The sequence below is a fragment of the Marmota flaviventris genome, chromosome 10 (genome assembly GCF_047511675.1).
Source record: "Marmota flaviventris isolate mMarFla1 chromosome 10, mMarFla1.hap1, whole genome shotgun sequence".
NCBI classification, from domain to species: Eukaryota; Metazoa; Chordata; class Mammalia; order Rodentia; family Sciuridae; genus Marmota; species Marmota flaviventris.
The window spans coordinates 12,021,352-12,088,374 of record NC_092507.1 but is presented as its reverse complement, the minus strand read 5'-3'; the positions used below and the strand labels follow the sequence as shown (position 1 = coordinate 12,088,374).

The 67,023-nt window shown below is 59.4% G+C and overlaps 3 protein-coding genes and 1 long non-coding RNA gene across 8 annotated transcripts; 2 read left to right on the top strand and 2 right to left on the bottom strand.

The window, feature by feature from the left end:
- Nucleotides 1-18,061: 18,061 nt before the first annotated feature.
- On the bottom strand, nucleotides 18,062-19,602 carry LOC139707436 (uncharacterized). The gene is made up of 2 exons (XR_011709004.1): nucleotides 19,115-19,602; nucleotides 18,062-18,619 (listed from the first exon to the last, which is right to left on the bottom strand). It is a non-coding gene; the product is annotated as an uncharacterized lncRNA (long non-coding RNA).
- Nucleotides 19,603-29,306: 9,704 nt separating this feature from the next.
- Fam131c (family with sequence similarity 131 member C) lies at nucleotides 29,307-45,865 on the top strand. Of its 4 annotated transcripts, none has more exons than XM_071617388.1 (8): nucleotides 29,307-29,482; nucleotides 40,804-40,919; nucleotides 41,781-41,816; nucleotides 42,053-42,146; nucleotides 43,979-44,161; nucleotides 44,367-44,477; nucleotides 44,581-44,667; nucleotides 45,018-45,865. In XM_071617388.1, the coding sequence occupies exons 2-8, from the start codon at nucleotides 40,836-40,838 to the stop codon at nucleotides 45,296-45,298; spliced, it is 876 nt and encodes a 291-aa protein (XP_071473489.1). In that variant the 5' UTR covers nucleotides 29,307-29,482; nucleotides 40,804-40,835; the 3' UTR covers nucleotides 45,299-45,865. The 4 variants fall into 4 exon arrangements, with proteins under 4 accessions (XP_071473489.1, XP_071473491.1, XP_027807756.1 ...); XM_071617390.1 differs by lacking the exon at nucleotides 29,307-29,482 and adding an exon at nucleotides 29,489-29,745; XM_071617389.1 differs by lacking the exon at nucleotides 29,307-29,482 and adding an exon at nucleotides 37,037-39,037.
- A 771-nt stretch (nucleotides 45,866-46,636) lies between these two features.
- Nucleotides 46,637-56,724, bottom strand: LOC114105448 (chloride channel protein ClC-Kb). 2 transcript variants are annotated; one of them, XM_027951942.2, is made up of 19 exons: nucleotides 56,625-56,724; nucleotides 55,931-56,059; nucleotides 55,040-55,168; nucleotides 54,430-54,569; nucleotides 54,098-54,175; nucleotides 53,937-54,015; nucleotides 53,261-53,386; nucleotides 52,874-52,958; nucleotides 52,682-52,783; nucleotides 52,092-52,176; nucleotides 51,654-51,827; nucleotides 51,200-51,269; nucleotides 50,935-51,045; nucleotides 50,364-50,577; nucleotides 49,487-49,620; nucleotides 47,795-47,883; nucleotides 47,568-47,651; nucleotides 46,988-47,074; nucleotides 46,637-46,684 (listed from the first exon to the last, which is right to left on the bottom strand). In XM_027951942.2, exons 1-19 carry the CDS (start codon nucleotides 56,722-56,724, stop codon nucleotides 46,637-46,639), a joined length of 2,064 nt encoding a protein of 687 aa, XP_027807743.2. The 2 variants fall into 2 exon arrangements, with proteins under 2 accessions (XP_027807743.2, XP_027807744.2); XM_027951943.2 differs by lacking the exon at nucleotides 55,040-55,168.
- Nucleotides 56,725-61,498: 4,774 nt separating this feature from the next.
- Nucleotides 61,499-64,860, top strand: Hspb7 (heat shock protein family B (small) member 7). Its single transcript, XM_027951845.2, has 3 exons — nucleotides 61,499-61,871; nucleotides 62,333-62,466; nucleotides 63,634-64,860. The coding sequence occupies exons 1-3, from the start codon at nucleotides 61,670-61,672 to the stop codon at nucleotides 63,811-63,813; spliced, it is 516 nt and encodes a 171-aa protein (XP_027807646.2). The 5' UTR covers nucleotides 61,499-61,669; the 3' UTR covers nucleotides 63,814-64,860.
- The last annotated feature ends 2,163 nt before the right edge of the window (nucleotides 64,861-67,023 follow it).

Below are 67,023 nucleotides of genomic sequence, written 5' to 3'. Positions count from 1 at the left end.
ACCTTTGATCTCCAGGCTTTGGCCGGGCCAGGCAGGCACTAGGCAGGCGCGCAGTGGGGGCAGCTGCCGGCCTCCCTCCCACACGGCTCCACGGAGTTGTTGGAAGAGATTCTTCAGCGGCGCTCAGAGGTTTACAGAAGTTTTTCACAGGTTTTGTCTTGTCGGAGCTTCAGCGACCTGTGACGGGTTTTGTGGGTGGCCCCATTCTACAGGAGAGGCAAACTGAGGCCGAGCCCAGTGAACAGGCTTGCCCCAAGGCCACACAGCAAGTGAGGGGCAGAGGCCAGATGGCAAGCAGAGCTGGGAATCCCACTGAGATGCTTTTCTCACAGAGGGGACCAAGGGATGCTGGCCGGGGCCTCGTCCCCTGCAGAAGACACAGCAGAGTCTTTGGACTTTCCAAACTGACCTCCCCCTTGCCTTCTCCCACCCACTAGAGCCACCTTGGGAGATGGGGGTCAGCCCTGGCCGTGTGAAGAGGGCACCTCAATCCCCCAATCCCAGTCCCAACCTCTCCCCGCTGCACCCGGCTGCTGCCCTGCGGGTCAGAGGCTGTGGGAAGCAGAGCTCGGGAAGGTGTTGAACACAGGCCACCAGGGAAGGGCCAGGCGCACGGAGACGATCTGGAGGAAGGCTTCCCGGAGGAGGCAGCCCCAGGGCTGAGGCTGAGGGACTGGGAGGGATCGGCCAGCGAGGCCGTGGGAGGGGCGAGGCTGGCAGGGCAGGTGCGGGGCGTGCAGCCAGGGTTGTGCAAGGGACCCGCCGGCAGCCTGGCGTTCTGAAGTCGTGACACGGGTTCTGCCAAATTCGCCAAGGTCTTGCAGGGCAGGTCCAGGAGTGGGATTTTGCTTGAGGGTAATAGGGAGCCATTGCAGCCTTTAAGCAGCACGTGGCAGGATTCCCGTCCCTGGTAGAGGCAGCATCGACTCAGCCTGGAGTCGTGGGGGACAGGACAGATGCTGCTTGCCCTGGGGTGGCAAGGCCTGCACTGCCCAGCTCCCTGCTGGGTGAGACTTTCCTGGGTCGGGTGTGGCTGGGGCTGGGCAGGATGAGAGAGGTCAGGGCAGCTGGCCTTCCTCCCCTCTCACTAGTGCTGGGCCACCAGGTGGGCTGGCATGGTGCTCAGCAGAACTTCCTGGGGCCTCACCCTTGCCTGGCCTGGTTCAGGTAGCCACTCTACCTCTGGCTGGACAAGGGCCACAGAGCTGTTGGTCCAGCAGGGGGTCAGCCCGTTCCTGAAGCCACCAGGCCGCTGAGCTCATCCCCACTGGTGAGCAGGCACGGTCGAGGAAGGGCTGGGCCTGGCGAGTCCCATGCTCCCTCCCGCTCCCTCACAGCCCTGCTGGACCTGAGGCCCTCCGTGGGGCCTGGGAGCCCGCACAAGCCTAGAGGCCACAGACGGACCCTGGACTCAAAGGCAGCTCTCTCTAGTTCCCCAGAGACCCCACAACTGGCTAAAAGGGAAACTTTTAATTTTTAAATTGAAGCAAACTAAGCTGTGTCCCCTAGAAGGCCGGAATGCAGTGACACCCCTCTAATAACATGCACACCCAGCCCCAGACCTGGGCTCCTCCACACGCTTCTCCAACAGACGGAACCAGGCCCCCTGGGAGAGATGGCCGAGCCCGGGGTGAAGCACGCCCAAGGACCTGGGAGACTGAGGCTGGAGCAAGTTCCAGAGCCTGTCTCCAAATAAAAACAAGGAAGGGCTGAGGATGTAGCTCAGTGGTGGGGCGCCCCGGGTTCCATGGCTCAATCCCCAGGACTGCAAAAAAGAAAGTCTGTAAGTACAGCAAGGGTTAAAATTTTTTAAAAAAATGGAAAAAGTAACTTCACAGCAGCGAAACCCAGCCAGCAGCTCGTGACCAAGTGATCCAAGTTCCCGTCACGAGTGAAAAAGCAAACAAGCCACCGAGGGCAGAAGGAGCCTGTGCCCGGGGCAAGATCGGGCATCAGCAAGCACCTGCCCAGGTCAGCTGGGCCCGACACTGCACCCAAGGGCTTGGCCTAGATCCTTTCATGACCCTCCAGGGCTGCAGCAGCTGGCTGAGCTTGCCAGGGCCACCAGCCCATGGGCAGCAGGAGGGAGCCCAAGTCAAGCCCTGGCGGTGCTGATCCAGCCCTTGGCCCCGCGCCACAGAGGCCTGGCTACACAGCTGGCCGCCGGCCTCCCTCGGCACCCAGGACCGGACACTGCCCTCCCTCCTGTCATGGGTGCCTCGCTAGCGGAGGTATGGGAATCACTAGTTCTGGGGACACTGAGGCCACACTGCCACAGACCCCAGACACCCGGAGTGTCTGTCCCTCTGTTCCTTCCCTCTGGTCACCTCCTGCTCTGTGCCAGGCCAGGCAGTGAGCCACAGAGTCGCATGAAGCCGCTCTCTGTCCACATGAGTCCAGTGGGGGCCACGGAGGCAGAAGAGGAGCCGGTGGAACAGAAACTGGGGGGTGCACCTGACCCAATCTGGAGGGTCCAGGCAGCTTCTTCGAGGAAGTTCCGTCCCAGACCAAGTGGGAGGCTGTCAGATGAGGGGACGGGGAATGTCAGGAGGAGGTTGGCCCTGCCTGATTCCAGGTCTGTGGGTAGGCCCCAGCCTCCCCTTCACACCTGGGAGGTGACCGGGACAGCCCCCCTCTGCCTCCACACTGGCTCTAGACCACCAGCCCTGCCGCCAGCCGCCTCGGTCTTCCCGGCTGGGAAGTGGGCCTGCAGTCAGGGCCCAGCAAAACCCTGACGGAGACAAAGGCAGCAATTAGAGAGCTCTGGGAGGGGACTCGCCCCTCCCTCCAGCCTCCCATCTGGGTACAAGTCAAAACAGTTTCACCCAAACCGGCCTTCGACTACCCAATTAATTAGCAAATCCTAGAGGAACCGGCCTGCTCTCTGCCCTTCCTCCCCACTCACACCCCCCAGCCCTGGCTGTGGCCCAGGATCTAGGATGGGCCCCGTGAGCCATAAACAGGAGCCCGAGGAGCACCTACTTGGAAAGTGCTTGGATCTGCAGCTCGGGCCTCTGGGCTGCACCCAGGCTGCGCATGACACTGATCACTCGTTCCCCGATACAGTTGGCCCCGCAATAAATATTTGCTCAATAAACAGATAAATAAAAAGGGAGAAGGACTGGCTAGGCTTGACCTGAAATCCTGGTGGTGCCCCAGGGAAGATTATTCCATGTCCGACCAGGTTTGGGGCGGGACTACCTGTGGGGCAGGTGGCTCAGCTCCTGCTGGCTGACCGGAACCACAGAAACAGAGAAGCCATCAAACATTTCTGAGCACCTACTATGTGCCAGTCACTGAGCCAGGCCTGAGACTCTTGTTTTTTTGGTACCAGGGTTTGAACCCAGGGGCACTTAACCCTGAGCCTCATCCCCAGCCCTTTTTATATATTTTATTTAGAGTCAGGGTCTCACTGAGTTGCTGAGGCTGGCCTTAACCTTGCAGTCCTTCAGCCTCAGCCTCCCAAGCCTCTGGGCTTATCGGTGTGCACCCCGGTGCCTGGCTTCATGTTGTCTTATTGAAGGTTTGTAGCCCTGCAAGGCATGGATTTACTCCCATTATTAGATGGGAACACTGAGGCTCAGCAAGGTTACAGTCATCAGACAAGGACCAGCTCATCTCACCGCCTAACACGAAGGGGCAATTAGAAGCCTTGGGGGTTTAAGATCCAGTGGAAAGAGCCTGAGGCTGAAAAAGAAAGTTGTTTTTTTTTTTTTTTTTTTTTTGTGTGTGTGTGTGTGTGTGTGAGGTGGGGGCAGGTCCTGAGGTTTGAACCCAGGAGCACTGCCCTGCCAGAACTTCTTATTTTTTATATATATATATATATATATATATATATATATATATTTTTTTTTTTTTTTTTTTTGCATTTTAAGACTGCATCGCACTAAGTTGCTGAGGCTGGCTTCAAACCTGCAGTTCTCCTGCCTCGGCCTCCCCACAGCTGGGATTCCAGGGGTGCGCCACCACACCCGGCTCCGATTCTATGGGGCGTCCTCTGTCCCTGGCTCTGGGGCCCTGCATGTGCCCAGGCCGCTGTGGTCTCAGCGGGTCCTTCTGTAACATGGAGGCCTGGAGGAGTCCCTCCTGGCTGGGATAACCACCCGCTGCCGGCTCCCACCCTGGCGTCCTCTCTGGGGCAGCGGGCCCACTCCCGCCATCTGGGTCTGGCTCTCCCCTCCACACCCCAGGAGCCAGCCTCCGCGGCGGAGCTGGCCGGGCTGCTGGGAAGCGGCCGCCGCACCCCACCCGGCCCAGGACGGCCCCTCGCCCTCGCCGGGCCCATTCCAGCAGCCTCATCACATTCCCCAGCGGGAGCCGGGACGGACGGCGCAGTTTCCACACTGGTCTGGCAGCGCCAGGCAGCCTGGGGACGGCTGGGTGAGGGGCCGGCCTTCCCCCAGGGCTGGGGCCCAGGGGCATCTGAGCAACCGCAGCGTCTGGGCTCAGGTGGTCGCAGCCCTGGGACAGGCCTCCTCTGCATCCACAGCGGCTGTCCCCTCGATTTTACCCCCATAGCCCGCCCGCCCCTCCCTCCCCCCTGTTCTCCATCCCCGGCCCTCCCAGGCCCCCCTCTCCTGTTCCCGCCTGTGGAAACCACAGCCACCTGCAGAACCCCTTGGACCCCTTGTCCTCTGAGACCCTTCCAGAAATCTCTGCTACCAGACCCCATACCCAAGCTGTCTGCCTGTCCCCACTGCCCTCTAAGTGAAAGTGGCTTTCTCTTCCCGCCTCTGTGGGGCTGCAGCCTCTGCCCAGCCTGTCCTTCAGGGCCACTCCCAGGCCTGAGCCACCAAGCATGCAGGTGTCCCGGCCACGCCCCCACGACCCCATCCCAGCCCTCTGTCCCGCCCCCAGGCTGGGCGTCTGGGAATGTCCATTGTGACAGCCCCTGACATCACAGTGGGGGGCAGCATGATGTCACAGGGCCCCATTGTGGCTGCGCAGGGGGGCCCCCCTACCAGAGGCCCGCTCTGCCCCCGCCCAATCCTATTAAGCCAGCCAGGCTGCGACAAAGGCAGGGGCTGGGGTCTTAACCGTGTCTGAGGGAGGGGATGGCAGAGGTTGTGCATTCCAGAGCTGGCAGGCCCCCCCAGCGGGGCCTCCAGGTCAGAGTGAGGCCCTGCTGCCACCACCAGGGGCCATCTCCAGTCCCCAGCCCCACGTGAGGGGACAACAGAGATAAAGAACTCCCGGCTGAGCTGCCTTCCATGCCAGTCACCCTAGGCTGAGGAGGAGGCTGCTGGTCACCCTAGGCCTGAGGGGGAGGCTGCCAGCAGAGCCTGCACCGGGTCCCCCACATCCCCTGTAGGATGAGGAGGCTACCCCAGGGGACTCCCAGGGTCATTCAGGAGGAGACAAAATGTCACTGGAAGCCAGGCAGAGAAGGCAAAGGTGCCCAAAGGATGGCCTGGGGGGCCAGCTGAGGGCACATACAGGGACAGGCACAGAGGGGCCTGCCTGGTCACCCAGGGTACTAATGAGCACTTATTAGACACCTACTGAGCGCTACGCCCTTTGATCTTATAAGCCTGAAAAGTGGTGGGGGTACAGACCTGGTGGATGGGCACTCAAATTCCCAAGTTTGGGGACAGAAGGGCAGCTGCTCTTCTCCCAGATGTCCCTGAGTCTCCCCACAGCTGGGAGGAGGGGGCAGGACTTGCGGAGGCTGGAGCTTTGGGGTCAGGGCTGAGGAAGTCCCTTGGCTGAGCTTCCCTTTCTCAGTGGACCTCCCCCAGGGTTGTCACGAGGCTGACAGAGGCAGCGTGAAAGTGGGAGCCCCGGGCTGTCACCTGCCCTCCCTGACTTGGCCCCCAGCTTGTCGGGGTATTTCCTCAGTCTGGGCACCGCCACCCCAACCTCCCGCCCTCCCTGGGCTCCAGGCTGAGCCCCGCCCCGCTGCCACCTGTACCTTTGCTGCCCCTATCTAGGCCCTCAGCTGGAGGGCAGCATGGCCGGCAGGGGACACCCAGCTCGGGGCAGGCAGAGGCTTCGACAGAGGCCTGGTGCACCCGTCGCGGGTTTCTGCATCCCTGGCAGAGTGCCCAGGCATACAGGGAGGCCGGGGGTGGCTCAGCTCCGGGCAACAAAGTCCCCTTTCTCCCTGGTCAGAGGAATGCTGCGCACCCCTCCTGCCCCTGCCTCGATCGTATCTGCTCCCCAGACCTGGACCCCAGGCTTTTCTCCGAGGAACTTAGGCTGTGGCCACGACGCAGCCTGGCTCTTCACTGGGCGGGGTGCCACCCTCGCCCCTCACAGTGCCTCCTCCCCACCTGGATACCCACACGCCCGCCCCCAGACTGACACAAGCTCAAGGTGGTAGCCCCAATCCATGCAGAATCCAAAGCTGTCTAGGACAAAGGTGTCCCCAGCCAGCTGTGAAGGACAGGCCACTGAGCCCTAGGTGTGCAGCGACGTCTCAACCTCTGCTTCTCCTGTGTCTTTGTGCTTGACATTTTGCTTTGCCCCAACTTGGCAAAGCAAAATGTCACAGCCCACTCAGGCCTGCCGCATAATTTGGATTGGTATCAGTTGTGAAATTCCAGGGTCTGAGACCCTCGCTCCACTGGGCCCTTCATCCTTACCAAGGAACGTGCAGAGGCCCAGGGGATGGGGTGCCCAAGGCCACAGAGCCTGGCAGGGAGGGACGAAATGTGGAGTGAGGCTGGTGACGTCACCCAGAGCTCTGGGGGGGGCCTCACCATCCCCTGAGCCCAGCCAGGGACTGGAGGAGACCCGGTCTCTGCACAGATGGTGCTCCCTTTGCACAGATGCTAACACTGAGGCCCAGAGGAGAGGCCCAGGGGACACAGCAAGGAGCACAACAGGAATTTAAGCTCCACCCCTGGGGCCCCATGGATGGGAGGGACAGTCAGAGAGGCTGAGCCTCCGGATCTCCTGGCCACCATGCCCCCAGCGCATCCCCAGGCCTCGGCCGCAGGCGGGTGCTCATGCCCAGGCTGCTGCCCTGGTCTTGACCCCTGGGTGGGAGCTGCCCCTCCTGCCACATCCCTGGCCAGACTCTGCCCAGACACCTCAGGAATGCAGGGGGAGGGGTACTCAGTGAAGATGGGGGTCCAGGGAGGAGAGAACAAAGGAGCCGCATGTCGGGGCTCCCCTGTCCCTGGGCTGGGCCACAGCTGGCAGAGGGAGGCCAAGAGGCCGCTCAGACGGGTACCCCCTCGGTGCTGTGTGACCCTGGGGATGCAGTTGCCCATCTCTGAGTTCTTGGGATGCAAAATGGAGTTCCAGAGCCGGGGAGCGAGGCAGGGGAGCTGCTGGGGCTCTGAGGTTGAGGCTTCTGGCAGAGGTAGGGAGAGGCGGGGGCCGGCAGCGCTCTCCTCGCCTCCTCCTGAAGCCTCAGGAATCGCCTTAATTACAGCGTCAGCCTCGCTGCGCTTCCTGCCATAAACCCAGGAATCTAAATTAGAAGGCAGAGGGCCGGCTCCCCGTCCTGCCGACCCCCCAAGTCTGCTGGGAAGCTCTCCTGGAGACAGACCGCCAGTGGGGGGCTGACTGCAGAGGTCCCAGGCCCAGACTCAGGGGGGCCCCAGGGGTCAGAGGAGGGCAGGGGGCTGTTTGCAGATTCCCTGTGGCTGTCCTGGGCCAGACTGAGGGCAAGACTCCTGTCCACAGGGGAAACCGAGGCACGCACCCAGGTCTCCCAGGGCGAGGGGTCTCCAGCTCCCAGCCGGGGTTGGCCACCTTTGCAGAAGGAGGGGGGGGACAGAGGAGGTGGCGGGCCCACCTGGAGAGAGAGGGCAGGGCTCCTGCCCAGGTCAGCCCCTCTGCCCTGAGAGAGACGGGAGGCAGGAGGACGGCGAGGGGTCCTCTGCTCCTGGGCAGTGGTCAGGCGGGGTGGGGACAGGGCCTCCTCGATGGAGATGGAGGGAGCCTCCCTGGGCGCAGGTCTGGTCCACGTGTGCGTGTGTCCCTGTGTTTGTGTGAGCTCACATACGCGGGCCGTGTGTGCGGGGAGCGTGTGCAAGTGGGAAGTGAGGTCATGTGGGCAGGAGGCGCTGAGCGCGTCCAAACCACTGGAGCCGCTGGGGAGAGACAGCCTGGCCCAGGGAGGGGGGACCCGGGCAGAGAGGGGAGCCGGGGACAGGGCGGCCAGCCAGCCAGGGGGGTGGCGCATGCCTGGGTGGGCAGTGGGAAGACAGGAGGGACCCAGAGAACAGAGGTGGGCAGGACGGGCCAGCGCTCTGAGGGGAAGGGGCTGTTCAGTCCCGGGCTCCCCTCCCCCTCCCCTGAGTGGGGGCCGAGGGCAGCTCTCCGAGGCTGGCTTTTCTGGTGGGTGGCTCTGTGACCACCCTCCCCTAAGGCAATTTTTGGAGGGCCTCTTGCACATGCCAGGGGGCCATCTAGGGAAGGCCCCGTGGGAGGCCAGATCATGGAGAGGAGGGGAGGCAGGGTCCTAGGGACCCCAAGGGGCCGTGATGGCTGCGGGGGAAGGCTGGGCCCACTGGGACCTCCCCCAACACCCGCTCCTGACAGAGGCCTGGAGGGCTACTGGCCACATTCTCCTTCACCCGGTGGTTTTCAGCCAGCAGCAATTTTGCCCTGCCCCCAGGGGACATTTGTCTCTGCCTGGAGACCTTCTTGTCATAATTGGGGGTGAGGATAGAGGCCAAGGTCCTTTGACAAACCAGTGAGCTTGCCTGTCTCCTGTCCCCACCACCAGGCGGCTTCATTCCTGCCTCAGGGCCTTTGCCCTCGCTGTTCCCCTGCCTGGAGTACTCTGTTCACAGATTGTCACACAGCTACCTCCTCATGGGGGGGGGGGGGGCGTCTCTCAGCTGTCACCTGCTCAGAGAAGTTTTCTCTGACACCCCCACCCCTCTGCACTCTGTCATAAACCTCAACTCCTTCCCTCCCAGCACTCACCAGGCCATTGAGAGGATCTTGTTTCTGTATTTGGATTCTTATTTGCAGTTTGGCTGTGTGAGCCCCAGGAGGGCTGGGGACTTGTCCGCCACTTACTCAGAAGGCAAGATTGAGAGGTCACTCAGAACAGCCAGAAAATGCTGCTGAGAACACTTTGCAATGAATACTTTCCTGTTATGCCCATCTCACCGGTGGAGAAAGTGAGGTTCAGAGATGTCAAGTGACTTGCCCAAAGTGACACAGCTAGTGGATGCCTGAGTTAGAATTGAAACTCAGGCAGGTGGGCTCCCTGGCTCACTCTCCTGACACATGCCCCCCTCTTTATAAGTGTCAGCTGGACGTGTGCATGACCTGATCACCAGGAAGCATGTCCCAGCAGCCCGGTCCCCGTTTCTCCCTCTCCCTGAGAAAGCCTCCCCAACCCAGGTCTTGGATGCTGCTGCCAACAGAGCCCCAACTTCCAGAAAGGAGGAGGGGCCCTTCCAACTCAGGCCAGCAGACACACAGGCCCTTCTTGGCAGACTCGGGTGCAGGGTCCGTTACCAGGGGGGAGCCCCAAGTCTTAGTCACCACGCTGGGGCTGCAGCTGCTGCCCTGAGTCACTGTTGACTGTCCCTGGATGTGCCAGCCCTGCGCCTCCTGCAAATCGGAGCTGAGCAGGAGGGGGACACACTTGGGGACAGGAGGAGGTGCCCCCTCCCCTTGCTGCCTGGCAGGGCCAGGTGGGCTGGGCCCTGGGCTGAGTCCGAGGGTTGTGCTGCACTGTGAGCCAGGGACCCAGAGCAGCTAAGGAGGGTCCCACCTGCCCCCCGCTGGCAGCCCTAGTGAAGAGTTGAAGGCAGGAGAGCGTCACGGCAGCGGGGGTGTCACAAGGAAGGGGGGGACTTGTCTATGGGGGTGACAGAGGAACTTGGAAGTCTGTCCAGGGCTCTTTGCTGCTCAGATTCCCAATCAGGAAGCCCCTGCTGGGCCTGGGCCCACCGCCCACTCCTCCTCCATACCTTGCGCCCCTCCGCCAGGCCACTGTTCACCACTACACCCCCAGCTGCACAGCCCTGCCCCAGGCTCCCCGAACTCCTTTCCCCGGCCTTCTCCTAACTTCTATGGGGCCAGTCAAGTAACAGCCAAGGCCTGGGGTCTGCCAAGATCAGGTCCTGGCTCATCCATTCAAGTGTGGTGGCTTAGTCTCAGATGCTAGGCCCATGTGGCTGAGCTAAGGGTCACTTCACCACTTACCAGCTGTGTGGCCTTGGGCAGGTTTCGTCACATCTCTGTTTTATCTTTTTTTTTTTTTTTTTTTTTTTTGCGGTGTTGGGAATTGAACCCACGGCCTCACACATGCTAGGCAAGCACTTTACCATTAAGCTACACCCCAAGACCTTTCATCAGGTCTCTGAACCCCTAAATTTGCAACAGTTAAAAGAGCAAGATAAACAGGGGATACAGTAAGAAGGGGCTTTGGAAGGTTCTCGAGGACCAGGATCAGAGCGTGCGTGGCACTTTGCCCTGCTCGGGGTGCACAGCAAGTGTTCTTATTCTCTGTGAAAACTTCCCTGAGGTCCCTCCAACACCCAGAGGAAGGACAGGCCTCTAAGGTCTAGGAAATCAAGTCCTGGCTCCTAATAGCAACCCCAGCCCCCAAGCCCCCAAGCCCCCTGAAGCTACCTCCTATGGGGGTGGGGGGGCACTTGGGAGGCCCCTGTCCTGGCTCCAGGCCTGATGGGTGCTGGGTCACATGGGACCTGGGCACATCCTCCCCACTCTCAGGCTCCTCTCCAGACAATGACCAATGATCTCAGAGCAGCAGGATGTGGGGAGACAGGGTTTGAATCTCGACTCGGCCTCCTGACAGACCTCAGGTAAGCGGCCTCCCTCGGCTCAGTTTTCATCTGTGAATTGGAAAAGTAGCCCCTGCCTGTAGGGATGTCGGGGGACAAGTGCCTCCCCACAAGAAGGTGCTCAAAAGACTCCGGCTGCATGGTTAGCGCTCAACACGCCTTAGCTGGAGTTTCTTAGCATTATTTCTGAGGGTCTTCACATACATAATCTTTAAATATTAATATATTAATATTTGATTTTAAAATATAGAGCTGGGGATGTAACTCAGTGGTAGAGCAGAGCACTGCCTAGCATAGTCTAATTCTAGAATATTCCATCCTCCCAAACTGCATTGTCACCCCTCACCCCTAGCAATCACTAAGCCATTCTCTGTTGTCCTTAACAGCACCTGTCACTGTCTTTCTTCTTGGTGTAGCCACCTTAGCCATCTTTCTGTGGCTTTAATTTATATTTTCCGGATGACTAATGATATTGACTCATTTGGGGATGCTATAACAAAAGTGCCGTAGACCTGCGGGCCTGGCACAGAAATCCAGAGAGCATTTCTCATACTTCTGGAGGCTGGAAGTCGGAGATGAGGGTGCCGGCATGACTGGATTCTGATAAGAACTTCCCTCCTGACACAGATGGCTATCTCCTTGCTGTATTCTCAGTGGTAGAGAAAAAAGAGGGAGCTAGGAGTGGGGTAGGGAAAGAGGGAGAAAACTCTCTTGTATCTTATGACATGAATCTCCTTCCTGAGGCCTCCACCCTCGTTTTGAGTTAATGGTTACTGGGGTATATGGTGTGAGGTAGAGGGACAATTTCATTATTTCACAATGTAAAGGTCCAGTTGTCCCAGCATAATGTGTTGAAAACTCTGCCCCCACACTGACTTCTCTTAGTACCCTTGTCAAAATTCAAATGAGCACAAACACGTGGGTTTATTTCTGAACTCTAAGTTACATTCTTTTGGTCTATTTGTCTGTCTAAAGGTTGGTCCGGCACAGTCTTGATTATTGTAGCTTTGCATTAAGTCTTGGAATCATGGGGCTGAGGCTGTAGCTCAGTGGCAGAACACTTGCCTCTCATGTGTGAGTCACTGGGTTCGATCCTCAGCACCACAGAAAAACAAATAAATAAAATAAAGGTAATCTATCTATCTGTCTATCTATCTTGGAATCAGGAGCTATGAGCCTTCAAATTTGTTCTTTTCCTGATTCTTTTTGCTATTAGGGGTTCCTTCCATCTCCATGTGGAATTTTAGGATCAGCTAGACCACGAGGATCTGTAAGCCTGTGATTCTTATGTTTTTTTTTTTAAACACCTTTCAAAGGCCATAATGTCTGATAATTCCTGTATCAGAACTCATCATGGTCAACCTCTGTTGTCTTTTGTTTGTGCTGATTCTTGCTCATGGGGTCTTGTCTCCTTGTATGCCTGGTTATCTTTGTGCTCTGCTCACCACATCTGAAAATAATTTATGAGAATCATATGAGGCCTCAGATGCTGTCACTCCCCTTTAGACAAGTTTTTTGTTCATGTCTACCAGATACCTGGGGTCATTACTAATCCAAGGCCCTTTAATTCATGTTCAGGGGCTGAATTTCTTGAATCACCCATGTGACTGGGCTCAAGGTTTGGTTCACCTTTATTCAAGGACATTTTGATTTAAAGGTGACATAGAGTACTGGATTCCTCATCTTTTCTTCCTTCTTTTTTCCTTTTTCTTTTCTTTTTTGTGGTGCTGGGGGTTGAACCTGGGCCTCATCCATGTTAACCAGGTACTCCACCACTGAGCACCCCGGGTCCCTGGGTTCACCTTTTACCCTCCTTCTCTCACCCCTGCCCCATGAGGACATCACAACCACAGGTTGGTTTCAAAGCTGTTTCTTTCCTGTTGGCAAATGCTCCAGGGAAAATGTGGTCTTGCACACTGGACATTTCCCCTGGATTCTTGCCTTCTGAATTCTGGTTAGAATATTCTTTGCTAGAAAATTCTTTGCTACCTTGTTTTTTTTAATATTTATTTTTTTAGTTATTAGACACAATATCTGTATTTTATTTTTATGGGGTGCTGAGGATTGAACCCAGTGCCTCATGCATGCTAGGCAAGCGCTCTACCTCTGAGCCACAACCCCAGCCCCTCTTTGCTACCTTGTTAAGTTTTGTTTTTGTTTTGAGACATGATCTCACTGTGTTGCCCTGGCTGGTCTTGAATTCCTGGACTCAAGTGATCCTCTTGCCTCAGCCTCTCAAGTAGCTGGGAACTACACGCGGGCACCACTGTGCCTGGCTTCTATCTACTGAACTGTTCAGTGGTCTTAAGAAGATGAATTTTTTTTTTTTTCAAAAAATTGATCTAGGGATTGGAGTTGTCCTTAGCAGGATCTAAGTCCCAGTCTTACTTGAAGTAGAAGTCTCTCAGAGCCATCATTTCCCACTGGTTCTCCTCATCTTTGCCAGGCTGTGCCTAGACCAGGGCAACCCCCTTCCTACTTGTCTCAGGCACCCCAATCTCCAAATCTTGCTCAGAGCGTTGCCACCAAAACCTTTCCAACTTAAGGTTCTTTGCTTTCAGCTCTGGCCTCTAAAGTTCTCATCTCCATCACTGTGATCACTCATCATCAAACATTTATGTGGCACCCACTGTATGCCAGGCTCATCCCAGGCAGTGGGGATTCAGGGGTGAACAAGACAGGCTGCTGCTAACCCTGGAGGAAGGTCACAGACAGTGACTTACCACTCAGTGTGTTCAAATTTGGGAGGGAGGGGCAGAGAGAGCCATAGGTACATCCAAGATCCAACCAGGGGAGGCTTCTTGGAGGAAGTGACATTAAGATGAGGCTTGATGGACGGAATCTCCAAGCAAAGGGGATATGGCGGGGAGGGACTTCTGGGCAGAGGGGAGAGGCATTTGGGAGGGGGATGTGGAAGGGCCTGGAAGGGTGAATCTGAATAGAGTGTGAGGAGAGGGCACTGAAGGACCCACAGGCTTTCTGGATTCTCTCTTCCCTCCTGAAGATGGGCTGCAGGGAAAGAAAAGGATTCTTCTTTTGAAAGGTCACCTGTTGGCTCACACCTCAGTCCCCAGCTCTGCTTCCTTCCTCTCCTCCCGCCTGGGGCAGAGAGGAGAATGCCACATCCCCAGTCACCAGACAGCAGGATTTAGAGCTGAATGAAGCTACAGAGACCTTCTTCCTCAACTGCCACCGCCTCCTCCCTAGGAGCCCTGAGGCCCTGTGGGCCCTACCCGGGCCACCTCCGGCTCCGTCCTGACCATCCTGTTTGGCTTGGATGTGGTCCCTGATCCAGGGAGCGAGGAGGAACGGGGCTGGAAGGACACAGAGCCTGAGCCCGAAGCTTTCCACTGGTCACGAGCAACACGGCTCCCTACCCAGCCAGGGCTCTAGTGACCGGGGACATATGGAATCCCCCAGATGCTCACCTGCGCCTCAGGTCAGCCCTGTGTCTGTTCTAGAAGGTGAAGACTGGATTAACCCTCAGGGAACCAGGGTAGAGAGCGGGAGACCAGAAAGTTTCTGCCCTGCCTGAACCTGAGGATTTCAGGCAAGGGAGAGAGCGGGCCCAGGTGGGCAAGTCCCTTCAACCTTTCACCCGCCTCGGCCTCACCCACCCATTGTCCTGATGAATAAACTGAGGAGCAGGCTACATGGCAAATGAGAGGCAGAGGCAAGCGCAGGGCCCAGAGCTTCTGGCCCAAGCACTCGTTCCCTTTCTCCGTCTCCTCCTGCAGGTGCCAACGCCCTACCACGGGGCTGGGGCGGAGAGGACAGCGGACGGGGCCAGCAGGTGCTGCAGGACCATCAAGCAGCGAACATTCTTTCTCCAGCCGGGGCTGGAAACAGGCCTCCTGGGGACAGATGGAGCTGAAGGCTCCTGGGGACAGATGGAGTGAAGGCTCCCCTCTGGCCCCGTCGTGCCTCCCGGGGGCTGATACTTTGGGGCTGCCTCACTGCTGTGGCTCCAGAGGCATCAATGAAATGGGCTGAACAAACCGAGTCTTGTTCAGTTGTGAGACTTCGTGCAGGGTCCCAGCCAAGGGCCACCAGAGTCACCTGCCTGAGCGCAGTGGGGGTTTATTGGCGGTTGGAACGGAGGAGCGTGCACACCTGGGAAGCCGGGGGCCATCGGCGCACAGGGTCCTAGGAAGGACTGGAAAAACGGGGGCTTGTTCTGGGTGCTTCTGGGAGGATGCAAGGAGACGGAGCCTTTGTCTCAGGCGTGTGCTCACAAAGCGGAGGCGATTCTGTGATGGGGGATCTTAGTGGCTTTTATCTGGAAAGGAAGAGAAGTGAATGGGTGCTGAAGCTGCTGTCACTCAGGCAACCAAGATAGAGGACATTGGGTCGTGTTTGTGGTTTGGAGGGTGTTGGTTTTTTTGTCTGTATTCAGACATGATGGCAGCGTGCTCTCGATGTTTTGTCTTGATCCATCCTGGTCACAGAGTGGCCCTGTCTGACATCAGTGACTGAAATCACTTCCGTGTGGCAGGATGACACCCAGGCCTGGCTGGGAGGGCCGGGCTGGGTCCTGTGTCAGGGGCTGCTTCTTGCAGCCTCCATTGGAAAGGAAAGGTCGGGAGCTCTGGGAAGCTGGCCACATGGTGCAGGGTGCCCTCGAGGGCAGACGCCAGCCGTGCCTCCTGGGTGGGTCCCAGGGCTGCAGAGGAGGCTCAGCCGAGGACCCGTAACCCAAGAACTTCTGACACCAGATCTGGGTTCCAATCCTGGGCTCCTGACCTTGTGCAGGTCACATCTGCCTTCAGCTTCATCTTCTCAACAAATGCCAGGGACGCCAGCTACATGCCTGGGGTCAGGGACCTGGGGCCGGTGACTTAACTCTCTGTGGCTTAGTTTATCCCCCTGGAAAATACGAATACTGTTGGTACCTAAGGGACATTAGTGCCTGTCTCCTCGGATTGCTGTGAGAGCAAATGAATAACCAGAGCTGGGCACCTGCCTTCTGCACCTCCCAGAAGCCTCTGAGCGGCCCTGACCACCTCTGCCTCGTGGGTCCCTTGTTAGGAGAGAAGCAGCAGGAACGCCTTCCAGGTTTGGCCTGCTCTGGAGAGCAAGTTCCCTGCCCCGCTGCCCAGGGACCTGAGACCCCAGCTGGGCCCCACACAGGCCTGGGTTGCACGAAGCAGGCTCAGGGCTCCTGGTGTCCTGGACCCCCGCCTGCACTTTAAGCTGATCCCTGAGACCGGACCACATGACGCAGCCAGGAGAGGACCCCAAATTTTGGAATGGCCCTGCTGGCAGCCAAACCCCCAATGCCACCCAGGCACTAGCCCACCAGAGTGGGTGCATGCTGCCCACTCCTGGGGCTCCATCCACCCTGTGGGAACTGGGCTTGGGCCTCTGCCGTTGATGCTCTGTGAGTCTCAAACCTTCTCCAGAGCGTCTAGTGTAGCCCTGTGCAGCCGCTGGGGCCCGGGGAGGCAGAAAGGGCAGCAGGGCTGCGGGGGTGGAAGCGGGCATGTGCCATCCTGCCTGCTGCAGGCGTGGAGGAGGGGGTGGTGACAGAGGAGGGTGTGAGACCAGCACAGAAGGAAGCCTGTCTGCTGGAGGTGCGGGGGGAGCCCCCTTACATGGGCTTGAGCAGCGAGAGTGGCCAGGCGCTCCACGGGGGGTGTGCACGGGTGCACGCACATGGGTGTGTATTTGTGTAGGTAGCACTTGGGCAGAAGGGTGGGAGCATACTCATGTGTGTGTGTGTGATGCCCCTACCTCAGTGGGTGGGTCTGAATTTAGGATTCACACTGGCCTGGGGTTGATTCCCAGTAGAGCTCTTTTCTCGCTGTGTGGACTCAACCAGGCGCTTGCCCTCTCTGAGCCTCATCTGTCCATTACACAAGTTCACCCTAAGGTATTGCCATGTGCTGGGGCATATAAGGCAGAAGAGGTCCAAGCCCCCCCCCCCAACACTGGAGGCCTAGCGTCGGTTTCCCTATCTTTAAGTGGAGGTGCCAGGGCACTGGGGCATGGGGTCAAGAGCCCGGTAGAGATCTGTTTTCTTTTCCCTTCAGGAAACCTTGGGGCTGCAGACCTTCCTTCCCAGGGACACAGTTCTCAGCTGGTGGCAGCAGGGGACAAAAGCACGCTCAGGGCATGATCCAGCTCCACCTGCCCCTGCTCTGCTGGGCTCCGGGGTCCTGGAGGCGTCTGTGTGCGGAACTGAGATGGGGCTTGGCCTTTCCAAGAGCCTGGAGCTTCCCCAGCGCCGGCCAGGAAGAGAAGGGAGGGGCGGGGTCTGGAAGACAAAGATTCTCTGTGGCCCCAGCGGTCACCCCCGCACATGCCCAGCGTGGGCTCAGGTGTGGGATGGCAACTCCTCCGACAAGTTGGGACACCCTCTTCCCCCGGGCGGGGCTTCCTTGGGAGGGGGCTGGGGCCGGCCGCGGAGGCGCCTGCCAACTTCCCACTGGGCTGCTGTTTACACCCAAGCCATGAGCTGGCTCTGGGCCCCATGGCCCGCTCACCTGGCCAGGTGTGCTTGGACAGGCTGCCGGCTTCTGCCTGGCTCCAGCCAGCGTTCGAGGCCCTGGCCCTGCTGGGTTGGGCACCAGAGGTGTGGCTGGAGGAGGACGACTCCCGTCCCTCTTGGGAGCCAGCTGACTAGGTCCCACCTGGGCCCCGGCAGCCCCTCTGCGTGGGAGGCCTCAGTTCCCCTCAGGGCAGGCTGGCAGAGTGCCAGGGCACCCAGGGCCAGAGAGGACCCTGCCCTGGAGAGAAGCACTGTGAGCTCTCCTCCCACAGCCGTGGGCAGGATGGGGTACACGAGAGGGACTGCCCTCTGCCGTCCCAGAAAGCAGCTGGACAGGAAGCGGGCTGTGGCTAAGGCAGAAGGGAGTCCGGTTAGACCATGGAGTCCCTGCAGCCCCAGCATGGGTGCTGGCCAGAAAGGGGTCTCCTGGGTACTGGCACCATCCCTCTCGGGGCCTGCCCTTGGTAAGGGGGGGGCGGGGGAGGCCAGGAGAGATGGGAGGAGGGATGGGAGTCCTCTCCCTCAAGCCAAGTGAGGGGCAGGTGGATTCTGCACCCACCACCCACCCCTTTCCTCCCCTACTGGAGAGAAAACAGCTTTGGGGGTTAGAACTGCAGGGTGGTCATGAACAAGCCCCTTCACCTCCTCGAACCTCAGTCTCCCCCTTCTGCATGATGGCTGGGTTGTATCTGCCTCCCAGGGCAGTGTCAGAGCAGAGTGTCCCCGGGCTGCCAGACATTCTAGATCTTATACGCCACTCACCCCACACAGGGTCTTTCTCTCTCTTTTCCCTGTAGCAGTGGGGGTTGAACCCAGGAGCAACCAACCACTGAGATACATCCACAGCTCTTTTTTTAATATTTATTTCTTAGTTATAGGTGGAACCAATATCTTTATTTTATTTTTATGTGGTGCTGCGGCTCGAACCCAGTGCCTCATGCATGCTAGGCAGCCCTCTACCACTGAGCCACAACCTCAGCCCCACAGTTTTTTTTTTTTTTTTTTTAAATTTTATTTTGAGACAGGGTCTCACCAAGTTGCTGAGGCTGGCCTTGAACTTGAAATCCTCCTCCCTCAGCCTCCCAAGTGGCTGGGTTACAGGCGTGTGCCACCTTGCCTGCCTTAGCGTCTCTTATTCTTGCCACCAGTCCTCTGAGGCAGGACTTTAGAGCCCCCTTTTAGAGATGGGACCCGAGGGCCTTGGAGAGTCCGGGAGCCCTGGGTTGGCAGGAGCTCTCTGTGTCGTGAACGTTGTCTTTCTCAGAGAGCAGGCAGTTGAGGCAAAATCCCCGGCTGTGGCGGCAGGAGACGGGACAGCTGAGCTCGGGTTGCGGCTGCCGCTGGGGGCAGTTCTCGTAATCGAGGCCGGGTGTTCTCTTCTGGTTTTCTTCCCAAGTTTCATTTCCTTAAGCAATGGGTCACAGTGAGCCTCCACTGATAAGGCCGTGGGAACACAGGTGTCCGGGTCCCCAGCTGAGGCTCTGCCCAACACTGTCTGCCCTCCTGTTTCTTTTCCTCTTTCCCTCATCCTCTGGGCCTCCATCCCACCTTCTTCCCCCTCCCGCCTCCCAGACCCCCTGCTGATGTCTAAGGCCTTCCTAGAAGGTGGGGGTCCCAGACCCCCTCCTCTCTGGCCTGGTCTTTACCCCCCTAGCTTTGGCCTCCGAGCCTCCAGTCTGGCCCCTTCCGCGGCCTCACCAGACCCCCTTCTGCACTGTGCTGCCTCCTTCAATGGCTCCCCTTTGGCTCCTGGCTGGTCTGACATTCAGCACCCTCCCTGGGGTCCCTGGCCTAACGGGGACCTGCAGGGCCTTGTCCTCTCAGCCAGTTTCCTGGCCCCAAGTCAGCTCTGGATGCAGAGGGGAGGCGGCCATGGCTCCAGGAGGCCTGAGGGACTCACCTGGCTCCAGGAGGCAAGGCAGCTCCGCAGGGGCTCAGCCTCTTAGCTCTGGGCTTTGGCCTTGCAGGTACCAGCTCCCTGGGAGCCAAGCAGCCCGTGGGCAGGGCTGAGCCTTCCTCCCACCTGCATGCCTGCTGAATCCCCATACTCCTGAGCCAATGAGTGGCAGGCGTCCACACGGATCACCCCAGAGGCCACGTGTGCCCACTGGCTTCGCTGCCCACCCGCCTGCCCACGGCTCCTCAGAGAGGCCACATGTCAGGGAAGCAGCCAGCCAGCCAGCTGCCCCCTCAGGCAGGTTTGGGGCACAGGGCCCCGGAGCCTCCTCCCAGCACCATCCGGGGGAAGGCCACCCTGGGCCACTTCCCCTCCTCCAGCAGGGCGGCCTCCACCCTCTGCCCACCCCAGCAGGTTGTTTTCCGGGCACTGATCCTGGCTCAGCCTCCAGGGAGGGCCAGTCACGTAGCCAAACTCGTTCCTCTTCTCCGCTGCCCAGGGTGCTGAGCGCAGCGGTTTCCTGCTGGGGAGAGTACAATGGAGCCTACCCCAAGGGACCCGCCCTGGGGAGGCGCCAGCCCAGCCATCTCAGAGCGCTGTGTGACCCAGAACAGGGCCCACACCCTCTCTGAGCCTGGAGTTTCCCTCATGAGAAGTGAGGGGGAAGACAGGTCATGTGAGGCCACCTTCCAATAACAGTAACAGCAAATGCTCCCGAGCACTCAGTGTATGCCGGGCCCAGCAAACCCACAGCCCGGTCCACCGGGAAGTGGAGACGGTGAGGTTAACTCACTTGGTCACAGCTGAATCTCCCTTTTTGGTCCCAAATCTCTGAGCTTCTTCACAGCCTCCCGCTCAGCAAGCTTCTCTCTCCCTGTCCCACCCAGCGGCCCTGTCCCCCTCTGAAGGAAGTGTCCCCAGGTGCATGTTAGATTTTAGGGCCTCGGAGCCCAGGTCTGCTGGTCCCAGTTGGTGAGGACAGGAAAGGTTAGGGAACTGCAGGGAGAGGAAGGGGCTGTGAGGAGGGCCAAGGTCAAGGGAGAGGGTCCCAGGCTGAGAATGAGCTCAGGCCCATCCAGAGGGAGCCAGAGTGTGGACAAGCCCCGGCCAGGGAGCCTCTTCCCTGCCCGGCTCCTGCCCCCCATTCCACCCCCTCAGCCTTGGAAGTCTGGCCCTTGTTTCCAAGTTGGAAGGGGCTCTATGACCCAGGGCCGGGGAGCCAGGGCCTGACCCTCATGGGAGCCTCACTGTGGGGACATTTCCCCAGACACACATGAGCAGCCCAGACCCCAGCACACCAGTGTGCCAGGGTCCCCAGAGGAAGGCCTGCTGGGGGCACTGAAGAGGTTTCCAGGTGAAAACTGGGGGGGACAACAAGAAAACATCCTTCTTCTGACTCAGGGGGTCCCCTAGGGCTGGGGGAAGGGGAAGTGACCACTGTCCCCAGAGCCACACCTCCCTGCTCTTCATGTTCACTGTTAACATGGCTCGTGCCCTCCACCCGCAGCCTCCAGGATCAGAGGCTCACCCCTACTCCTGCTCAGCCCTGGCCTCCACCCGGCCCCAGCCAGGCCCAGGAACGTCACCAAAGCTCAAGGTCCCCAGAGTCACCAGCCCCAGGTGAAACCCCCGTCATCACCCCATCCTGAGCGTACTGAGCCGCAGTGGCGAGTTCCACTCTAACAGAACTTGGAATCCCAGCACTCGGCCCCCAGAGCCTCAGACTGCCCAGTGCACGGTGTCCCCAGCTGGTGGTGAGGATCAGAGGAGAGGCACACAGGGGTCCCTCACCCAGGCGCAGGAACCAGGGAACTTTTAGTCTTAACTGAACCCAGTTCCCCGCCCCCATCCTGCTCCTGGGACATCCTGATGCCCACCTGCAGAGGTCCTCCCCACCTCAGTCAGGACCCGGCTGGAACCCGCTTCCTCCTGCCTCCTTGGCTCCACCCCGTTGGCTTCTGTCCTTCCAGCAGGCCTCAAAGCCCTGCTGAGGGGGGTCACCACCCGCCTGGGGCGGTCCAGCTCCTTACCAGACGTGGGGGTCAGGACCTTGGGGAGGGTTCTGATGTGCTCCCAGGGGCCCCAGTGCCTACTGTCCCCCCTCCAGAAAGGAGCACTCTCCCCTCAGGTGATTCCTGGGGCCCCTCTGTCAGTGCCCCTGACCCGCCTGGCTGCCCCTCCACACTCCCGCTGACCACTGGCCGTGCTATTCTCCCCTCCCACCTGCCTACTCCGGGGCTGGGAGGCTGGGCAGGGCAGGGCAGGGCAGGGGAGGCCAGCCGGGCTGTTTGTTTTGGGGGTTTCCTCTTAGACTGGTTTCCCAAACAATGGGCCCAGTGGCGGCTGTGGGGACAGAGCCAGCTCCAGCCCCTTGTGGGCCAAGGAGATTTCAGCAGCTGGTATCTAATTCCTTCCAGAACTGGGCTGTCTTAGGGAAGCTTTCAAACCCTATGACATAGGGGCTTTTCCCCCATTTTATAGAGGAGACTGAGGCTCAGAGAGGCCCCAGGGCACATGGCAGAGGAGGCTCCTGTCAGTGGAAGGTGACTCTGCAGAAGAGCCAGATGGGGACAGCACCAGTGTGTGGCCACCCTCTCCTCCTTCAAACTCCCTTCCCCACTCCACGACCACCCCTCCTGCCTCCAGCCTGTGCTCCCCTCCCCCAAACCTCTCAGCCTGTGCCCCTCTCTCATCTCTAGGTGGCCTCCTTCCCAGCCCTGTCCTCACCACACTCCCCAAGTGGCACGCCCCTGGTGGCCTCCACTGCCAACATTTAGACCACTGACATAAGGAGCTTGCAGGGTCAGGCCCTGTTCTGAGGGGCATTACCCGGGATCAGCTCTGTAGTCCTCACGACAGTTCTGGGGTTTCTGGGGTACAGACTGTTAGTATTATTCTCATTTTATAGGTGAGGAGAAGCCCAGAGAGGTGAAGTAACTTGCCCAAGGTGGCAGAGCCAGCATTCGAAGCCAGGCAGTGTGGCCCTGGAGCCCACAGCCCTGACCGCCTGTGTTTCCCTCTGGATTTCCAGTCCAGCCCTCTGGCCTGAGCTTTAGGTGAGCCATCTCTCCTCAATTCCTGTGGGCTCCCAGGGCAAGGGGTCACTATGCCTGCCTAGCGCCCACCCTAGTCCCCATCTCACTGAGTTAGGACCCCCCACCACCACCACTTGGTAGGGGCACCTTAGCATCCCTGTCCTTCACAACTGTGTCCCCACAGCTTGTGCTGTAGGCTTGGTACCTCGCCCCAGGGCCTCCACAAGGTGTTCCTGGAGGAACCAAGGGGTTCCAGCTCAGGATCTGGCCCAGGCTCCCCCCTCATAGTGCCCCCTGCTGGTCAGACAAAACACTGCCAGAGCCCGCCAGAGCCCATGCTTGATGGGATCTCCAGGGTAATAACCCCCTGAGTTTATAGGGCTCCTTTTTTTCCACTGAGCTCAAAGCACTTTCCCATCTGTGATCTCCACGGCCTGGGACCAGGCCCAGGAGTGTGGGAGGACCCAGCATTCATCTCCCCATTTTACAGAGACAAACCAAGGCCTGGAGGGGGGGGGTGCGGCGAGCCCCAGCCTGCCACTGGCAAATCTCACAGATCTATTTATTCAATCCTCTCGGTTACAGATGGACACACCAAGGCCCAGTGGGCACAGGCTTGCCCACACGAGTCCTGGGCTAGAAACCTGGCGTCCTAAATACCATCGGGGGCTTTCCCATGACAGATCTACCTGCAGGGACATGGAAGAAGGAGGAGCCTGTTCATCAAACATGATGGCTGTTGTCCTATTTGTAAAAAGAAATGTACCTCCTGCTCCTGCCCACCTCCAGGAGGCGGCAGGCTGGGAAGCACTGGCAACCCCCGGGAGGTCGGGGAAGTGTTGATAGGATGGAGCCTTGGCCCAAACTTCAGATTCCAGCAGAACCCTTGGCCCTGCCTGGCCCAAACACTCGGCCCCACTGGACCTTCAGAGGGGCCAGCTGTTGAGTGCTGCCCACACCCTGCCCTGGCTGGCCTGCCGAGGGTATTAAGGGTGGGAGGTGAGAAGAAACCAGTCTCACCCTAGGTCTCCATTCCTGCCCCCAGAGTCCCCCCCCCACTTCTCATGATTTGTTGGTTTATTTATTAATTTATTCCACCAGCTTGTTAATTCCTATCCCTCTGCCAGATTCCAAGCAAGCATTGGCAAACCTTTTCTGTAAAAGGGGAGAGAGTAGATATTTTCTGCTTTAATGGTCAGACCATCGCTGCTTCAACTTCTGTGTAAGGGGCAGAACAGCCATAACAATAGGCAAACAAATGAGCATGGGTGTGTTTAAATAAAACTTTATTTGAAAAATGGTCATTGGGTCATAGCTTACCAACACCAGCTTCAGTCTCCAGACAGATGGACCGTACCTGTTGGTCTCGGCTGTCTCCCATTGTTGGACATGGGGCACCTTGCAGGTGTGGCTTCAGTCTGCCTTTAGAGTAGGAAGGCGTGGATGAGGGGCAAGACACACAGACCTCTGTGGGTAGAGCTCACAGCACAGGTGTGTGTGGTGTGGCCTGATGGGGGGAGTGCACGGCTTGTGCAAACATCGAGAGACAGGAATAGGGAGCTGCCACCTGTCAGGCCCATGGTTATCAGGCTTGGACTCACCTGAGCATCCAAGATGGGAAGGACTCTGACCTGACATGTGACTCCAGCTAGAAGCCCCCAATCCCAAGCCCAAAGCCAAGAGTGGGCATGTTCCAAGGTCAGCCTGTGACTTTCTCTGCCCAGGGGCCCGAGCCCAGGCCCCTGGGAACCCCAGAAAGGGCCAGGTCTGCAGAAGCAGCCCTTAGCATCTGAGCCTCCAGATTGGAGCAGGGAGTCCCCTGGTTCTGGGGTTCCAGGCCCAGGTCCACTCCTAACATTTGTGCAGTGAGAGGCAGGACCAGGAGGTGTCTAGGTTTAAGGGTGCTGTTCACCTATGTGGAGGCTTCGGGCCATTAAGAAAGACCTCCCTCTGGGCGAATGCAGCCTTGAAGTGCCACCTTGCTGCTAAGGAAAAGGGGCTTCTTTCTGGGGTAGACACAGCCCTGGGGCATATGAGAACTCAGGGCTTGGTGACCAGGGCACTGGGAGGGTTTCAGTCCCCTGCCCTCGGCTGAGCACCTGAGCCCTGGCTGGATCCGAGTTGCCAGCGTGGTACTTTCTGGGTTTGTGGCCTAGGAAGGAAAGTTAAGACAGCTCAGAATGACACTGTCTCAGGCTGCCCCATGGTGGCCACTCTCTGCATGACACTCACAGCTCTGATGAGCTTGGCTTGGCCTCTGGACCTTGCCTCCTGCCTGCACGGATCCTGAGGTCCTCTGAGTCCTGTCAGGAAGCAGCCGCTGTGAAGCATGGGTATTTCATTGTTTCGGAGCTGAGGATTGAACCCAGGGCCTCATGCTTGCTAAGCAAGTTCTTTACCACTGAGCCTCATCTCCAGCTGTGGGCCAGGCTTTTTAGGGATGGGCTCAGTGGGTCTCTTTCCTTCAGAGGCTGGGGGCTTCCCCAGGGTGGGCACTGGTCTCCCCAGTATCTCAGGGCCCAGTCCAGTCATTGTGTCTTTTCCAGCAAACTTGGAAATCCCTGGGGGCGCTGTCTCCTGCATCACACTAAGTTGATTTTCTCTCTGTCCTCCTAGTCCAGCGGGCTTCTGGGGGTGAAGGTGGAGACCATCTGACCTGCAAGTCTGGTTGGCAGGCCTCAGGCCTGAGCTGGGAGCTGCCAGTAGGCACATCCTGAGGCCAGCCTGGAGCCTTCCTTCTCAGGCCTCCTGGAGAGCAATTGAACTCTGGTCCCCAGGACCCCCAGGCAGGGCCAGGCCACCAGAAAAACAGAGAAGTCCACCCGGAAACCCCCACAGGCCCCGCCCCCAGAGACAGGGGGCTTCACATCATGGGGCTTCCTGGGGCTCCGTGACAGCCACAGCCCGTCCCCAGGTTCCTCCCTCCTCCCACCTCCAGCCACTGCCTGAGCTGGTCTCTGCCTGAGGTCCTGTCCCTGCTGGTCCAAGTCTCGCTCATCCTTCAGCTCTGTGCCACCACCCCGGATGCTCCCCACCTGGGAAGGTCAGGGCTTTCCTGTGCTCTCGGGGGCTCTTCCCAGGCACTTCCAGGGCTGTGGTCTCTGTGCATGCTGGTCACCACGGGACCGACGGCAGCCTCCTCCATCAGAACCTTAAACTCCAGGGAGCGGGGACCTGTGTGCCGCACCCACGGGGCTGCCTCAGCACCAGACAGGACTCTGCTCGTGATGCCCAGGGAACTTCTGCTTCTTGAATGAAAGGCTGAGTCAGTCTGGGCCGGAGCCACTGTCCAGATGGGGGCCTGGGCCAGTCTGTCAACACACACCTCCCGAGCAGCTGCTACGGATGGTCCAGCCTCAGGGTCCAAACCCAGGGGCCAGGCGCCCAGCCACTCTTCCTGCTGGTCAAACTCTGTCTTTTCTAAGGGATGCCTGAGCCCCAGGAAGGCCAGCCCCTGTCCACCGCCTCAGCCTCTCCCGCTAGTCCCCCATATATCACCTGTGCCAGTCCCCTGAATGTCCCCAAACATCTCTGCCTCCAAACCTTGGTTTGGAGCTCTCCACCGTCTCTGCCTGGCAACATCCACCCCACCTTTAACATCCTGGTGCAGGATCACAGTAGCCTTGAAACCGTCCGTTTCAAGGCCTTGGCAGAAGCCACTCTCGTACTCAGAGGGAGGTAATAGCACACACACTGACCCCGAGTTATTTACATACATGGTCCCCACATGCCCCCAGGGCTGCCCGGCAGCCGCTGGTCTGATCTGGTGCTGTGGGGCTCCCACTGGTGCATGTCCCTCTGGTCAAGGCTGCAGCACCTCCCCTTCACGCTCCAGCACCCAGAGCAGCCGGGGACTCAGGGCTGATGAGCGTCCGCTGATGAACAGGAGCAAGTGGGACACACGTGGGAGGGGGGCCTCCCTGGATCCCCAAAACCATGACAGGAGAGGGGGTTGAGGTGTGAAGGGCACGGCCTGGTGGTCCTTCCCAGGAGTGACTGTGGCAAGGAGGGGACTGGGGTGAGCAGTGGACGGTCACAGGGCAGATGGGCCGTGGGCTGAGCTGGGAAGGACAGCCCGCCCCAGGGAGGACAGCACGCATCTTGGAGCTGTCTGGACTTCGTCCGCTTCAGCAGAATTCCAAGGACTGGGAAGGTGAATGTGAATGCACAAGGAAGAGCTCCCCGCCCCCCACATGGCCCAGTCTCAGGCTGGCACCTGTGGGGGAGGGGTGCTGACCAGCAGGAGCCCTGGGTTCTAGTCCCCATTCTGCCATTGATTTGCTGTGTGACCTTGCCCCGCCCCTCTCTGACAGCCAGTCTGTACAATGAGAGGACTGAGTCAGCACGGAACTGGCGGGCAGGAAGCTGGACGCTAGGGAGCCAGAGATAACAGAAGCCCCCATCCCACCTGACAGGGCCTGTGGTGAGCCAGGAACCCTGGCTAGGGTCTCTGCTCACCTTATCCTCCGATCCCTGTCTCAGACTGAAGGGGGCACAACAGGGACCCCAGGAAGCCCCTCCCCTGTGAGGTACCTGTCCTCTCTGCAGGGGTCCCGCTCTGTCCCCTCTCCCCCAGAGCTGTCAGACTGCCAGCCAGCGGGAGCCTCGGCAGCTGTGTCCAGCGTCCCGCATCATGGTGAGTCAGAGCCGTCCTCCACGCCAGATCCAGTCACTCCGAGACAGGACTAAGAAGGACACTTCTGCGTCCTCAGTCCTGGGACCCAGAGCCTGGCCACAAGCAGAGCCATCTTCCCTCCTCCACACAAGGGCAGAAACACCCCTTGCATGTCACCCGGGCATCCAGATGGGACAAGACTGTCCCTTCAGAGCTGCCTCAAGGAGGCCAGACTTGAAGGGCAGAGTGTGGGGGGCTCCTAGCACCTGTGCTGAACAGAGCAACTGCCCGTGGAGAGTGCTTGTCTCACTCACCCTGGCACAGAGTAGGTGCTTTGCACATATCCCCTGAATGGAGGAATTCAGGCTCCCGAGGGGATGTGGGAAGGTATGCGAGGTAATGAGGCTTGTGCTGCCGTCAGGACTACAGCCCTCCCCCCTCACACGAGGATACGGGAACCCAAGGATGCTCCAGTACCTTACATAACACACGTAGTATTTGCATGTGTCCTGCCGTACACCCTCCATCACATCATCTCCACATCACTGGCGATACCGGGGACAATACAAACGCTCTGGGAAGAGTTGTTAGACTGTATCTGTTACAGAATACGACAAGGAAAAAATCTGTATATAGTACAGAGGAGATTTTTGGTTTTGGATATTTTTTTCAATTTGCTGTTGTTTGAGTCCACAAAGAAGCAGAACCCATGGATTCAAAGGGCTGACTGTATTTATTTTTAGCCTTAAGTACCTACTATATGTCAGTCATTTTGTGGGCATTATCTCACTAGCCCTTAAAGCTATCCTATGAGATGTGGGTTTGTGTGTGTGTGTGTGTCGGGGGGTACTGGGAATTTAACATGAGGGTGCTGCACTACTGAGCAACATCCCAGATATATATATATATATATATATATATATATATATATATATATATATATATATATATAGTTTTACTTCTTTTTTAAAAAGAAATATTTTGGGCTGGGGATATGGCTCAAGCGGTACCGTGCTTGCCTGGCATGTACGGGGCACTGGGTTCGATCCTCAGCACCACATAAAAATTAAATAAGATGTTGTGCCCACCGAAAACTAAAAAATAAATAAATAAATATTTTGTTTTACTTGTAGGTGGACACAATACCTTTGTTTTATTTTTAAATAAAACTGAGGATCAAACTTAGGGCTCTCTAGATGAGCGCTCTACTGCTGAGCCACAACTCCAGCCCCCCAGCCCTTTATATTTCTTAATTTTTTAAAATTTATTTTTTAGTTGTATTTGGACACAATACCTTTATTTTATTTAATTTTACAGGGTGCTAAGGATTGAACCCAGGGCCTTACAAGTGCTAGGCAAGCGTTCTACCACTGAGCCACAACCCCAGCCCAATACATTTTTTGATTTTGAGACAAGGTCTCACTAAGTTGCTGAATTTGGGATCCTCCTACCTCAGGCTCTCAGATTACAGGCATGTGCCACTGTGACCACCATGAAGTGAGATTCTTTGGGGACAGTTACCAGAGATCGAACTCAGGGACACTCAACCACTAAGCCACATGCCCAACCCTATTTTGTACTTCATTTGAAGACAAGGTCTCACTTTAGTTTTTTTTAATATTTACTTTTTAGTTGTAGTTGGACACAATACCTCTACTTTATTTACTTATTTTTATGTGGTGCTGAGGATGGAACCCAGGGCTTCATGCGAGCCAGGCTAGCACTCTACCACTCAGCCCCAGCCCCAGCCCGGCACTTTAGTTGTTTAGTGCCTCACTGTTACTGAGGCTGGCTTTGGACTCACAATCCTTCTACCTCAACCTCCTGAGCCACTGGGATTACAGGCGTGCACCACCACACCCCCGCATGAAGTGAGATTTTTAACCTCCAATTAACAGGTGGAAAAAACTAAGGTTCTGGGAGATGGAGTGTCACACTCAGCTTGTGTGAGCTGAGCCCTGAATTCAGAGCCAGGTCTGCTAACACTGGTGCCAGGCACAAAACCGAGACTTTACCTGGCAGAGGGAACCCAGCCTAGAGAAAGGGAGCAAGGCCAATTCCCACTCCAATCCCAGCTCAACTGACCACTACCATGGCAGCCCAGCTTCTGCACTGCAAGAGACCCTAGTCCCACCCCAGGCCCCTGCCACCAACCTTATCCATCTTGCAGGGCTGTCTTTAGTGACCCCACTGCCTAGCCTGGAAAGCACACAAGGACAGTTCCCTGCCTGGTTTACAGGTCGGTACAGGATGGAGCCAGATGAGTATATGAAGGTGGGTGTCTCAGTCACTGAGGCGCTGATTGCCCTTTGGCTAAGAGATCTCCAATCACCTTCCCCAGGGGCCAGTGCATGTGTGTGTGTAAATGTGTGTGCAACTGTGACTGTGCACAAAGACAAGGATGTGTGAGTGGTGGGGACGTACACGTGGAGCGCGTTCTTGCGTAGGGGAGTGTGAATGAAGGTGCGCGTGATCGGATCCTACCGCCGCGGCTCCCACAGAGGCCACCCAGGGCGCAGACAGGGACCTGTGCCTCCGTGTACTCTGCCCTAGATAAGCCGGGAGAGGCGGCCCAGCCTTCTTCAGCCAGAGTCCTTGTCCAGCCGCGAGGCCACCAGTGCCCTCTCCCTGCCCTCTGCACCCCCATCCCGGCCCCGCGACCCCCAGATGAGGAGTTGGGGTGAAGAGGCGCAGGTCCTCGAAGCTAGGGGCTCGGGCGAGGCACGTGACTTCTGTGAGCCTGGGGTCTGACTCCGCGAGACGCCAGGAATGGAAAGCGTTCCTGGGCGCAGCTCCGGGAGCCTGGTCATTGTCGTTAAATGAGTGTTGTTGACTTGGAGCCCTCGCTCCGGAAGCCTCCCTGCCCCGCGCCCCTCCCCTGACCTTCAGCTGCGGACACCGGGCGGTGCGGCAGGCCGAGGGCCAGAGGTCCCCGCTCGGCGGCCCGCGGACCCGGTCCCCAGCGCGGGCGGCAGCGGCTGCAGGTGCGCGGTGGGGGCGGGGCCCCCGCGCCGCCCCCGCCTCCCGGGCCCCGCGCTCCGGCCCCCGCCCCGCGCCCCGCGGTGTCGCCGGGCCCTGGCGACAGCGGGCGCGGCGCGGGAGGCGGCGGCGCGAGGCGAGCGGGACGCAGCGGCGGCGGCAGCAGCGGGGACGACCCGGCGGGAGCGGAGGCCGAGCCTCGCGGAGCCCGCGCCCCTGTCACCCGCCCGCCGTGCCCCGGCCCCCGCCCCGCGCCAGCGCCGCGCACCCCCGGCCGCGGAGACATGAGCGCCCCGCGGCCCGACGCACCCGAGGCGCAGCGGCCCGGCCCCGAGGCCCCGTGATGGGCTCCTGCGTGTCGCGAGGTGAGGGGCGGCGGCCGGGGGTGGTGGGAGTGGGGACCCGCGCGGAGCCTGGGCCACTCGGAGGAACCTGGGACGGGGCCCGCCCTTCACGGACCAGCCGCACCCCCAGCGGACGCGGTGCCCATAGGGGACAGGATTTGGGAGGGGTGGGGACGGTGCGGAGAGAGCGCGAGGAGGTCACTGCATCCCGGCCCCGCTTCTCACCTGGCAGGTGGTGAGAAGCAGGGTCCCCAGCCACGCTTTCCTCCCAGCAGCCACACACCCCCTGCCGCTGCCTGGGAGGGGAGGCAGGCTTCTGACTCCTCTTTAGAGATTTCGGGGCACCAGGAGAACTAGCAGACCCCCTCCCTGTCCCCAGACCCAGGCCTTCTTAGCCCACCCCACCCCAGCTCCTTCCTCCCCTCCTCGGGCCCCTGTCCCTGAACCCATTGGCAGGAAGGGTTAATGGTGAGGAACAGGTTATAAAGGAGGTCCCTCCCCCACCCGCATCCCTAACTCCTGGTTCCTGCCCCCTTCCTTGGTCAGGGGACAGGAACAGAGGGCAATTGATATTCCTAGTAACCGCTGGGCCTTTCTCTGGTCTCTGCCGTGACACCCCAGCTCTCCCCAGAGTGGTGCCAGGGATCCACAGTGACCTGCCCTCATCTGGGGGCCGCCTGTCCTTGAGGGTTAGAGTCATGCATAGAGGCTAAGGGGGCAGGGTGGGCTTGGGAGCCTCCTTTCCCAACAAGCTGCTGAGCAAGATTGCAGGAAAAGGGACCAGGTGGAGCTCCCTGACCCCCAGACCCTTCACCCCACAGTGGGACCAGGGGCAGGGCTGGGAGTGGGGGTGTCTTTGGCCTTGTCTCAAGCTCTACAGGCTGAGGCCACTTTGTCTGACCCCAATCACAAGTTGTTCCGGGGCTACCACCCCACCTGTCACCCCAGTAGCTTCTTCAGGTGCTTCGGGAGGAGCTAAGCAGGCCCTGGAGGGGCCCTCAACATCTGGGGGAGGCTGAGGAAGAAGCACAGTATCCCTTCTCCACCCTCCAGACTCTGAGGGGCTCTGCTCACTAGTTCATGGGACATTCAGGAAAGTGACTCAGGACGTCTCTGGAAGGTGGGATCACAAGTGGGGGAGAGGAAGGAGCAGCTGACTGTGTGGGGCTCGATCGCCCTTCACCAGGCTGATACCACCTACACCGTGCCAGGCGCTGTAGGGAACCCCATCGAGGGACCCAGCACAGCACCTGTTCTGTGGGGCCAGCGGCCAGGAGGGAGGAAAAGCAACCATCAGAGCAGAGTTGAAGGTTCTCTAGGAGTCACAGCTCTTAGCGTCCCAGACGTCCCCACGGGATCTGACCATCTCCAGTGGGACCAGCTTGGGTGGTGGAGATTAGGGTATTTCCTCAGCGACTGTGTTTGTTCTCCACGACTCGGCCATCTCGTGCCGAGTGCCATGGACACCCAGCCACAGATGAACTCATCTGTGCGCCGAGGACCCACTGAGCAGAGCCAGGGAGGAAGAGATGCCCGTCAAGGTCAGGCTGAGGCTGAGGCCTGAGTCCCCTGACCTGCACCTGGTGCTCCCCCCACAGCACCCTCTGCCAGGGTTGTGTGAGGTCACACTGGCTGAAGTGACCTTCTGCACCCTCCCTTTTGCATCACGGATTTCCTGAGTGCCACCCCCCATCTAGTTGTATATTCCAACCTTGTCCCTCTCCTGAGGGAATGAGCCACTTAAGAGTTTTGACACATACCCAGGCAAGTTGGATAGAGGAGGGGAACTAGAGAGACAGAGGGTGACCAGTGTTCCAAAGCCACTGAATGGAGGCCACCCCCTCCAATTGTCACTAATTGGGTGCTTACAGCTAACCAGGTACTAGTCTGAAAATTTTAGGGACAAACAGCTAACCTGGGTTATATACTACCATAGTCCCCATTTTATAAATAGGAAAACTGAGGCAGAAGGCGGTTGAATGACTTGCCTAGGGCCAGGAAGCCAGGAAACAGCAAAGCCAGCTCCCTGGCACTCTGACTCCAGAGCCTCGGGGTCCTGAGTCTTGGCATTGCCCAGCTGTCCCTCGGCTCCTTGCTGGCACCTGTCCTATTCCCCTTGAGCTGCTGGCTGTGAGCCTGAGCCCCCGCATCGGGTCTCCACACTGCACCAGTTGCTAAGAACATCTTCTAAGTGCCAAGGTCAGAAGCATAGCCTCAAGTGGAGGCCAGGGACCATGAACCTTGTACTGATGGCCACAGCGAGTTTGGCTTCCTCACACAATTGGCGCTACTCAGGCCAGGCCCCACCTGAGAGAGCCATGCTGTGCAGCTGGTGGCTTCTGCCTCCCAACCTGCTAGGCTGGAGTCCCTGCCACTCCCTAGCTCTGTGATCCCAGCCAGTGTGTGTGCACCTCAGTGTTCTCATCTCTAAAATGGAAATGCAGCAGTGTCGTAGTTATGGATTGCTGGGGGCAGGGAGTGGCTTAATTCATGTAAAACACCATTGCCAGGACCTGCCACGTGGTCGGCACTCAGGAGTATTAGCTGTTACGCCCATTTTTAATTTGTCTGAGCAGCTCTGTGCGCACAGCTAGCCCAGACCTTCCCGGGTGGACTGGGGAGCCGTAGAGGCAGAGCTCTGGCCTTCCTCTGTGGGAAGGAGCAGGGCTGGCCCTAAGGACAGGGCAGAAGTGATTGGGTCCAGTTTAAGGCAACAAACGCAGTTTCCAGGAGCTTCTTTGTGTTCGTTACCTATTTTTAAGCTATCGTTTGTTGGGAGTGTCTCCTGAGCCGCGCTGAGCCTTTGCTCTCCTGACCTAGTTAGTTCTCCTTCAACCCTGGGAGGGGGAAGTGGGGCTCAGAGACGTGCAGAGCCTTACCTCGGGTCACCCAGCCAGGGCATGGAGAGACCGATTGGAACCCAGGCTGTGAGGGGCTGGGAGCTGAGTGGGGAGCCCCTGCTTTTTGCTTTCTTGTGTCCCCCCATAGACAGGTACTCGGTGCTTAAAACCAACGCTTAAAACCAACCTTCTGGAATAACTCAAATGGCTCACATTTGGCTGGGGCTCTGCCACCACTGCCATTATCAAACTGCCCATCCCGTGCCCTTGGCCCAGTAACCTTATCCCTCCTGTCCCTGTCCTCTCCCCCACACCAACTGGTCAGCCTTCTGGCCCCACCCTGGAGGTCACCAGTACACTGGGCACCAAGAGGCTGCAAGAGCAGAAATGGGAGAATGAGGATTTTCTTCTGGAAGGTCAGACATCCATTCCGTCTAAACGGAAGCACAGGCTCTAAGGGGGCCAGGCAGAGCCACCTACAATACCCACAGTCCCCAGTCCCTGTCCGGAAGGTCGTGGCATTGCTGGTGAGCAGCCTGGTACTGGGCACCGTGGGGAGAGTGAGGAGAAGGCAGAGGGGACCTTGCCCTTTAGGTGCTCAGAGTGAGAAGCGAGATAGAGCCTTGGCTTTGGAGTAGTGAAATGGGGGAGGCAGGACACACACACACACTCACACACTCACACTCTCACACACGCACACACACTCACACACACTCACACACACACACAGTGGCGTGAGGCCACTCCCTGGAGATCAGCCCTGCTTAGTGGCTGGAGAATGTGCTTTGGAGTTTCAGACTGGCCTAGGTTTGAGCCCAGCTCTGCCACTTGCCATCTGGTGAACTTGCATTAAGGCTTCTCCGAGCCTCAGTTTCCCCATCTGTGCAGTGGGCATGGTGGTGCCTGCTTTGTAGCATAGTTGTGAAGATTCAATGAGAGGTGACAGGGGAAGGCCTAGGACAGCACTTGGCGCAGTCGGCATGTGATCCACAGTGACCCGCTGCCAGACCTGGCCCTTTAGGGCTGCCCGTGAGGGAGGCACCTGATACAGGAGGCCCAGCTGCCCGGAGGAGGTGAGGCTGGAGCAGGGCGTCCCCGAGGCTGGTGCCAGCTGGTAGGGAAAGTGGGAAGGAGCCGGGCGTATGCGAGTCCTTGGTAGGAAGTGGAGAGGGACCCCCCTGAGTGTCTCGGAGCTGAGCTGTCGTCATGGCTCAGGTGACTGGTAAACAAATGTCCCAGGGAGCAGAGGACACTCAGTCCACTTGAGACCCAGCATCTGCTAAGCTCCGCGACCTGCTCCCTGGGCAGGCGGTGACTCACCAGGCAGAGGCCAGGGACCCCGGGGCAAGTTCCACCCTGGGGTAGGACTAGACAAGTGGCTCATGGTCCAGGAGAAACCGAGGGACAGGGATGGGGCAGCTGCCTCGAGAGAGCGCTTGCCGCAGCAGGGGCTCGGCCGCAGCCCCTGGGCCCACGTCTCGTCCCACAGATGAGAAGCCCAGGTGCCCGGGGGCAGCATGTGCCCAGCCCAGGGGCTGGCAGGGAGAGCGGGCAGCCCCTGAGAGCAGTGCCTCTGCCCCCCTTCTCCCAGAGCTGAGGACAGAGCTGCCCGTCACAGCTGGTGGCACGCGCCCGCGGGGGGGGGGGGGGGGGCTGGAGGCGTGGCCTAGTGCATTTGGCCACAGGTGCCCTGAGGAGCCTGGAGGAGGGCCGGTGGCAGGCTGGGGAGTGGCAGCGTGGCTTTGGGCCCAGGTTGCTGTTCGAGCCCTCGCTGGGCTTCTGGGAAAGAGCAGGGCTGAGCATGGCACCCTGTGCCCTCCCGAGTGCAGAGCCCTGGGAGACTCTGGGAGCAGATGGCAACCAAGGTGACTAATAGGCTGGGACGCAGAGCCCCAGAGACCAGCTGCGGGCACTGGGTGACTCTGAGGAAGATGCCCGAGGGGTTGGGGCTGTGCTGCAAACTCCCCCAGGGAACAAGCAGAGAAGGCCAGTACCGGAGCATTGCAGCAAGAGGGGTTTAGGTTAAACATCAGGATGAACTGTCCAGGTGGTGAGACTGGAAATCTGATAGAGGACCCCAAGTAGGAAGGCCGGAAGCATCCTGGCTAAGTCGAGGGGAAGCTCTGGTTGAGGACAGAGGGATGGAGGAGGCATCTGGATGAGGGGGCTCTCCTTGAAGGATCAAGATGGCCCTCCATGTTGCTGAGGCAACCAGAGGCCTCTCATTCCTGTGGTGGGGGGAGGTGTGGGAGGAAGCAGATCCTAACGGGGCCTCAGACCTGGATGACCCCCAGAGCTCCCTGGGGAAGGGAGGTAGTCACAAAAGCAGGAGCCAGCGTCCCTCGGGCTGCCCCAGCCCCCACCCCACATGAAACTCTGTGTTTTTCCAGTTGCTAGTGGCGGTGACGTGGCCCGGTCCCAGCTGGGCTAAGAGCAGCCTGTGATTTCACCCTAGGCTGCTTCATTACCTGACGTCTCCATGGCAACCAGCCGTGACATCACGGGCCAAAGTCCTCTGGGGGAGAAAGTGACTTTTGCAGAGGCACCTGCCCCCCAGCTGAGGTGGGGGCAGGCAGGCTGGGGAGCTGGGAGCCGGAATCCCAAGGCCACCACCAACCATGGCACAGGCATGACCTTGTTCGAGTCATGTTTCTGCCAGGCCCAGCATCACCCCCAACCTGCTCTGAGCTGGCTCCCCTCTCCGCCAGCTGCACCCCTGCTCCGCAGCTAGAGGACTTACGGACAGCTTCAGGGGACAGCCAGGGGCCCTAGACATATCCCAGCACTCTCGAAGTTCCCAGGGACAGCCCGTAGCTGGGGCCACCCTGACCACAGCCTGGCAGAACCCCAACTTGCAATAACACGCAGCGTCTCTGCACCCTTACATGTGGCTGATTTCAGACTTCTGACTCATCAGAATAACTATTTTGCTTTTTTTTTTTTTTGTACCAGGGATTGAACCCAGGGGGGCTCAGCCACTAAACCACATCCCAGCCCTTTTTTGTATTTTATTTAGAGACAGGGTCTCACTGAGTTGCTGAGTGCCTTGCTGATCTCCTGAGGCTGGCTTTGAACTCTCAATCCTCCTGCCTCAGCCTCCCAAATTGCTGGGATTATAGGCATGTGCCACCACACCCAGCTGTATTTTGCATTTTGACCCAGGGTGCCCACCATGAAAATTCTCGCTACATGAGTGTGCAGACACATACACGTATCCGTGTGATTCAAACAAAAACTTCAAGAAATAAGACTTAAGCCATCTCTGCCCTTGGCTCTGTTAATCTCTGCTCTATTCAATTCTGCTGTATTTGTTTTAAAAATAGACCTAGTTTTCTGGGCGCGGTGGCTGTAATCCTGTAATCCCCGCAGCTCGGGAGGCTGAGGCAGGAGGATCGTAAGTTCAAGGTCAGCCTGGACAATTTAGCAACAATGTCTCAAAATAAAAATATTTAAAAAAAAATTAAAAAGGGCTGGGGATGTTGCTCAGTGGCAGATCATCCCTGGGTCCAATCCCCGGGACTGGAAAAAAAATATTATATATATATATATATATATATATATATATAAAATCAGTGACGTGCATGACCTACTGAAGGATGCCTGCCTGCCCTCCAGAACATTATCTTTGTAGAGATGGAGACTCTGAAGCCCATCTAGCTCAGGGTCACACAGTCAGGACTGGGGACAAAGAGCAAGCTGAGCTGGGTGCTGCAGTGAGCAGGCACATGGCTCAGCCCACAGGATCCTGTGTATCCTCCCTGCCTTGACCTCCTTATGCCTCAGTCATGGGAAGTGGAGGCAGTTAGCCATGACCCTACCCTACCTTCCCTTTTCCGAGCCCCAGCCCCTGCCGGCCTCTCTCCGGCCTCTCCCCAGCCTCTTGGTGGCCCTTCACAGCCCTGGGCTGGTCTCGGCACCCGCTAGTCCCCTCTGCGTACTAAACCAGTGCAGCATGGGTGAAAGCAGGTGTCACTTCTGTGCTCACCTCCACCGCCCCCCCCCCCCACCGCCAGGGCCGGCCACACTCTCTCCTCTGGGATCCCTTCCTCCACTAACACGCTGGGGTCTGGCCCGAGGGATTGGAGACCAGGACGTCTGGGTTGACCGGGGCTCTAGTGGTCTCTCTTGAGGAACGCTGGCTGGCTGTCGAGGCCCTGCGTGGCAGGCATCCAAATATTCCTGCCTTCCTCCTGGAAGTAGATATTTATTGAGTACCTGTTGTATGCCGGGCCCTATGGCAGGTGCTGAGGCTGTCATGGTGAATGAGATGGACAGAGTCCAGAGGAGCAAGACAGGCTGAAGGGATGGAAGGGCAGGTGTCGTGTCCAATAAGATGGTTTTGGCGGGGGATATTACTGAGGTCACAGCTTTTGAGCAAAGACCCAGATGGAACAAGAGAGTGAACCTGCGATCATCTGGGAGGAGAGTTCCAGATGGAGGGAGGGAAGAGCCAGTGCAAAGGCCCTGAGGCAGCAGCGTGCTGGGCCTGTCTCAGGAAAATGCAGGATCGTCAGCAGAATGGTCAGCGTGGCCAGAGTGGAGAAGGGAGGGCAGTGGGAGACGAGGTGGGACAGGGTCCTCCAGGTTGCATGGGTGATTTCTTCAGGAGACATTGGAAGCAGGGACTTCCTCTCCACAGGGCCCTGTCGTAACAGATCTGCTCTGGTTAGACCTCCTTCATTCCCACCAACTCCCCCATCCTCCTAGTCTCCAGCCTCTAGTCTCTTGGCCTGGGGTCCCCTGCACTGCAAGCAGCCCCCTTAGGGGATTCCAGCGAGACCCAGACATGGTATCTTCCTTGTTGTCTCCTGACCCTTGAAAAACTCCCAGTCCTGGCCATGCTGGGGAGGGAGGGCCTCTGGCTGCTCCCCTGCCTGCCCTGCCCCAGCCTCTGGTGGTCAGACATCTAGTGGGGGGTCTCCTCTGCAGGCATCTCACATTTCTGAGTGATTGTCTGGGACCCCCTCTTCTGGTACGTGGGTGAAATGGGCAGTCAGGTTTGGAGGAGGGGTGAGTGGCTGGGGCAGCAGAGTCTGCTGGCCCCTCAGAGGGAGGCTGTCCTCAAAACACGGGGTCCCCAGGGCCTCTCTGTGTCCAGTTTGGGATGCTAATAGACAGTTCCTGAAGGACAAGAACAGGCTCCCTCGACTGCCCACTTTACAGATAAGGAAGCAGAAACCAGGGAGGTAAAGTCACGGGGTAGTCCCATCAGTAGCGAAAGGAAGGTTGGGTTGACAGATGTTTGGGGCAATTCCTCAGAAGGTGACCCGGACGTGAGAATTTGGGTGCCCCTGATATATGAAGGGCGGGAGCAGGAGGGCGTGGTGTCCGGCCGTCCTGCAGGGGGCGCTGGAGAGTCAGTAAAGTGGAATTTCCCATCCCAGAGGAAGGAGCTGGGGTCCTGCCACTGATAGTCAATGGCTGAGGCCACACAGGAGTTGTCATGTGCTGCAGCAAGATCTTTGGATCAAAGACAGATGGCATATATATTGGTGGTCCCAGAAGATGATAACAAAGCTGAAAAATTCCTATCACCTTGTGATATCAGAACATCATCCATCTTGGCCCAACGCATTGCCCCTGTGTGAGTGGGCGTGTGAACTAACGGATACATAGTAGCAATACAATAACTATGTGTAGCACATAATACTTCTTCTTCTTTTTTTTTGAGTTATAGATGGACACAATATCTGTATTTTATTGATTTATTTTTATGTGGTGCCAAGGATCCAACCCAGTGCCTCAAGCATGTGAGGGGAGTGCTCTACCACTGAGCTACAGCCCCAGCCCAGCACATAATACTTGATAATGATAATAAATGATGCTGTCACTCTCTTACGTATGTACTAGACTAACTTTTTATCTTTGGGGGGAGAATCGAGCCCAGGACTTGGCCCTCTACTGCTGAGCTCCACCCCCAGCCCATATCCGTGTTTCAGAGTGTACTCTACTTTTTCTTTTCTTCTTTTTTAAATGGTGCTGGGGATGGAACCCAGGACTCTGCTCAGCTGGGCAGCCCTGTCTCCCTGCACATCCAGCCCAGCAGACGCCTGCTTGTTAAAGGAGAGTCAACTGGTCCTTTGGTCCATCCAGAAGATGGCAGCTCTTTGCATGTTAGTCCCTGAGGACCCCTTAGTGGGATAAGATGATCCTGACCCTGGGCTCACGTGTATGTTTGTGTCTTAGGCTTGTTTTGTGTAATTACAGTGCTGGGGATAAAACCCAGGACCTAAGCATGCTAAACACACAGTCTACCACTGGGTTGCTCCCCCAGCCTTGTGTCTTGGTTTTTAAGAAAAGTTTTTAAAACTACAATGATAAATTTTAAAATAGAAGAAAACTTATAGAATAAGAACATAAAAACCACACACACACACACACACACACACACACACATTTTGCAGTGCTAGGGATTGAACCCAGGGTCGTGCACATGCTAGGCAAGGGTTCTACCACAGAGCTTCATCCCAAGCCCTTTTTTATTGTTTTATTTTGAGACTGGGTCTCACTAACTTGCTGAGGCTGGTCTGGAACTTGCCATCCTCCTTCCTCCTGAGTGGCTAAGTGTGCTCGGGACATAAAGGCTACACAGTAGTGCACAGTAGCATCCTTGACCTTCACGAGCACTTCCTGACTCCAGGCAGCTGCCCGTCCTGCAAGCCCCACCCATGGCGAGTGGCAACGCAGGTGCACAGTTTTTACCTTTTACCCTGTATTCTTGCCGCACCTTTTCTGTGCTTAGATATGTTTAGGTAGAGGACACTTGGCACTGTGTCACTGTTGCTTACAGCGTTAGGTACACTAACACACCGTGCAGGTGTGCACCTAGAGTGTTGGCCACACCACTTATGGGGGTGTGTAGCTGCACCACTGAGGTTGGTGCAAGTACACTAATGTGTCCACAGGACGACAAAATCACTTAGCAACACTTTTCTCAGAACACCACTAGCCCAAGGGCAGCCTTCCCAGAGAGCCAGAGAAAGTGCCCACTGGGAGAAAAGTGCATGGGGACAAGGGGGCACAGAGGAGGAAGGGACCCAGAGACACCAGGTAGGACATCCACATTGTCCCCAACCCCAGTGACCTGCCTGGCCTGGGCTGTAACTTCCCTGTGCTTCTGGGTGGAGGGAGGACTGAGTCTTCCCAGAAGCCACAGTGAGGATGAGGATGGATGAATCTGGAACACACTGGCCAGAGAACCCAGAGGACTTCACAATGACTGGGTGATGTGGAGGGAGGAAAGGCAGGACAGAAAATCCCTCAGAAGGTTGGAAATTCAGACCAGAGCCCAAAGGAGGAGTTGGAGCTGGGACATGAGTATAGGCATCGTTAGGAGTGGTTTTTCTACTTCTGTGAAGAATGTTATTGGTATTTTAATAGAATTGAATGTGTAGATTGCTTTGGGGAGTATGGACATTTTAACCATATTAATGCTTTCAATCCATGAACGTGGGATGTCTTTCCACTTGTTGTGTGTGTCCTCTTTGATGTTTTTCCACCAGTTTCTTGTAATTTCCATTGCAGAGATCATTCACTTCTTGCTTAAATTTATTCTTGGGTATTTTATTTATTATTTTTGCAGCTGCTGTGAATGAGATGATTTCTTTCTCAGCAATTCTGTTATTGGTGTATAAAAAAGCTACTAATTTTTATGTGTGGATTTTGCATCCTGCAGCCTTACTGAGTTTGTTTATCATTTCAATCAATTTTTTTTCGGTAGAGTTTTTAGATTTTTCTCTGTATGAAATCATGCCATCTGCGAGCAGAGATAATTTGACTTCCTCCTTTCCTACTGAGATGCCCTTTATTTCTTGCTTCTGCCTGATTTATTGCTCTATCTAGGGCTGTGCTTTTCTAAGTGTCTCCTTCTTATTTCCAGATCTGTTCACAAGTGCCCACAAAGACTGCCCCATGCCCCAGGGCACGGAGCCCGGGAACCCAGACCTGCCCTCCAGCCACCCACCCACCATTGTTCCAGACCATGTCACTGGCAAGGTAAGCGGTCACTCATCATCCCCCCATCTGCCTGCTCCCTGGCTCCTAGACTGACCCCCTACAGATCCCCACAGAGAGCGAAAACCATTCCAAGCTCCTTCCTTCCCTGCCCAACTCAGCTTCTTCCTGTGGCACTGGGCCCCTGCCCCTGAGGTTTGTTGTTCAGCCCAGGGAGGGTCTGGATTGACCTGGGCATCCAGAGACCGGGCCAGCCCTCTTTAGAAAAAACAACCTAAGGTCCTCCCACCCAGATTAACTCAGCCTTGCAGACAGCAGGGCCGCTACCTGCCTGTGACCCCTTCACAACCTGTACCACCTCTCAAGAATACAAGAGTGGAATTCTCAGTGCAGGTAGATGAGGAAGATGTGGTTAGGGAACCCAGTTCTGGTGCATAGTTTCCACCCCGCCCCCCAGATTGTGGCCTGAACTCCCAGTGGACACAGCTGTTTTTTTTCTTGAGCACCTACTGCATGAAGAGCACAGTGCTGGGCACTTAGTGTCATGTCACTTATGCTTCACCACAACCTTGGGGGTGAATTTAGACTGCCACCTTCCACAGAAGAACAGAGGTTCTGAAGGTCAGGTCCCTAGTCCTCAGACACCCGGCTAGAAACGACAAAGTGGAGATCCACACCTGGGTCTGATCTATGGCCTATACCCGCCCCCTCTCCTCCCAGTGCCACTGTGGCTCTCCTCCTCTCTCTGCTGCCAGGTGACACCAGGGCATGATCCATGAGTGCAGACTCCACCTCATGGAGCACCAGAGGCCGACCCACACCCCCCCTGGGGAGCCAGGGCTCGGCCATCTGCTGGCAGGGTGTGCTGGGCCCTGCCTGACCCTCTTTCTCCTCTTGCTGTAGGACAAACAGATGGATTTCTGTTGGGATCCTTGGCAGGTCAGTGCACTTGCTGTCCCCAGTTTAGCCAGCCACAGCTGACACCGTCTGCACCTGCTGTGCCCAGCCCAGGCCCACATCCTGCCAGCCCTGGGTGGGGGGATAGGACCTCCCTGGCTGTACCTGCCCTCTCCCGGCCCACCACCCAAGGGCCTGGGGTGGGCTGCATGACGCGGTGGTGTGGGGACACCCTCTGGCGGCCTGCCCTCCTGCTGACTCCTCCCTGCTTCCTCCAGAGGTGCTTCCAGACTACCAACGGCTACCTGTCCGACTCCAGGGCCTGCTCCGGCAACTACGGCGTGGCGGCCCTGGCCACCTCGTCCCTTGTGGGTAGGTTCCAGCCGCCTGCTCCTGCCCTTGGAGCTGGTGTGCTCCACCTCGTACGTGAACTTGGGAAGGCAAAGCTGAACTGCCGCTGGAGGACGGCGGCCCTTTGGATTCCTTGTTTTCCAAGCGCCGGGCTCCATGCTGGGCTCCGGGTGACCGGAGGGTTCCTGCTGCCAGGGGTTGAGTTGTTGGCTTCTGAAGATGCTCGAGGTTGGCCCAGATTTGGGGGATGTCTGTCTGGTGTGGTCTCCCTGCCTCTGTGCCACCTGCGTCTAGCGGAGCCTGGAACAGGATCCTGCGCTGAGGGGTCACCCTCCAGCCCGAAGGAGTGTGGGAGGCGGCCGGGGCTGCGGGGGCTGCTCAGCCTGGATGCGGTCCTGGGAGTCTCCTGCCAGCCCCCAGGGAGCTTGCAGCACCAAGTGCCCCTCAGAATTGGCAGCATTTGAGGCAAGGGGGCTGGCTGTATGTCCCCCACTGGCCAGTCCTGCGTGGCCCTGGGAGGACTCTGCCACCTCGCGGCCTCTCAGGTGGGGCAGCCCCAAGCCTCGGCGGCTCTCCAGAGAGGGAGCGGGTGTGAACCAAGACAGCGCACCGGAGGCACTGGGGTGGGCACGCAGCCTGGGGAGGGCGGGCTGCGCTGCTCCGGGTGGCACTGACCAGCCTTCCGGGCCAGCCCACCTGTCAGCCAGCTTCGCGCCCCCCACGCCTCAGGCCCCCCTTGCATGAGATCCCTCACAGCTCCCCGGAGCACGCTGCTGCCCACGCTCCCTGGAAACAGCTTCCCCTGGTACCTGTGAACCCCACTCCTCCAAACCCCTGACTGCCAGCACCCCGCCACCTGGGGATTCAGCTCTCCCGCTCTGCCCCACCTGGGCCTTTCCTGCCGCCCCAGGTCCCCATTTGCTTTGTGGCCACCTCTGTGGCTTCAGGAACACTGTGAACCCCAGGTCTGTGTTCTCGGCCGCGGGTCACGGAGACGCAGAGCCACCCCGCCAGCCCTGCCCCTCCGTCCACGCCTGAGAACCCCCTCCTCCCACCATTCCAGTGGCCTTTACTTTTTCTGGGTCCCTGCAGTGACCCCCCGTGGTGCCCTTGCCTTCACCCTTGAATCCTGATCCTCCAATCAGGAAGCTGGTCCTAAATAGCAGGGCCAACCGGTCCCTCTCCTGCTGCGGCCCCCGCTGCTGTGAGGACACCTGAGCCTCAGCCTGGCTCTCTAGGCCCAGCCTGGCCCCTGGAGGCTCCCATCTCCTGCTGTCCTAGTCCTGCGGTCATCCCCGGGTCTCCCCGTGGGGCTGGAATCACACCAGGCGCTTCCCGCCTCTCATCTCTGAAATAGCCCCAGCCTCGCCTCCACCTGCCCGGTCCCAACCTGCCTCCAAACTCCGGGCCATTCCTCCAGGAAGCCCTCCCTGCTCAACCACCCAGGCCTCACTGTCAGCAGAGCTGAGAGCAGAATGCTCCCAGGAACTGTCCCTGGGTGGGCGGGGCGGGGGGACCCTGGGTAAGAAAGGAAGTGAGGTGGTGGCCACCTAAGAAAGAAGCGCTCAGTGGCCCACATGTTCACTGGGAGGAGGACATTGGGGGGCAGGCATGTGAGTGGGTGGGGTCATGTGAGGTGGGGCCCAGCTTGGGAGGGCACAGGGCAGGCATGGGGCAGTGAGTGAGGCATGGGCTGGGCATGGGGAAGGCACAGGTGCAGCCACTGGGTTCTGTCTGGCATCGGGCTCGGGGGATGTGTGGCTGTGGGGTCCAGACCCTGGGGTGGGCCGAGGGTATTGGGAGTCCGGAGCTGGGCCTTGTGGGACAGCCATTGATTGCCCTCAATGACCCAGGGGTGGTGCAGAGCATCAAGGACCACATCACCAAGCCCACGGCCATGGCACGGGGCCGCGTGGCCCACCTCATCGAGTGGAAGGGCTGGAGTGCCCAGCAGTCGGGCTGGGAGCTGTCCCCAGCTGAGGACGAGCATTACTGCTGCCTCCCGGATGAGCTGCGAGAGGCTCGATTTGCTGCAGGTCAGCAGGGGGCAGGGAGGAGACAGAGGTCACCACCAGGTGGCCACTGTCTGGGCAGGGAAAGTAGAGGCCTGGGGTGGGCAGGGCATGAAGTGGGCGTCCTTGGTCCCCTGGGCACGGCTGGCCAGCTCATAGGCCCGCTCTGGCTGGGAGGACCTGCCCACCCCGCCTGCGCCCCCAGTGAGCCGGCCTCACTGTCCCCCAGGCGTTGCTGAGCAGTTTGCCATCACCGAGGCCACTCTGAGCGCCTGGTCTTCGCTGGACGATGAGGAGCTGCACCCCGACAGCAGCCCCCAGGACGCTGTCCAGCTCCAGGGTACAGCCCGCGGGGGCCGGGTGGGGAGGGAGGAGCAGAGCACAGGCCGTCCCCTGCCCTGGCACCAGCTGCAACGTGCGTGGCCTCCCCTTCCTCCCCTCAGCCTCGGTTTGTGCTATAGAATGGGACAGGGGGTCCTCGCTCTGCATTGGCCACGGCGTGCCCCGAGCAGAGGGACAGCCACTGCGATGTAAGAATCAGGCGTCTGCCACACTAGGCACTTCCTTAGTCTCCACCGCAGCCCTGGGGAGCAAATCCCATTGTCCCCACCCCAGAATAAGGAGACCGAGGCGCTACGAGGTCCAGAGGCTCACCCGAGGGTCACAGCTGGGAGTGTCCGAGCCAGGATCTGGAGCCGACCCCCAGGCACCCCCAAACACCTTTCTAGAACTTCGAGCGACTAGGGAGGGGGTCAGCGAACCTGGGTCCTGCATTAAGTCACCTCATCTGATCCTCCCTCTGACCCGGAGGGGAGCACTGGTTGTCCCAGCAAGCAGGGGACGCAGGCCTCAGCCGCCCCACACCCGTTTGGTTTTCCAGACCTGGAGAGCATCTACCTGCAGGACAGCCTTCTGAGCGTTCCCTCGCAGGACGACAGTCTTCTGGCCTTCTCTTCCCCCGGCCTCTCCACGGATGGCTGCCCCTCGCCCCAAGAGCCCCCCGTCACAGCTGCCAGTCCACCGTCCCCCAGCTCTGAACAGCAGTGTCAACAGCAGCTCTTGGGGTGCCTGGGGCCCGAGGGCGGGGCCCACCTGCAGGGCTCCCTGCCCTCGGTGAACAGCGGCTCCCTCTCTGAGGAGGACGAGGTGTTCTACAACTGAGGCTGACCCCTCTGCTCCAGCGTCTGCTCAGACCTCCACCTTGCCTGGCGGGCAGCCCAGGATCGCCGGGACCGTGGGGTCCGAGCTGGGCATCTCCTGACCCTCAGGGCAGGCCCGGGAGGTGCAGCAGGGATGAGGCCAGCACTCCTGTGGACCACTCTGTGCCTCTGCGGACCTGCCCAGCAGTGGAAGCCATGGTCTCCCTCTGTCTTCTGAACTTGGTCAGGTGGGCACCTTCCCTGCAGGCCTTCTGCCCTCAGTGAGCTCCAGGACTCTCAGCAGATGCCAGGGCAGCTGGCCCCAGGGAGACCACCATGAGAGGAACTACACGACCATATGGAGCCTGGGACCCCACCTGGAGCCTGGCTCAGCTCCTCCCTACTCCCTCTGTGCATCTCCCCCTGTCAAAGATGGGGTGGTCTCTACTGGTAGCTCAGCGCCCACTCCTCCGCTGTCTCCGGAGGGTCTGTTCCTTGCCCTCTGAGCCTGCTTCCTTGGTGTCCCCCCCGCCCCCGCCCCATCTCCCTCAACGTTCTCTGGTGACATTAAAGTGGTGGATTCACCCTGGATGAGCTTGGCTTGGTCTCTGCTCCTGTCGGCATGTCCTTGGGCCCTGTCTAGAGGAAGTAGGGAAGGAAACGTACCGCTGGTTGACCAGCAGCCTTCCACATGGGAGAGGCCCCGTGCAGGATGCCCCAGGCTCATGGACTCCCCAAGGACAAACCTAGGGGACCCCACTTGATCAGCCATGGCTCAGCCAAGGAAACTAGGGCTGGAGTGACAGTAATTGTGCAGAGTCCTGTTTATTCATGAGAACAAGCATCATAGGACCTGGGCGGGGGGGGCTCTCTCCCCAGCATCTCTCTGCTGGGGAGTGGGGCACGAGGAGAAGACCAGGGATCCAGGCCTGCAAAATCCAGGTGGCCATCAGCAGCCTCAAGGGCTCACTCTGGGCTAGCACAGGGGAGCCAAGGGGCCAGCCCCGGGAGCAGGATGGATGGCCGCTCAGGAGCACCTCTATTTTTCTCAGGAGCTTCTGGTTGGGAACAGACAACCCCCAGAAAGCACAGGTGCCATCCCTTCATTCCTGAGCTTCATGACTACTCGCTGGGCACCCTGTGCCCCTCACGCTCGCAGCCCCATCCAGGGTGGGGTTTGTCCTTCAAGCAATAACTGCTGTTGGCCCCAGGATGGGACATAGCGGATGCAGGGCCTCTTCAGGGCTCCGTAGCGCTGCCTGCTCCACAAGGCACTGAGCTGGGCTGGAGGGGTGGGTGGGTTGTGGTGGGGAAGAGAGGAAGGTCTCTGCCCAGCCTGGCATGGGGTAGCTGGGTGGGCTCACTTCGGGGCAGGTGGATTTGTCAGGTTGGAAATCGCTTTCTTCAACTACAACAGAGAAAACGGGGTTTGGGGAGAAAGCACGTGGAGGAGGCTGAGAGTGGGGCCCTGGTGTGGTGACTCCCCTAGTGGTGGGTTCTTGGGCCAGCATCTGAGCTGCAGTCTCGTGGTTGTGCAGAGGGGTCCCTGCAGCCCAGAGCGGCAGGCCGGCTGTTAGGGGAAGCCAAGGCCCAGTGGCCACATTGGTTCAGGTATGGGGCTTATCAAAGTCTTGCGAGGCCCCCCAAACCTTGAATGGAAGGATGTTGGTGGCCCCCACCCCACATCGCCCTGCCCTTGAGACCCTGGTACCTCCACCCAGGATACGAAGCCCACAGCTCTGCCCCGCGACGTCACGAAGAGGGACTGAAGGTTCAACAGCTCAAAGAGGTTGTGCGTCTGGAGGGGAGGTTAGTAGGAAATGTTGGTGGGCAGAGGACCCTGTGCCAGGACCTGAGATGGGGGGCGGGCAGGCGGGGGAAGGAGGGATCTGGCCTGCAATATCTAATGTGACCACCAGGGGTCGCCAGAGTCCATGCAAGGAGCAGGGCAAGGCTCTGGTAGAAAGGTGGCCTTTACCAGCCCGGTCCCCCCCAGACCCCTGGTCTACTCTGCTCTTCCCCTCCCCAGGCTCTGTCCTGAGTGGATACTACACAGGGAGCATGCGCTGGACCTAAAATTAAAAGCCACCAGGCCCCACGTGACACTTAACCCCTCTCTCTACCCAGAGGCCTCTGCCCTGGCGGTGAGGGGCAGGCAGGCGGCACCTGCAGAGGAGGAACAGGCCCCGGGAGCAGAGAGCAGCCCAGCACAAGGGAGGGACTGCCAACTGCTCCCTGTGTGCCCACCCCGCAGCCCGAGTCTGCCCACATTCTCTAATGCTCCCCGGTACCTGGTGCAGGGAAGTCTCTGGGGACAGCTGCAGGGTCACTGGTTCCATGGGGCAGCCCCCAGCCAAGATGTCCTGGAGACACCACTGGAGATGGAGGACACACAGTTGGGCCCTGGGCCAGGCTCCCTCCCCAGGCTGCCATTCTCAGGCCACCTCTCGGGCAGGTCAGCTGGCCCCTCCCGTCACTACCCGCTGACCTCCCCGACTCATCCCTCCAGAGGACCTACCTGTTGTCCTGGAGCCCAGGATGGGGGGTTGGTCTGAAGGGCCTGCACCAGCGGGGCCCTCGGCACAATGCCCACCAGGATCTGAGACTCTAGCAAGCGGAGAGAGAGTCACAGAGAAGGAATTCTCCTTTACCAAGAATCTACAGGGTCAAGGACAGTGCTGCTGCGACCCACGTCACTGAGGGCGTGGGGCAGCCTAGGTCTGCTATAACCCTGATTGCTCACTTTACAAAAGAGGAAACTGAGGCTTCGGGGTGCAGAGAACCTCTTGTCCTGCCCAAGGTCACCCAGCTTCTGGCATGGGGGTGTGGCAGCTCAGGTGGTTGGGGAAGGCTGCCGGGGGCCAGGAGGGTAGCAGGACTGGGCTTCCTCCTGGTTTCCCACAGGAGGTTCCACAGCCAGCTCAGCCAGGATAGGAGTGAACCCAGGGGGCCGCCATGTTCTGTGATCCTACTGTGTGCTGGGGGCTCGGCAAGCCTCTCTCTAGCCCTGGGTTATCATGGGAGTTTGCAGGTTTGCACGTGGGTTTTGAGGAGCGAGCTTGGTATTTTAATCTTGCGTCCAGTAAAATACAAACTCCAGGGCTGGGCTGGGTGTGCAGCTCAGGGCTAGAGCACCCACCTCGCGTGAGTGGGGCCTGGGTTCCTTCCCCAGCACCACAAGGAAAGAACTTGAACTAGAATTATAAGCACCCTCCCCCCGTAATCAACAGAGCTGTTTCCTGGGTGGGCGTTGATTCTACCGCCTGGTCCCCTCTGCTTGGGACCTCCTTGCTTCCTGTGACTCAGTAGAAGAGATCTTTGAAGGAAAGCCTCTTGGCAGGGTCAGCCATGTGCAGCATCTTTAAATGGGATTCAGGCCTGTTCTGGAAGGTAGTGCCGAGGGTCTCCTTAGGGTGCGGAGGAGTGCCTGATATTTGGGTGATGACCTCTAGCAACTTTCTACCATAGTGATCCCCGTTTTCCAGACAAGGGTACTGACTTATGCAGCCACAGTTCTTGAGCTCACAAGTGGCCTCTTGAGGCGGCACACAGGGGACCCATAAGGTTGTGCAGGTTGCTCACTGCTCCAGATGCAGCCCAAAGGGCAATTAGGGACTAAATCCAGCTACGTCATGTGCACCTGGTCTCACTACACAGAGGGAACGTGTGGCTGGTAGTAGTCCTGATGGAGCAGGGCCACCCCTCCCCAACTTATCTTCACTTAGATACTGGACTTTCAAACAGGAAAGATGTCTGGTTCACTCCTTCCCTGAGATTCAGTTTCCGTGGAAGAGCCACCATTCATTTGTCTTTACAAACATGCTTTGTCACTGGGAGAAGGCACTCAGGTAGGGAATTCTGCAGGGAAGCCTGAAGGGAAGCTTCTGGAAGACCCTAACAGTGGCCCATCAGCCTTCCCCAACCCACAGGCCACCAGGCCTGGCTCCTGCAACGAGTCCCAAAGCTGCTCATGGGGTACCTTACAACACCCCTCTTTTATCCCTTAAACACGTGGTTTTATGTCCATTTTACTGAGGAAGAAACTGAAGCTCAGAGAGGTGAAGGGACTTGCCCAACATCACACAGCTGCTAAGCTGCAGAGCCTGGATCCGGTTGGGATCTGTGCCCAGGCTGCCTTTTCTGGTCCTGCTCCTTGGAGGCCCTATGGGAAGGCAGAGGGAAGCCCCCGCCCCAGCCCTTCCCTGGGCACCTGTGCTCTCTACCAGGGGGTACTCGGCCACGTCTGTGGAGGTCACGACCTTGACCACCTCCTCTAGCCGCGTGTCCTTGGCCAGCGTGGTGAGAGTGCAGTTCATGAAGTGCTCCACGGTCACGGGGTGGGAGCTGCGGGCAGAGGGATGCTCCCTTTAGGTCCTGGAGTGGGGACATCAGACCCCAGGATGGGGCAGGGGCCCCTGGGGGCGTGGCTCTGCCAGGACAGGACCCACGATCCTCCAGCGCGGGAGGAGACTGAGGGGCTGCTGCAATGAGTGCCTCATGGGACCCTACAGTGGACAGGAACCTGGGGCCATGTCACTGAGGCCCTGAGTCCCCAGCTCTGCTGGGCTGTTTTATTCGGCAGCCTTCCTGGAGAATCTCATTGGAGGGGAAGTTAGATGGGAGGGAAAAAGACACTTTAAAATTTGGAAGCCCCTGGAGTAGCCACCCGTGCCTTGCAGCGGGCAGCTGAGGCCTGGGGCAACCTAGCAGTTTGCATCCGGGGGCGCCGAACCTCAACCCAGGGGCCCTGAGCCTCAGAGTCCCACTTCCCTGGGGACAGGAGCTGCGTGGGTCCTCCCTGGGGGAGTGAGGGCCTCGAAGCCCACTCCATGTCCACCTCCAATGACCAGCACAAGGACCACAGAGAAAGAGCCAGGAGGACAGAGGGGACCTCAGATCTGGTGCTGGCCCTCAGGACCTGGCGCAAGACAGCACCTGAGCCCCAGCTTGGTGCAGCCAATGCGGCCCCGGGGAGGCTGAGGCCAGGGGCCCCGTGTGCCGGCCCCTCCCACCCCTGTCCCACATGGCTGCCGAGGGGCTTCTTTGGGCTCCCCCACACCGTCACCGGGCCTGAGCTGACTGCTCACCCGATTTTGCGGCCCCGAATCCACGGCAGGTAGGGCAGCTTCTTGACAATGATGGTGCCGTCGTAGAAGGACGGCTGGCAGCTCTGGGCGATGGCGTTGGCCGCCAGCACCGCCATCAGCACGGGCAGCGCGTGCACAATCTGACCCGTCAGCTCGAAGGCCAGCAGTGCCGTGGAGACGGTGTGTGTCACCGCCCCGGAGAAGGCCGCAGCCCCTGCGCGGCAGAACCAGGGTGGGTGGCTCAAGTGGGAGCCAGCCTCGGGGGCGAGGTGGGTGGGCAGGGCCACAACGGTGGCCAGGGTGGGAGGTGGCCAGGGTGGGAGGTGTCTGGGAGGTCCCTGGCAGCCACCACTGGGTGTACCCCGGAGCCTGGGCATGGCCAGAGGAGAGGGATGGGGGGATGTGACACCGGGACAGGACAAGAACTAAGAGGGAGTCAGGAGGTGACAGGCCTCCGTGGGGGTGGGGGTCAGATTGAGGGTCTCAGTAACCACTCATGTGCCCAGCAGTGCCACCAGCAGATCCAGGGCCCCCATGAGGTTTGTGCCCAAGCCGGGCCCTGACCACTCACCTGCCAGAGCATAGCCCCCCGGCAAGATAGGGTTGACCACTCCTCCAGACACGATGCCCTCGGGGAAGGCCACGGAGAGCGCCTCCCCCAGGAGGCGGCCAATGGCAGCTCCTGGACACAGACAGGAGGGTGACAGGGTGAAGGGGACAGCCCTCTGTCCCTGGGACCATCCTCAGTACCACCTCGGGAGGAAGGAGAGGAGCCAGGAGCCATGGCCCTGCCTCTATACCCTGGGCCTCCCAGACCCTCGGGACCCCAGACTCACCGTAAACAAATATGGGCAAGAAGTAGCCAGCGGGGATGGGGATGGTGGTGGCCAGGATCAGCATCCAGAACTGGGGGTGGGACCCAGAGCCCGGAATTAGAGGCCTCGGAGCCAAGTGCAGGGCAAGGGAGGGACAGGACAGAGGGAGTTCCTAGGGAGGGGCTGCCATCAGGGATGGCGCTGCAGGGGACGGTACCGACAAAGAGCCCACTGTGTGCCTGGCACCTGCCAGGTACTTTCCTTTCTTCCCTCTCAGCCTTCCCTGGAGGCAGAAGCAATAGCAATCCCATTTAGAGACAAGACACCGAGGGTCAGAGGGCCGAAGCTACTTGCCCTGGGCACCCAGTGAGCAGGGATCAGATCGGGGACCCTGGGTGGAAGGACTCCATGCCGCCTGAGGCAGCCCCAGCCCGCCCAGAGCTGGCCTTGGCTCTGGGCACACCTGGGGGCCCACCTTCATGACGAGGAAGAAGGCGAGGGTCCCGAAGATGGTGAAGCGCGGGTGGTACCATTCGAACCACAGGTTCTGGGGGTCAAGCTCCGTGGGCCAGGGAGGGGACGAGTTCCGGCTCATCAGTGCCCAGGAGTTGTTGTCGAACAGGGAGTCCAATAGCTCCCTCATGGACAGCTGCAGCAGGGTGGGGGGTGGCAGTTCTGCATGTCCCCAGCCCCCTCACTGCCTGACCCTGCACCCCAGATCCTACTCTGCCACTTCCCAGTGGGGACCCTGGGGACACCCCTGACCTCCCGGAGCTAGCTTCCTCACCAATAAAATGTCACACAGCATCTCCCTTGGAGGGTGTTCTGGGGACTAAGTGATAATGCTCACAGAAGGGGCATGAATGGAGTCCCCCACTCCCACCACCCGCCACCCCCGCCCGCCACCCCTTACCCTGGAAGCCAGGAAGCGGCCCACGCCAGGCGGGTAGGTGATGGAGGCCAGGACCAGAGCGGCCAGGGCCGAGTACAGAGGCTTGCTGGGTTGAGAGGATCGGCTCCAGTGGGGGCCTCCTCTCCCCAAGAAGGGGAAAGGGGGCTCACCCAGGCAGGGGCTGCTCCCACCACCCCGGGGCTGACCCCAAGGCAAAACTAGGGTGGAGGGAGGCCGAGCAGGGGTGTGGGTCAGACACCCCAGGGGAAGAAGCAGGTGGGCTCAGCCCTCAGGACCTGGGCTGACGGGACAGGGCCAGGCCAGGGCAGGGCAGGCCAGGTGTCCTGGCCGAGGGCCGGGAAGACAGGTCTGGGAGGGAGGTGGCTCGGGGAGGGAGTTGGGGGGCAGTGGTGTAAGGACTCAAGGAGGGGGCTGGGGTTAGTGCAGGGGCTGGCTGTGGGGACTTGCACAGGGGTCAGTAAGGGAGTGGGGTCTCCCTAAGTGGAGTGTGGGCTGGGGGTTGTTTGATGGTAGGATAAGGGCTCAGTTGGGGGTGCAAGGCTGAAGTTGGGGACTCCCTGAGTGGTCCCCAGCCTCAGCCCACAGCCCACCTGGTGGCCAGCAGTTTGGAGGTGAACCGATTGGTCTTGACGAAGCCTAGGAAAATCCGCTGGCAGAAGAGGTAGGCGCAGCTCAGGATGCCGCAGATGGCCCTGCGGGGGACAGGAGGTGAGTCCAGGGCCCCTGCCCACTTGGGCTGGAGGAGGCCCCCAGCTGGCTCTCAGGGACCAAGCCCGGCTCACCCCAGTGCCACAAAAAAGAAGATCTCTGGCAGGTCAAAGGGCACGTCCACGCGGAAGCTGGTCTTGTAGAGGGAGGTGATGGTCTCTGGGGCAGGAGGGCAGCGGGGGTCTCAGGTGGCACAACAGGTCGGGGAGGAGGTGGAAGCAAAATCGCCCCTCCCTCAAGGCCCCACCAGCCTCCCTCTCCAGCTCCAGGCCACCCCAGGGCCCACCCCAGGGCCTTCCCCCTCCTCCTGCACCCCAACACCCTCCCACCCTCCTGGAAGGAGCACAAAGAGGACACACGGGGGAGAGGGAAGTGGGAGGGGGGCGGACCAAGGATGGACGGAGGAGGGAGGGAGGGAGGAGCGGGACAGGCACGGGTGGGCACCGCAGTCCCGGGCTCACCCTGCTCGCTGTTGAAGACGGCCAGCAGCCGGAACATGAAGGCCCCACAGGTGGAGGCGAAGAAGCCCCTCCAGTAATCCCAGACGGAGAAGTGGGAGGACATGACCTCGATGCTGAACAGGACGCCTGGGGCCACACTGAGCTCAGGACAGCTGCCCGCCCCCATCCGCCCTGCGGGAGCCCCTGCCACCCCCTCCCTGACCCTTTTCTGATCTGCTCTGCAGCCTGGACAGCCAGGGCCACCCATCTCCCTGGAGTGGCGGAGGTCAGGGCTTGAGCCCTGGGTAGAGAGGAAGAGAGGACCTCGCTGACCAGGGAGCACCAGCCTGCTGTGGGATGTCTACCCGTGTCCTTCTTTCTCCTCACCTGTCACGCAGGGACTGCTTTGATCCCCATTTTACTGCTAAGGAAACCCAGCTCAGAGAGGTGAACTCACTGGCAGGGGTCACACAGCGGGAGCTGGGCTTCAAACCCACGTCTGTCTAAGGTAACCCTGAAGCCACTGAACACCTGCCAACCTCCTGGGGGGGGTGGGTCGTGCCCACAGCAGGACGGCAGTGAGAACTGGAATTCAGCCCAACCCCTCCTCCGGACCCGGGGCGGAGCAAGCGGACCACAGGGGCGCGTGGGAACCCGAGTGCAGGGGCAGGGGCAGGGGCGGGAGGGAGGGTCTCACCGCTGAAGGGGGCTGCGAAGACGGTGGCCACGCCCACTGCCGCTGCCGCCACCAGCATTTCGTTTTGCTTGCTCTTGTTCTGCGGGGTGGAGTCCTGGGGTGGAGCCAGCCTCCTCCCCACGCGCCCTCCCATTCCTCCAAGGGGCCTCCCGGGCGCTCACCTGGGGCTCCCCGATGGTCCTGGTGCGCACGCGTCCCAGGTAGGCGGCAATCATCACACTCAGGTGCACGAAGGGACCCTGCCAGGGCGAGGCGTGGGTGCAGGGCCTGGGGAGCCGGGGGCCCACCCTCGCTGCTGGCGGAGCCTCCCCGGGGACAACAGGTTCCCCTCTCTCACCTTCCTCCAAACCCCAGGGCCGTCCTGATAGGACTCTGCCCCATCTGGGGACCTGTCTTGTCTGTCCCCCCAGAACTGAGCTCAAAGGCAGGACTGGCTGTGGTGGGGGAAGGGCAGAGGGGCGGAAGCCGGGCGGGTGCCCCACACTGCCCGTACCACTTTGCCCAGGAAGATGGTGCTGCCGGCGGCCAGGGTGCAGGAGAGGCCCACCACCTTGGCCCCGAAGTTCTTGATGTCCAGGTAGTCCTCCAGGACCACCCCCGACAGGATGGTCTTCAGCTCCGGGATTCCAGAACCTCGGCGGGGAGAAGGGCGGGGTGAGAGTCAGTATTGGAACTCTTAACCCTCTGCCCTGGGCACAGGGTTTTCAGGTCACCATCAGGTCGGAGCCTCATACACCCACGCGGTTCCGATTCAGAGCCTCACTTTGCAGAGGAGGAGACTGAGGGTCAGAGATGTGGGTTGTTTTCTGCTCAGGTCTGGCAGACCTCAGTGGCAGGGTAGGGGGTCCCAGGGTGGAATGACAGGCCACCCTGGAGACGCCTGAGAGCCCCCACTCTCTGGAGGCTGCACTAGAGGCCTGGGGAAGCTGGCTGCTCCACCAGCTGCTCCTTGGTCTGGCCTTGGCCAGCCTGTCAGGGGAGCCTGCCATCACCTGTCCTGTTCCCCCCACCCCCCGGAGCCCCATGGGACTTCAAAAGGCTTGGGCCTGTGAGGGCTGCAGTGCAGGACCCCCGAGAGACTGGCATGGTGCCCACGAACTCACCGCCAGAGAAGGGCGTGATGCTCTGGGAGAAGCCGGAGGAGAAGGAGAGGAGGGTCACTGGGTACACGGTCCAGGAGAGGTACCGGAGCAGGTGGCTGTCCCCAATCTCCCGGTACAGCCACTTGTGCGCTGGGGATGGCCAGGTATCAGGGGGCCACCCACAGCCTCTGCAGCCCTCAGGCCTGATGCTGTGGGGGACACTTGCTCACCAGGAAATGGAGATTCGCAGCCACCCAGTGAGTGGCCAATCCCCAAGAAGTGGTAGGAGTAGGACCTGGGTCCCCATGTCTAGTTTTGCTACTTCCTAGCTGAGTGACCTTGGGCAAGTGACTCAATCTCTCTGGGCCTTTGTTTTCCCATCTGCCAAACGGACGAGTGTGGATGCCTCCCTCTCAGGGTCACCAAAGACTACAGGAGACCTGTCGAGGCCTGAATGAGACCCGGTGTGAGGCCCCTCGGGTGACAGGTCCTCATTAAGGCAGTGGATTCTCCAATGAAAGTTCTTAGACCTCTCCTGCCCCATGCCTCCTCCTCCAGGAAGGCCTCAGGGTGGAGGCCAGCTGAGGGACAGGGACAGAAAGCCATATGCCTGGAGTCCAGGGTAACTGAGCTGAGAGCAGGGAGCGAGGCTGGGGGAGGAACAGGAGGCCCAGTGCTCAGCTGGGAAGGGATCTGGGAGCAGCTGTCTCCCTCACTGTCCAGATGAAGTGACTGCCCAGAGAGGGCCAGGAGCTTTCCCAGGGCCATACAGCAAGTCAGCAGCAAAGCCAGGGTCAGCCCCAGGCCGCGTCCCCAGGGCCCTGCCCACCCTGCTGCGCTTGGCAGCCCACGTGGCATCCCCGGTGTGTGCCGGAAGCCCAGGTCCAGAGCGGGCGTGCCAGGGAGGGCTACCTCGGACCACTCGCGCGATGGCGAAGTTCATGGCGTAGCTGATCAGGGCCATGAGCACCCCGAGGGTCATCAGGAAGTACCAGTCCTCACCCACGCGGAACAGCTTCTGCTTCAGCCACTCCAGGCCCCCTGGGCAGAGCACTGGGTCACCTCCTGGGGGGCCAGCAGGGACGGCCCTCCCTGGAGGACTTCTGGGGCGGGGGCGGGGCCAGGGGAGCCGGAGGCGGCTCTGCCTCCTGAGGGCCCAGAGGACTGGGGGCAGGTAAAGCCAGTCCTATTGTCCCCCCCAGAGAGCCTTTGACTGTCCACCCTCCCCCGCATACTGGGAGTCCTGTGGAAAGCGGTCAGGGGGTGGCCCGGAGCGGGTGGCAGTTACAGCCCTCGCCAGCGTCTCGGCAGGGTCTGGGGTGCAGAGAGCACGCAGTCAGCAGGACCTGCGTTGTCCCAGGGCCTGTGGGCCATCGAGCCCTGGGCCCCAGGCAGCACCCCTCCATGGTGGCCAAAGGCAGAGGGCAGACCCTGGCACGGCTGGCCCACAGACAGAGGGGCAGGCAGGCCCCTGCTCTCCCTGCCACCCAAGAGAGCCCGGGCAGCGTGGCCAGGGCTGAGGGAAGGGAGGGGCTGGGGTGGGCTGGGGCTGCAGGTGACGTCCTGAGGGGTCACTGGTGGGCAGTGCAAGGGACCCAGCTCTCACCTCGGATGCCTCGGCGAATGCGGGGACACGGGCCCCACAGCTCCTGCAGAGTCACGGGGCTCCCCGAGGAGCCCTCACGCAGCCCTACCAGCTCCTCCATGGGGCCCTGAAGAGCAGACAGACAGACAGACCCTCGGTGAGCAGCCTCAGCCTCACCTGCCTCCAGCCTCTCCAGGTCTCAGTCTCCTGAGTGGAAAGGCAGGTCCCGTGTGCCTGTGTAGCTGGTGCATGTGAATGTGCACTCGGGCACTTATCAGGATGGGACGCAGGTCCTGGTCACAGAGGCTCTGTCCCCGAGGGGTGGAGGGCGTGTCTGATGGGCAGGTGGGGGTTCCTAGGCATCCCCCATGTCCAGCCCAGACCCCTGGCTGGAGCCTCTTCTCTCCCTGGCCTGCACTGCTCTCCTGGGACCCTAGGCTGCTTCTACCACCCAGGGATGTCACTGTCTCACTGCAGGGTCCCCCTGGTGACTCTGATCCCCCACGCCCATCCCTGAGCAGCTGTGACCCTCCACTCAGGCCACAGGAGGCAGGAAAATCCCAGGCCCAGAAGGAGACCCTTGAGCATCCAAGTGAGGCGCTGGCTCCTGCCCCAGCCTCTTCCTGCCTTGCCTGCCCCGGCCCCAGCAGGTCCCAACCATGTCCCTGCGCTGCTCCGGCAGCTCCTCACCCGTCAGTCCTTCCTGCCCTGCTGTCCTGCTGTGGCCCCGACCGGCCTCTTCTAACAGCCTCTTTGCGTCCAGGTCTAGTGCACCTGGACAGGTGTGCACTCCACCAATCAACACCCTCCCCGCCCCCGCCCGGCCCATGTTCACTGTGGCATTGAGAATGTCCTTGACAAACCAACCAGAACTGCCTGAGTCCACTGAGCCTGCAGAGCAGGGCTGCCCATGGCGGGGAGGGAGAGGAGTGTCCCCTCCACACCAGAGCTGGCAGAGAGTGGCAGCTGACTTCACAGCAGCACCGGTGGGGCTCCTGGGGGCCGGGCCGGAGGGGGACACCAGTGCTCCTGTAGGACAGGGAGAGGTCCTCCGCTGAGGGTGAGGGTTAGGCTTGGGGCTCTGGGTTCTCAGGGTCGACCTGGGAGCGGGGGAGCGGGGCGTGGAGCAGGGGAACACACTGGCAGCAGGTGGGGAGCATGGCTGTGCCCTGCCGAGTGCTGGCAGGGCTCAGTCCTCCGAAGAACGACTGAGTGCTCACAGAAACCCAGCGAGGTGGCAGTGTCATCCTGTTTTTTTTGTTTTTGTTTTTGTTTTGTTTTGGTACCAGGGATTGAACCCACTGAGCTACATCCCTAGCCCTTTTTATTTTTTATTTTGAGACAGGGTGTCACTAAGTTGCTTAGGGCCTCCCTAAATTGCTGAGGCTGACCTCCAACTTGCGATCCTCCTGCCTCAGCCTCCCGAGCTGCTGGGATTACCTGAGTGCCTCACTGTGCCTGGCAGTGTCATCCTGTTTTAAAGAAATGGCATCGCAGAGAGGTAAGCTTTCTTGCCAGAGATCAGAGAGGCAGGCCGGGTGTGTGGCACACCTACAGTCCCAGCTACTTGGGAAGCTGAGGCACGAGGATCGCGTGAGCCCAGGAGTTCAAGCCCAGCCTGGGCAACGTTGCAAGTCCCCAAGACCCCATCTCAAGACACCACCACCGTAACAACAGAAAACAGCCAGATGTGGTTCTGCCCTGATGGCCCCGTCTTATTCAGGGGCAGGAGGAGCCCAAGGACAGTGGCCTGGGGTGACTGAACCCTCAGAGCCTGCTGAGGAACTTGGGAACTTGATCTTTGTGTCTGGACCCTCAAGTCCCAGAAAACTGCCTGTCAAACCCACAGCGTCCTGGGGCACCGGCTCTGGCCTAGGGCCTCTAGGTAAATGCCCCAGACCTGGTCTCACCTCAGCAGAAGCTAGGAACACAGGCATCAGGGTTAGGGTAAGGGAGCAAGCTTTGTGTGCCAGCCACTGGCTCTACATCTGCAATTCAGCTCATCCTCCCCATACCCTTGGGAGTCAGGGATATCATTACCACTTTGAGGATGATAAATGGAAGACCAGAGAGGTGCAGTCACTCAGCCGAGATCATACAGCAGAGGCTGCACTCAGACCTAGACTGTGCAGCTCTTCCCCTACTGGGAGTTTCTCCAGCCATGATCTGGGCACAAAGCTGAGGGTTTCTATTGCCACTTTTAGAAGATTTGGGCAAGGGATATGGGGCAATTGCTGCCCACGCCAAAGCCACCACTCTGAAAATCACAATGATCCTTCATTGATTTGCTCAGTTCTGGGACCCTGAGCTGCCTCTGCCCTGGACGCCAGGCCAAGTCCATTCAAGTAGGAGCTGGAGCGTCGTTGGTGATGTCAGGGGGTGAGGGTTTGTGCTCTGCATGGACTGGGCATGCCCTCACCTCAGCCTCTCTGACTGTCCACCATGGACAGTCACAGGATTGGATAGGGACTGCCCTGTTGACACCTCAAACCCCAGTCTCTGGTCTCAGGCAGCTGCCACCACAATCCCACGGCCAAACCATGCCCACACCCTTGATCTCTGGTCCTTTGAGCACCAGGAAACTGGGAAGAGGGCAGCAAGGAGACACAGTCCCTGGGGCAAGTCCCTCCCAAAGCCACTGTCCCCAAGCCAGCCTCCAGTTTCTCCAAGTGCCTGGCAGATGTACAGATGGCTCAGTAGGTTCCGAGCAGGTTTGAAGCCAGTTCTGCCAGCCAACCCTTTCCCCACTTAGAGCCTCGGTTTCCTCTTCTGCCCAATGAGGATGGCCTAGGACAGTGTGTGCCTGTGCCTGTGACGGCCAGTGCCTCCCACATCCAAGTGCCCCAGCCTAGAGCAGTGCCCGGCACATGGGGGAGGTGTTCCACCCCAGGTTCCAGAACACTGGCCTCAGGGCTGGCTGTAGGGGAGCTGAGAACAGGTCTTGGTTCTTCCCAAACCCCAAATCAGAATCTTGGGGAGTGACTTTCGCCCCAGTATCGAGGATTGAACCCAGGAGCACTTTACCACTGAATCACGTCCCCAGCCCTCCTACTGTCATTGGGACACAGGGTCTTGGCTAAGTTGCCCAGTCTGGCCTTGAACTTGCGGCCCTCCTGCCTCGGCCTCCTGAGTGGCTGGGATCACAGGCCTGTGCCCAGCTGGCTTTGGGGAGCTGTGTTTGTGAAAAGCCTCCAGGTGGGTGGGGCCACCTCTGGACTCCAGGGACTGGATCCTCCTTGAAGCTCCTCCCATTCCTGTGATCCCCAGGAAGAGGTCTAGAGTTAAGGAATGGCCTCGATGACCTTTTGAGGTTCCTCCTGGCCACTGAACCATTCAGTATTTATGTGCATGACGCCTGGGGATGGGGGAAGGGAGGAGGGCTGGTGGGCGGGGTGGGTAAAGGGATCCGACGTCCAGGGGCCATGACTCAGGCCCTGGGCACCATGACTGAATATCTGCATTTAGCCCTGGCTCCTGTCACCCCGGCGGGTGGCGGGCTCCTGGGCCCCCCATCCTTCCCCCACCTCACTCAGTGCTGGTCACTTCCCTGGGCGCTGCCAGAACCCCCTCGGTCAGTTATGTGACCGGCCAACACAGGCAGGCATCTCATCTCCACGGGGACAACAAACTTCTCTTGCTGCAGTGCCACCCTGGCCCCTGTGCCCTGCCTGCCCCTGCGTCACACACCAGTAGCCCCAGTGATGGCAGGAGTTCCCGAAGGGAAAGCTCCGGGCTGGGCTTCATGGGAGCCGAGAGGAGAGGCCATCCCTCTGCAGGGACCCCCTGTCCACAGGGAGACCAGAGAACCCTGCCCGGGAGATGCCCTGGCAGATGTGGGGAGGATGCTGCCCTCTTAGATCAAGGAAGGCCATGGCACAGGGACAGGGACAGGTGTCATGGGCACCTGGACGGGGCTTTGGGTGGACTGGAGCACTCAGAGGCTTCCATGGGTGAGGGAGGGGTTAGAGAGGAGAGTGGAGGTCCCTGACTGCTCCTGGACAGGGCAGGCCACCCAGAAGGGCCTTCCCCTGGCTTCTACCTCCTGGCCCAGCCCTCAGCGTAGCTCTCTGAGCAGGGGGTGGACAGATGGGGCTTCTCAGGGCTTCGGGTCCAGCCTGTTGCCGTAAGCGCATGTTCAGGAAGGGTCTGGATCTGACACCTCCGGGTTCCCGACCCGACCCTTGCTCTGAGGTTCCATTTCTCAGTCTTTAAAATGGGCACATTTCTCCTCCTTGTGACTGTGGGGGCCAGCGGGGCCTGCTGGAGAGCCCACAGTGGGGCTCTGGGCCCAGAAGGCAGGACTGGAATACTGTCTCCAGAATTCTCGTCAACTCAGATCCTCCGACTGCAGCCCGGGATCTCCGGAGCTGGAGGTCAGGCTCGCAGTTGCTGGGAACTTGACCTCCTGGATCTTTAGGGACAATCACCAAGTTATCTGCCCCCACCCCCCACCCCCTGTGGGCCCACCCCCAGCTCTGCCTGGCGCTGACAGCTTTCTCCTCTCTGGGGCCCTAAATGTTCCGAGAAGGGGATGAGGGACACGGAATCCAGGCCCCGTGGCAGTGGCAGGGTCACAGCCCACACTCTACCCGCCCCCAGGGCTGTCTCAGCCTAAGCCGGGCTGTAAACAGAGCCGTGTGCATCCGAGGACCTCAAGGGGTTTGATGGGGGAAGCACAGTCCCCAAGTTGCTGGGGGAATCACCAAACCCACATGGTCCTGGGACAGCACAGGACTCCGTGCCTGGGGCCCAGGGCCCACCCCTGCCCTGTGGGCACGGAGGCCCTGGCTGGAGCGAGGCCTGGAATGCCAGGGTGAGCTCAGCCCTCGGCCTGCGTGCGTCTGGCTGTCAGCAGCGCCGATTCTCCGGAGAAGACTTCCAGCCCCCTCTGGGCCGTGGAGAGGCCTAAATTTAGCTGGTAGACAAGGGGGCTGGCCCCGAGCCCAGCGACTGTCGGGCCTTATAAAGCGCTGGCAGTCCGGGCCAGGCACGCTCCCCTGGAGGCCTGCGCCACATCCTTCTCCTGTCTTCCCCTGGCCGCCTGGACAGGCCGGTGTCGCCTGTGGATGAGCCACCGAACCTCCTCCTCCTTCAGAGCGGAGAGAAGCTTCCACTCCTCCTCCTCCTCCTCCTCCTCCTCATCTTCCTCCTCCTCGGCCTCCCGGGCCCTCCCAGCCCAGGACCCCCCCATGGAGAAGGCCTTGAGCATGTTTTCTGAGGATTTCGGCAGCTTCATGCGACCCCACTCGGAGCCCCTGGCCTTCCCAGGCAAGTGCTGGGGGCTCTGGGGAGGGGGGGGAGATGCTCAGGTTGGGGACTCCCACTGGGGCTGCCACCTGCCAGGACAGAGGTGGTCCTGAAAACAGGTGGGCCTCCAAGGAGCCGTGGTGGCCCTGGGGTGAGATATGGCTTCAGTGACCATGCACCTGTGACCAGGCTCTGGCTGGGACCCTGGAGGGCTGGAGGGGACAGAGATGTGGCAGGCAGCCCGAGCCTCCTGGACTGGGTGGGGCCGCCGCAGACTGTGTCACTCAAGTGCACACGCACACACTGTCTGGAGGGAGGCCCACCCACCACAGAAGCTGGGCTAGGACGGCGAGGAGGGGCCCCCCAAGCACCATGGAGGGGAGGTCACCTGGGACAGCCACCTGCTTCCCAAGAGAAGGACAGAGAGCAGGTTCTGGACACGACCCCTGCCCATGCCCAGCTCACCGCTGCCCTCCCCACAGCCCGCCCCGCGGGGGCCGGCAACATCAAGACCCTGGGAGACGCCTATGAGTTTGCAGTGGATGTGAGGGACTTCTCCCCCGAAGACATCATCGTCACCACCTCCAACAACCACATCGAGGTGCGGGCCGAGAAGGTGAGCCTGGCCTCCCCCTGCACCTCCCCTCTGCACCCCTGCCTAGTCCTGCCCTCGGTGTCCCCTACTCCCACCTCCCATCCTGAGACCTCAGACCCTTGCCAGTGTCCCCTGCCCACCCAACTCGCCCAGAGCACACTGGAGTTCTTGTCCCTGCAGCTCCTGGGTCAGGGGTCCTCCCACCCTCTGAAAGCTGCCAGATTCAGCCTTCAGGAGCCCGGGCAGCTGAGTGGCCTAGGGGTGGGCAGGAGGGGGGGGATGTAGACTGAGGGGACGCCAGGGGGTGAGTCACAAGGATGTGACAGGAGATAGATGGAATGGTGGCATGAGGACTGCAGTTCTGGCAACAGAGGGCGGGGTGTCCCCACTGCCACACCTCCATCCCTCTTCCACCCAGAGCCAGAGGCCCAGGCCTCACCTTGGGGCCCCCAGCTGGGCCCCCCACCGGGCAGAGGCCCTGCAGTTCAGGGTCACACACTCCAGACCACACATTCCTCCACCCACAGGCTCAGGGTCACTGGGTCACTAGGGTCCCTGAGTCTGAGCTCCCAGGAGACACTGGGGCCTTCACCCCAGAGAGGGGCGGGGCCGAGCCTGCAAGGAAGCAGCCCCAGACCACTGTGGCCAGTTGCCTGTCAGGGATCTGCACAGGTTTCTCTGTCCCCAGCGGCCTCCTCCCCTGTACACAGGGAGCTGGTCCCGAGAACCCCGGCCACCGGTGCTGAGGACCAGGGCCAGGGGCAGCACGTGCCAGCCCTGTCACCCTGACGGTGACTCAGCCGGCCAGACTCCTCTGGACACTATGTGCTGGCTGAGCTGTCGGGGAGGGCGGTGGCCTGGTCCTGGTGGGCGGACCCAGGGTGTCTGGGTATCCAAGAGGGCACTGCTAAGGAGCCCCAGAGTCCTAGTGTCTGTCACGGAGCCTCGCCCTCGCTGCGGTCACCTGGGCACCAAGCCCCTCTTCCCCCGTTGGGACCACTGGAGTCCTTCCATGCACCTCTGCACCTGTCCCTGCAGACCCGTGGCCGTGGCCGCCCTTCCACACGTGACAGCAGAACCCTCAGCACTCGGAGCCCGGCTGGGATCAGAGTGGGGAGGAGGGCTTGTGGCTTGAGATGAAAGGACAGGGCTGAGGGGCAGCCTTCCCTGACCTGTCACCCTCCCCAGCTGGCGGCAGATGGCACAGTCATGAACACCTTTGCTCACAAGTGCCAGCTGCCAGAGGACGTGGACCCGACCTCGGTGACCTCAGCCCTGCGGGAGGATGGCAGCCTCACCATCCGGGCGCGGCGTCACCCGCACACAGAGCACGTCCAGCAGACCTTCCGGACGGAGATCAAAATCTGAGGGCCTCCCCCACCCGCCCTCCCAGCCCACCTCCCCTTGCCTGCCAGACAGGTCTCCCTGTCCCTCCACGACAGCCCGCAGGACATCACAGCCCCCCGCAGCCCCAGGCCCCAGGTGGGCTATCCCCTCCAACCAGGGCCCTCCCCTCTGCCCAGGCAGGCCAGGGACCTCCTTGGCCCACCCATGGACCCCAGATTCCAGATATGGTCTCCTTTACTTAATTCAGAATACAGGGGTTGGGAGGGGCAGGGAGGTCCCAAAGAACCTATTTTGGGAAAACAGGATGGGGACAGGCAGGGCTTCTGGGCGAATCATCTGCAGGATAGACAGGCAGACAAACCTTTGATCTGTGGAGTCTCTGCAAGGCAGGGGCAGGATCTAGGGATGGGCAGAACAGGGAAGGCCAGACAGAGGTGGTCACCTGGATGGAACTGCAGGAGGGCTCACGGAGGCCAGGAGTCGGCCATCCCAGAAATCTCCCTCTGCCGCCCTCCAAGCCCCAAACCAGATGGCAGGCTGCCCGCTGCCCTGTGCCCCAGCCAGCCAGCTGTGCCAGGGCTGGGCACTCTGTGTCTGTGCACAGATGGGTTTTTCCAATACAGCTGGCTGGTGGTAAACAGTGTGAAACTCCTGCTGCCCCTACCTGCTGCTGCCTCCAGGTGAGGCTGGGCCCAAATGAGGCTGTTCCTACAGCAGACAGGACCCCAGGGTGGGAGTGAGAGCGGGGATGGCGAGTCGGACCCAGCCTCTTGCAGCCCTCCCTCTCCTTAATCTAGGAATCCACAGGTTGGTGTGTGTAGCGCACACATGCACACAGGCACACACGCACACGTCTCATCACTGTCCTTCAAATACTCGGCATTAACCTTGGTAGGGGCTGGATTCAGAGCATATAAAATCAGCTCGAGCCTGGGAACTGCGGCAGAAACTGGTAATCCCAGCAACTCAGGAGGCTGAGGCCGAAAAATCGAAAGTTCGAGGCCAGCCTGGGCAATTTAGCAAGACTCTGTCTCAAAATGAAAATAAAAAGGGCCGGAATGTGGTTCAGTGGTGGAGCTCTCCTGGGGTCAATCCCCAGTACCAAAAAGAAAAAAAAATCAGACTTAGTGTTAGTGTTTCCATTTTCGTCAATGGGAAAGCCGTGTCTCTGAACTGTTGGATGTCGGGCTTTGTCGCTGAAGGTTGGATCTGAACCCAGGACATCTCAGCTGCTGGCTGCCCCCACCACGGTCTCCTTCCATCCAGTTGGGGAAGGAATCACAGGAAGATCTTCGTTCCAGGTCCTTCCTGGTCCCTGAGCCAGGGTAGGGACCCCATCAACTTTGACCCTGGTGAACTTCAGCCACTCCCAAGACCCTGACTCAGTCTCCCACATACAGAAAGGTGAGGGGGGTGATGGCTCAGTCTTTGGGGGCCCCAGGACAGGTGGAGCCCCCCCAGCCTCGGCCCTCACGCTGTAGAGAGCCATTCTGGGATCCTGGGGGGAATCGGGGGTGGGGGCCATGGGAGGGTCCGGGCTCTGTAATCTGCACACACAATAAACACAGTGTTGCAGTCTGCTGCAGGGCCACAGCCTGAGATTCTCAAACCTGGGGTTGGGCAGGAAGCAGCCAGGCAAGGGAGCCCAGGATAAACAGACAATTTAAAGTTTAAGCTCTCAGGGAAATGTGGGTGCCCCCAGCCTCCCTTGGCTCCCCAAACCCACCTGCAGAAACCCCAGGATTATTTCAATGAAAGTCCTGTATTCCCTGTCCCCCAGCTGCCTACGGCCCCCCCTTTAGATTCATTCATTATTGCAAGAGACATTTATTGTTTGTGACTATGTACCAAGAACTACGCCCCAAACTGTCACAGGTGCAAGGGACACAAGACTGGGCAGGCTGCACAAGGTCCCCTGACTTTTGAAGCCCTTCTACCAGATGGAAGCTCTGAGGTCCAGAGTGACTGAGTGACTAGCCCAAGGTCACACAGCTCCAGAGCTCAGCCGGCTGGAACCTGGGGACAGGGTGGGGTGCTGACTAGTTCAGGAAGCCTGGGGGGGGGCTCTCTGGAGGAACCCCCACCCTGCACACCCCCAGGCACTACTGAAATCGGAGTACCAGGCTGCGGTCAGAGGACTGGAGGGGAGAAGGGGTGCGGTATTTCCAGCCTCCGTGACTCACTGATTCCACTGGGCTATTTGCAGACCCAACATTCGTCCGCGCGGGGCTGGGGGATGGGGACAGACCCAACTGGCTTTGCGTCTTCGCCCCCTCCCCCCCCAAGGTCAAGTTCGCCTGGGCGCCGCGACACCAGCCTAGCGGCTCTCTCTCGGGCTGGAAAAGGGGGCGACTTCCCGGTGGGATCACAGTCTGGGGACACGAGGGCGATCGGCCGCTTCCGACAGGGCTGGTCCGGTCTCAGGGAGCTCTTGGCCGGCGCTCCAGCCAAGGTGACCCTGCGGCAGGCTAGGGCGGGGACGTGGGGGCGCCGCCCATCTTTCGTCGGCTCCTCCCCCTGGGCGCCCGCAGGGCCGCTTTGTCTGCGGCGCCCCCACCCTTCCCGGGCTAAACATAGGCCGGCTGCCCCCGCCCCAGGAGTAATTATAGCTGCCCATTCATTGTGTGCCTAGTGTGTGCCAGGCGCCCTGCTCACCCCCACAGCAGTCCCGCAAGGTGGGTACTAATTATAATCCTACGTGAAGGGTATGGAGGTTCAGAGAGGTCAAGCATCTGGCCCAAGGTCATCCCGCTGGGTCAGCCCAGCTCAATTCACCCATTGGGCCACTTCCACCCAAACAGGAAGCCGTGGACGCCACCACCCACCCGCAGCTCCTTCAGGGAAAGGGGACTGGCTTGTCGTGGAACTTTGGGGGAAGTGGAAAAGATGTAACCCTCTGTCCTGGAGACCTGTGGGACAGTCTAGGCCAGGTGGTGCCACAGACTCTAAGAGTGATCGAGGACCAGGAGTGGTGGGAACGTGAGGTTAGGGAATGATTCTATAAACTGGGGCCACTGTGCTGACCACCCCCACCCCACACACTTTCACCTTTTTTTTTTTTATTGGTTGTTCAAAACATTATAAAGCTCTTGACATATCATATTTCATACATTAGATTCAAGTTGGTTATGAACTCCCAATTTTACCCCAAATACAGATTGCAGAATCACATCGGTTACACATCCACATTTTTACATAATGCCCTATTAGTAACTGTTGTATTCTGCTACC

Excerpts from the sequence above, each read along its gene's own strand:
- LOC114105448 (XM_027951942.2), bottom strand. The coding sequence starts at position 56,724 with ATGGAGGAGCTGGTAGGGCTGCGTGAGGGCTCCTCGGGGAGCCCCGTG. Across the intron at positions 52,959-53,260 it reads CGTCTTCAACAGCGAGCAGG|AGACCATCACCTCCCTCTAC; the intron begins GTGAGCCCGGGA and ends CTCCTGCCCCAG. Across the intron at positions 50,578-50,934 it reads GGGGGGCTATGCTCTGGCAG|GGGCTGCGGCCTTCTCCGGG; the intron begins GTGAGTGGTCAG and ends TCTGCCGCGCAG.
- Hspb7 (XM_027951845.2), top strand. The coding sequence starts at position 61,670 with ATGAGCCACCGAACCTCCTCCTCCTTCAGAGCGGAGAGAAGCTTCCAC. Across the intron at positions 61,872-62,332 it reads GGAGCCCCTGGCCTTCCCAG|CCCGCCCCGCGGGGGCCGGC; the intron begins GCAAGTGCTGGG and ends CCCTCCCCACAG. Across the intron at positions 62,467-63,633 it reads TCGAGGTGCGGGCCGAGAAG|CTGGCGGCAGATGGCACAGT; the intron begins GTGAGCCTGGCC and ends CACCCTCCCCAG.
- Fam131c (XM_071617388.1), top strand. The coding sequence starts at position 40,836 with ATGCCCCAGGGCACGGAGCCCGGGAACCCAGACCTGCCCTCCAGCCAC. Across the intron at positions 42,147-43,978 it reads GGCCACCTCGTCCCTTGTGG|GGGTGGTGCAGAGCATCAAG; the intron begins GTAGGTTCCAGC and ends TCAATGACCCAG. Across the intron at positions 44,162-44,366 it reads AGAGGCTCGATTTGCTGCAG|GCGTTGCTGAGCAGTTTGCC; the intron begins GTCAGCAGGGGG and ends ACTGTCCCCCAG.